Source organism: Tachypleus tridentatus, chromosome 13, assembly GCF_004210375.1.
Source record: "Tachypleus tridentatus isolate NWPU-2018 chromosome 13, ASM421037v1, whole genome shotgun sequence".
NCBI classification, from domain to species: domain Eukaryota; kingdom Metazoa; phylum Arthropoda; class Merostomata; order Xiphosura; family Limulidae; genus Tachypleus; species Tachypleus tridentatus.
This window is the reverse complement of record NC_134837.1, coordinates 222,825,856-222,886,803: the sequence shown is the minus strand read 5'-3', so window position 1 is coordinate 222,886,803 and position 60,948 is coordinate 222,825,856. Positions and strand designations below refer to the sequence as shown.

Sequence of the window (60,948 nt, the reverse complement as noted above, 5' to 3'; positions counted from 1 at the left end):
GTTTTTCAGGAGATCAGCATGCAACTGCTTTGCTTTCTCACAAATGTCGGTCTCAGAAATGCTATCACCAGCTAACTGTTTTTCGTTTACTCAGATCAACAACAGTTTTTCTACCTCTTCCATTGTTTGTGATCTTTGTTTCGTAAGCACTGTCACTCCTTTTGCAACATCAGCTCTTTTGATGACCTCTTTATTTTTCAGTATGGTGCAGACTGTAGACTTCGTCACACCAAACTGTGTAACAAGGTCAGACACGCGAACACCACTCTCATACTTCGCTATGGGATCTTTTTTCACCTCTATTGTGGCTCTAACAACTTTTCTTTTTGGTTTGCTGCTTTCGTTTTCCTTCTTTGACCCTATGGTGGCTTATTTAATCAGAATATTCAGAAAAACAACAACAAAAAACAAAAAGAAAAACGAGAACGTTCACAGCAGATTTTAGCGGGGATGTGGACTGAGCGACAGGTGCGGGTAAAATGTTTTGGGCAAGCTTGGCGTGAGCCGAAAATGGTCGAAGGGTCGTTCAGGTAATCAGTTGGGTTATTTCGGGGGTTCGGGCCACGACAGCTTGGTACGGGAACCGAGTATGTTCAACAACCGAGACATTTTTTTCTCAAACAATATCTTCGAAAACCGAATTGTTCGAGAAGGGAGTCGTTCGAGAACCGAGGTGCCACTGTATATACATATATATATATATATACACACACATACTACTAACATTCCAAACCTAAACGCACAACAACCAGCAAATAAAGGTAAAATCAAGTAAGATCATTGCAAACATACCCTCGAAGAAAAACTTCAAGAACAGCAAACACAGGCACAAAGAGAAACAAACACTAAAGCATCTATCAAAAACCATTAGATTTCAGGCCAATAAATCCACATTAGAATGGCCGTAAACAACAGATATCCAAATTGACACAGATATTAATCCAAACCGCAAACCATAGCACGTTTCATGGAAACTCCTAAGAAAATCTCGCTGAATTAAATGTATAATTGAGCCTAAACCCCTTAAAGAAGACTCAAAGGTTAGTCTAAACAATTTTAGCCTGCCTTGTACCACATATTGCATCTGCAACAACCTCAAGTGGCAATTACATCCACGACGACACCTATGCTTGATCCTATAATCTATTTAAGATAGATAGTTCGGGCATTTAAAACCCAAACTAGTGATGTAAATGAAGTAGAAACAATAACCCAAAATCCGTCACATCAAGAAGATAAACACCACGTACTTTTCTGTTTGTTTGTTTTGAATTTCACGCAAAGCTACACGAGGGCTATCTGTGCTAGCCGTCCCTAATTTAGCAATGTAATACTAGAGGAAAGACACCTAGTCATCACCACCCACCGCCAACTCTTGGGCTACTCTTTTGCCAACGAATAGTGGGATTGACCATCACATTATAACGCCCCCACGGCTGAAAGGGCGAGCATGTTTAGTGCGACCGGGATTCGAACCCGCGACCCTCGGATTACGAGTCGAACGCCTTAACACACTTCGCCATGCCGGGCCCGTACTTTTCTGTAACGGTAATTTGGTCTTTCCGGATTTCTTTCTTCCCTCCTTTCTGTTGCGACGGTGATCTGGATAAAACAAAAGTAAGTGATAAAGTTAATTATTCTAAAGTTGTTGTTTTTTTCCCTCTATGTAGTATTTCAGAGCGTATTTCAAAATCCCCGCCTATTCCCTAAATCTGTAGAAGATTCTCGAGCATAAGAATCAACAGAGTATATATTTGTGTAAATACCAGTATTTTTGGGAACTGAAATTTCGAGAACTCGCCTAACGATTATAAAAGGTAGCCATCGCAACACGCGGCGACACATCCTATATTGTTGGTTTGCCACAGTTGATATACTATAAACCTCGGAAGTTATAATAGTGATAAACTCCTATTGATCGGGAAAATACACACATTTATCTTTTATTTGTATGGTTTGAATGAAACGAGAAGTATACTCATAGATCTTGTACCATTTACTCAAATTCTCGCACTTCTTAGTACTTGCGCTGAAGTGTTGTGTGTTTAGTTACATTTATCCTCTCCTTCTCTGTTAGACATGTTTTGGAAAATGAAAGTAGTTTCATAAAATATTTATTTCTTAGCCAGTATTTGACATTGGCTTATTATTGAAAGATAAATTAATGACTTTTTATTACCCATTTGATACGAGTTCATCACTGCGGAATACTTAGTTCGATTCGTTTTGAATTTCGGGCAAAGCTACACGAGGGCTATATCTGTGCTAGTCGTTCCTAATTTAGCAGCGTAAGACTAGAGGGAAGACAACTAGTCATCACCACCTCTTGAGCTACACTTTTACCAACGAATAGTGGGTTTGACCGTCATATTATAAAGCACCCAAGACTGAAAGAAGAACATGTTTGGTGTGAAGGGGATTCGAACCCGCAACCCTCGGATAACGAGTCGAGTGCGTAAACCACCTGACAATGCCGGGCCGATATTTAAACGTCACAGCTCAACATAAGATAAACGATAGTCATGCTATTATAAATAGTAATATAATTAGGTTTTTCGAAACGATTAGATTACAATGAATTGCTCTTTTAATTCTTTTTGTCTCAGAGATGGTTTGAATAGAAATTTCCAAAATATTTCAATTAATATTATATTTTAAATGAATTAAGTTTTTAAGTTTAAAACTTAATACACTATATGTCGAGTGTATAGACATCACTGTCAAAGTTTAGGTGAACTGTAACTGTTAACTATTGGTACACACTATAATTGTCAACTATTCAGTATACAACAAGTATCAAGTGACATTATAACTGTCAGATGGTTAGAAATGAAAAAAAAAAAAAAAAAAACACTTATAACCCAAGCACTTTCGAAAGGTGGATCCTTTCTTCTTAAAGGAGAAATTGGGAATGATGGAGTAAACGGATGAGTGATATATAAATAAAGAGAGTTTAGTGACATTATGAAAGTCATCCGGTTTTCCATGAAATCTCTATTACTCTATGTACTGTTGTCAGTGTCACATTTTCGGTACATTACAGCTGATGGCGAGAATGCATGTTAAAACGTGTTAGGGATATTTTATTTTAGAAGTGGTCAAAAGTATGTGAACACCCCTTCCAATTAGTGGGTTCGGCTATTTCAGCCACACAGATACATAATATCAATCATACAGCCACACAAACTCAGACAAGCATTCTCAAGTACAACGGTCGTGCCAATTGTCAGTGATCTGCGACGCTGATTTTTTTCTGCCGTGTTTTTTGCAGTGCCTCGTCACGGGGTTGCGCTTATCTTGTATCGTGTGCCATTAAGTTCATGTGTAGTTTAGATTTCGTGGTTTATAGTCGTGTTGTTTTTTTGTGTGTGCGTGTGAAACCCGACAATAGGTCGGTATGGCCACGGCCCTATTCTGTTCGGTCGCGGTCTATCCGCTATGTGGTGCCCGCGGCCTCGCTACCATCGGCGGTGAGAGACACCGTGAACATCAACTTGGGGAAAACCACGTAGAGTGCCTCCAACACTTTGGAAAAGGGCGTTACGTGGCGCGCTGGCGTCGTCCACAAATTCCGGACTTTGCTAGACAAAGGAGACTTTCACTTTGGAGACCGACCAGCGTGTGACCGTGGAGCCTGCCGGATAGAACATCAAATGGATTACCCTCCGGTCGGCCCCTTTCGAGCTGACCTTTGACGCAGTGAATGACGTGTTATCGGCAAATGGATCATTGCGAAAGTTCAGGTACAAAACGTACAAGACTAGCCTGGGAGTGTGTACAAGGAAACGTTGAGTGTGTATTGACATGAAGAAGCAGCTGAAAGACCACTTACTGAGTGCCTGCCAGACCCCACGGTGCGGGAAATGTCAAGCATATGGACATACAGACAGTGACTGTATTGTTAAGTGTGATGTATGTGATGGTGGCCACACGTCCTCGCACTGCCCGAGGCGTGTGGCATCGTATGCTGAGGTGGCTGCGGGGCAGTCGCACACTAAGATTGGAGGGAAAGGTGTGGGGGCTTCCACAGTTCCGCCCCCACATTCAACAGCTGCTAGGGTGGGGTCTCTGAGAAGGCGCCTGCTCCTGTAGCTCCGTGATTCGTGTTGGTTTGTTGGTTTAGTGTTATATAGCACCAAAGCAGCTCGGCTGTCTGCGCCAAACGTCCGGTAAAAATAAAGTAAATGTAGTAAAATTCATAAAAAGAAATGAAGGTAAAACAAAACAGCAATTAAAAACATAAAAAGGCATAAAACCAATGTTGACATCCAGTTTACAATGTTAAGAGAGAAACTACAGTAATAGCAGTTGTAAAAGACTTTCTGTTGCATAATGGCAGTTATCATAACCCGCCAGGAAGACTAACAGGTAAGTACAAGAACTACCGTCAGTCACCTGAAGTTGGTCTTTCCAGTCCTGGTGTCGAGTTATTTAATGTTATGGCCATTTTTCAATTTCAAATCGAACTAGAGAGATTGTGACTCTTAAAAGGGAACCACAATTAAAAAGGAGTAATGAATAATTATAAAACACTTAAATGACATTAAAAAGATTAATGGCCATTAAAAAACTAAAAACTTTATCAAGGTGGGCAGTGTCACCGTCACCAATAACATTGTCCAATGTTACGGACAGAACGTTTAAAATAGTGCCGTCATTGAGAGTCGTAACGACAGCAAGAAAGTAAAATGTGGCTTATTGTGATCTGAGTGTTACGCAAACTACATACTGGTGCATCAGTTACAGATAAAAGAAAACGATGAGTTAAAAAACTGTGACCAATGCGTAGTCTAGTTAGAACAACTTTCTCCCGAACCTAGATGGCCAAAGTCTAACTTACGGTTTTATTTGGAAAAGTTTGTTGTCGCGTTGCTCACTCCAAGTCGACTGCCAGCTGGCACGGAGCCGAGCCTTGAATACAGGACCATAGTCCATGTATGGAATAGGCACACTGGCGATAGTGCCAGAGCAGATAGATTTAGCCGCCGTGTCTGCAAGCTCGTTCCCGCGAATACCAACATGACTTGGTATCCAGAAAATCTGGATAGAAGTAGATGTTAATGACAAATGTGCCAGTTGGTTTTGAATATCAGTGAGAAAAGGGTGTGAACCAACGTGAAGCGATTCCAGGGCCAGTAGAGAACTAAGCGAGTCAGTATAAATAGTGCAGTTGGAGTATTGCTTAGCTTCAATATGATCCAGTGCAAGAGAAATGGTGTACAGTTCAGCAGTGAACACACAAGCTGTAGAGGGGATTCTGCGTGCAACCACCGAACCACAACAAACCATGGCAGAGCCCACAGAGTTACCTGATTTGGAACCATCCATATAAACTGGAATTGAAAGATTGTTTGAAAGATGTTCAGTAAATAAAAGACGGTACTTTCAATTGGGAGTATCTGCCTCTCTCAGATGACTTAGAGAGAGGTCACATTTGGGGACTGTAATAAGCCATGGTGGGATGGGCTGGCCAGTGGATTCTGCAAGTTATCCAAGGACAGACCCAATTCATCCACTTGCACCTGGCCACGATGGCCAAAAGGAGCAATGGCAGATCGTCTGTTCTGAAAAAGTGTGGCCCACCAAGGAAGGAAAACACATCCCCAGGCGGGATGCTTTGGTAAGGAATGAAGTTTCAAAGAATATAGTAAAGACAGTTGCAAACGGCAAAGGTGCAGAGAAGGTTCATGAGATTCTATGTATAAGCTCTGAACTGGGGAGGTGCAGAAAGCCCCAGTACAGGGTTGAAGTCCTTGATGATGAATGGGGTCCAGCATCTTTAAGGCCGAGAGTCTGACAGAGCCATAGACCAGTAATCCATAGTCGAGTTTCGATTGAATATATCTTTCGATATATCTTTAACATAGAACATCAATCTGTTCCCCAACTGGTGGTAGAGAGTACACAGAGGATGTTCAGTGCTCTTGTGCATTTGACCCATAGCTGCTATAAGTGTGGTATAAAGGTCAGCTTACAGTCAAAGATAAGCCTCAAGAACTTTGTCTCAGGAGGTCAGAGGTAGCATAACTTCACCAATACGGAGTTTAGGATCAGAGTGAATACCCAGTTGGTTTAAGCTGCATGCATATGGTTTTAGAGAGAGAGAAGTTAAAAGCCATTTGCTGTGGTCCACTTCAATACACGATCGAGGGCAGTTTGTAGTTGCCATTCAATATATTTCATGTTCGACAACTGACATGAGATTTAAAAGTAGTTGACAGAGCCCATTTGCAAAAGTGAGAGGGAGGTGTTCAGTGATGGCATTAACCTTTATACTGAAAAGTGTGACACTCAAAGCATAGCCCTGAGGAACCCCAAGTTCTGTAGAAAAGAACGGGAAAGTGACGAACCCAGACAAACTTAGGATCTCCTGTCCATTAAAAATTTTTTTAAATAAAATGGGTAAATGGCCACGTAACCCATATATATGGAGGTCTCGCAAAATGCCATACCTCCATGTTGTGTCATAAGCCTTCTCAATGTCAAAGAATATTGATACAAGATATTGTCATTTGAGAAAGGCTTCTCTGATTGACATTTCAAGTCTAATTAGGTGGTCCACGGTGGAATGCTGTCTTTGGAACCCACACTGGGTGGGCGAGAAGAGGTTGTTTGATTCAAGGAACCAAACAAGACGAGCATTAACCATCCTCTCTAAGGTCTTACAGAGGCAATTAGTCAAAGCAATTGGCTTAGAGAAAGGTGAGATAATAGCCTGGCGCCAGGCATTACGGAAAACATTCTCATGCCAGATCCAGTTAAAAACAGTGAGAAGAATATCAAGAGAAGCTGGAGATAGATGGCACAGCATATCATAGTGTACATCATCTGGTCCAACAGATGAAGGGCCAGTTTCAGTTCCACCAGTGGAAAGGGACGATTATAGTCAAAGAGATAGTCAGTTTGAAAGGAAAGAGGTGAACGCTTTGCCCGAGTCTTGATGGCCATGAAGCTGAAGGAACAAGCAAAAGTGCTAGACACCTGGCAAAAACTTTCACCTAGAGTATCGGCGATGCTCCAGACATCAGCTACTTCTTGGCCATCAGAGAGTAATATCAAGAGGGGCAGAATTGTAGTGCCCACTGACCTTTTGAACCCTGTCCCATATGACCTTGGGACTGGTGGTAGAAGATATGCCGGTTGTGAACTTAATCCAAGATTCCTTCTGGCTTTGACGTCTTACCTACCTAGCATGTGCACTGGCCCACTGAAAAGCGATGCAGTTTGAAAGTTGGGATATCTACGGAAAGTATCCCAAGCCATTTTTTTGAGCCATCCATGTCATGTGGCAGGCAGGATTCCACCACGGACGAGGATATAGTAGAAAATGTGTCGAGGTTTTAGGAATACATTGAGCAGCTGCTTGTATAATACAGTCAGTTGCTGCTGCCACATAGTCGTCTAATGATGGCTTACAGACAATAACAGGATCAAGTTCTGTGAGAGCAGTGAAAGAGGGCCAGTTTGCCTGATCCAGCTTCCACCAGGGTACGTGGATAGAGTGGTATTGACCACAGCCAGTCTTTCTCAAAAGTATACGAAAATGATCACTGCCTCGGGGATTATTGTCAACCCTCCATGAAAAATGGGAGAATAATGAAGGGGAGCAAACCATGAGATCAATAACAGTAAAGGACTGACTAGGTGCATGAAAATAAGTATAAGAAAAGAGAAAGGTTGTGATCAGAGAGCATATGCTTTACAGAGCGACCCCTCCTATCAATAACAGTACTTCCCCAGAGGGGTGATGTCTATTAAAGTCCCCCAGAATTAGAAATGGAGATGGCAACTGTTCAACGAGAGCATCAAGGTCTGATTGATCACATGTCTCTCCAGGTGACAGGTAGAGAGAACAAACAGTGATGGTATGACTCAAGGAAACACAGATGGTTATGGCCTCCAAGGGTGTGTTGAGTGACAAAGACAGGGTGGGCACATGCTGATCAACCAATAGTGCCACCCCTCCATGTACTCGTCCATCACACAGCCTGTCATTTCTGTACAGAGAAAACTGCCGAATGGTGACTGTATCAGCAGGTTTTAGAAATGTTTCTTGTAAGGAAAGACATACAGGATGGTTTTGATATCATCCAGATTAGAACGTAAACCTCGACAGTTCCATTGTAACAAGGTGGCCATTTTTAACGACGTGTAGGCGAATTGCCTGGAGAGCCCTTCTGTTTACGACCACGTGTTTTTTCCTTAGTATTCTTATTTGGGGAAGGTCTATCGACATCCATGGATCCTGCCCTGGGTCGATTAGGCAGGTCTTTGTTGTTGGAAGGGGATTTCAGTGACTGAAAACGCAAACAAATGATTGTTTTTTAACTTGGGGTGGGAGAAAAAGATTATCTGAAGAAATGCCTGTACCTAGAACCAAAGGATGTGGATCATGGGGTTTGTTGGAATGTGTGGGAGGAACAAAGATGGGTGTAGAAGTTGATTCATCAGCTTTTTTAACAATGTAGGTCAAAAGGCTTTTAATTTGTTTTGAGAACGATTCTCTTGAAGGCACAGAGAGATCTGTCTGCACTCCGACTGTAGTGGTGGAACGAAGTGCAGCAGCATATGTCCGAGATGAAGTGGTGGACAGCAATTTCCGAGCCTCAGGAAAAGTAATGTTATGAGTCGTTTTCAAACACTGCACCTCTTTTTCCTCCAACCATTTAGGGCAAGAACGAAAGTAGGAATAACCATTGCAGTTGGCACAATGTGGGTCCATTTCACACTCGTAAGCATCATGGTCGTTGCCACCACAACGAGCACATGTCAAGGAACCACGACATGACGTCTTTGAGTGGCCAAACCTCTGACATTGGAAACATTAGAGAGGGATTGCAATGTACGGCCATACCTTGCAATTTAGATAACCTGCCTTGATGGTGGCATGTGCACGTGGTGATGTAAATATCAAAACGAGGATATTTGTTGGCAGTGTAACTCCATCTTTGCAAGTGGAGATGCATGTCACTGCAAAAAATTCCTTGAGTGGAGAAACCAGCGAGAATCTCTGACTCGGGGACGTTCTTCAAATCCTTCTCGACATTAAACCTCGTGATGAATTCAAGGTAGCATGAGGAGTAATCTCAATAGGTACATCCCCAATAGCCTTTGAATTCAAGAGGAGTTCACTGTGTTGAGATGTGGATGTTTCAACCAATGTCTCTAGAACAAAGCTTCTTTACTGACTTTGGAGAGCCAGCAAGTCCCTCCAGTCCCTTCTAAATAAAAAATGGGAGCATTTGCCCTAAAGATTTTTCTAAAAGAGAATCTAGGATGAGAAAATGAGGTACAACTGGTGGTACAGACATTGAAGATTGATGATCGGAGTCTTCAAGATGTGATCGTTTACCTATTGACTGTTTTTCACTATTTTATTTAAATTTTTGTAGGAGGATCCATAGGAAAAAATAAAATTTCAGTGCCCACTTACCCTCCCCAACATGAAGCCCTACGAGGGGACGCACTACAATGTCATGCAAGGACACTGGGGCAACGTCAGGGTTTTCTAAGCACTGTACCCAAGCACCAGGATTAGACACAATGTCCACAACACCCATTGAAAACTTCCAACACTGGTACTTGGTTGACTCTACCCTAAGTGGACCAGCCGATTGACCCAAGGGGAGCTACCCAAAAGCTGCCCATCTACAGGAATTCAAGGCCAAAGTGGTGTGTTAGGGTTGGACCCCTCAACCAACAGGATCCTCTCCTCCCCTTCACGGGTCGCCATGCATGGCAAACACGTGGGTAGATGTTTATCTCCCAGAGGAGGTAACCAGAAAGAACAGAACCTTCCCTGGGAGGTCCCCTCACCATGTACAAGAATGTACCAAGGGGCCGTGATTCAGAAGGGAGGGTCTTGGTCCCCTGAGGAGAGTTGGGCCTCTCCAACCCTTGTTGGGGAGACTTCAGCCCCTGCGTAAGTGGGGAATGCTCTGGGAACCACTAAGGTGAGCGAGGCTTCTGAGGAGGCTCAGGGCCATCCTGCTAGACCAGATGCATTTGGGTCTCTGAGGGGGCTCTGGCCAGCCCAGTTGCCCTAGGGGTGGTATATGTTTCTGTGGAGGCTCAGGCCTCTTTGTCTGTTGATGTAGAGGTTGAGGGCTGCATTAGCATCCACATTTATGCTGCCTAAGTAAGTGTTGAGATGGAATCCTCTGAGGATTCCTTCTGTTCAAGGTGGACTGGCTGGGGGAGATGGTGCCTCTGAGGTGGCCCACGCTTCCCAGGCTGGTGGATAGGTGGTTCGGAGCTCTGAGAGGCCCCCTACCAAAGCATCGAGTGTAATGGGTAATTTGACCCCCTCTCCTGCCGACGCTGTTGATCCCACCCCGATGATGGACGAGTTACCATCACCTGGCTTACTTGACTACCTCGTTGACTTCCCCAGAAGCATTCAACAAAATCTGGTGCTTCTTAGGGACCTGTTCCATTATATCACAGACAAGGATAACCCTGCGATCTTTGTGTCCCTCGAACAGAACAAAGCCTTTGATTAAGTTCACCACAAATTTATGTGGTTAGTTCTCGAGAGATGTGGCCTTCTCCTGTTTTTGTACAGTTTGTGCAAGCCTTGTATGTGACCACTTCGAGCAGGCTCTTGATTAACGGTTATTTGACCTATTCCTTTCCCATTTTGCAGGGAGTTCATCAGGGCTGTTCGTTATCCCCTTCACTTTATGGATTGGTGATCAAGTGTCTGCTCTCTTCTCTGTATTGCTCGGTGTCGGTACGTGGCCTCCAGTTGTCAGGGGTGTGAATGTCAAGTATATTTCTCATACAGACTATGTGAACCTGTTCTTTGAGAACACAACATCTTTAGATTCAGAGCTGGCCATTGTCCACCATTACTCTCAGACCAGTGATGCCCAGCTCAACTATGTCAAGTTTTGGGCTCAGTGGTTGGGCAAATTGGCCTTGTCTGCCGACTCACCATTTGGACTGGATTGGACCTCCTCCCCAGCACATGCTTTGAGGTTCATTTTCTTGCATGCCATGAGGTTGCCTGGGGAAAGGTGATGCAGTGTGTTGGTTCAGCAGTGCATGATTACCACTACTGCCCTGCTCATTTGTTTGGCAGGGCAGAGGTGGTGAGGAGGAAGATACCTTGGGGCTATTCATCCTTTGGATGACTGCACTGCATGGGCTCTTGAATGCCATGTCTTTGTCTTCCTGTGGGGTGGCAAGCCTGAGACTCTGTCTCAGCTTTCCTTGATCCTGCCACCTCGCAGTGAAGGAATGGGCATCCCATATGTCTGAACACAGTGTCTTTCTCTCCTTCTGTCTACCACCTTTCACTGTTTGTCCTTGAAGGGTCATCCCTGTTGCCACCTCACTAGATTCTTGGTTGGCACAGTGTGCAGGCTCTTTGGTGTTCTATTGAGTCTGCAACCACAAATGTGTTTTGACCCTCCTTCCTGGTATGTGGACGCTGCTACACTGATCCAATGATGTCATGTCGCACCTGCCAATGCTCCGACAGACTCCCACTCTCTCTACCGCCTGCTGATCCCTGAATGTACCCACAGGATTGAGCAACACCACCTTGCTCTGCCATGGGACATTATTTGGGGCCTCGTTGTGCTGTGTCATGTCGATAGCTACCTCAAGGCTTTCAACTTGCGCATCGTATATAACATCCTTCCAGTGAGGAAGTGTACATTCCTGTGGAATTTTTGTACAACTGAGATGTGTCCTTTGTGTTACAGGTGGAGTCTGTCATGCACAGGTTGGTCCTCTGTCCAACATCTGTCCAGTGGAGATCTGGGAAAGTGTGGCCCACCTTTTCTGTGTCCCGCTGCTCTCGGCTAGGACCATTTTATACCATGTGCCAGTCATTTGGCCTTTTTTTTCCAGCATACATTAACTGTCATTAAGTACATCATATGGCTTGTTTGAAACTAATTTGTTTTTGAGTAGGCACCAGTGTCATACTTTTAGATACTGGGTGAAGCCAGGTATAAACTGTTACTCTGTCTTGAGTCGGACTTTCGGCAACTGAGCTATAGGGACTTTTTCCATCAGCTGCTGTAATTAGTACTGGTATGGAAACTTGATTTTTGGCATTATAAACCCTCAGACTTGACACTGAGTAGCTATTAAGAGACCAAACAAAATGTATTAAACAAAAATGTAAATAGGTATTAACTGTCTTACACAGGCAGCAGAACATTACTGAAACTGGTTCAACACAAAAAGCAAAGATGGCATCATTTCAGAATTAAAAATGTTTGTATAAAAGTTATTTGGTGGTGATGTTTGATGTCGATTTTGACTGGTTGGTTGTGTTGGAATCTCACTGGATGATTAGGTGTTTCTTACTCTTCATTGGTTGATGAAGTGGTTCTAGTGCTGATCTGAATGACAGTGATAAATTGTCCAAATCATCGATTAAACAAACATATATCGCCTATGACATTTCCACACATCAATATGTATAATATGGAAGAAATAATATGTTGAATAGCCACTACAAAGATTTATTTCTGACTTTTAATCATTTTGTTTTAACCATAAACATGGATGTCAAGTTACAATTTTACATGAATGAAAGTAGATAAAATAAAAGCAAGAATGCTGTAAAATACATCTTTGTTAAACAGCACAGTTATATTCATATGTAACTTACAGAACAGTAATAAATGAGTTATAATTTGTGCTTGTATTAAAATTCGTTTCTTTAAAAGATCATTACAAAAACAACAGAGAAATACATGATATACCTAAATAAATACAAACAAGCTTTAATTTTCACATGCCTAAACTTTTCCTCTTAATTTATATGATTATTAGCGTTTCTTTAGAGGATTGTCAATTATGGTGCTGAACAGCTGATTTCTAAACACAAAATCTTTAATCTGGTGAATGACATATACAAAGATGAACAATACAGCTGCATATTGAATCCAAGCCCATTTCAAAAGCTGCCAAAATCCAGTCTTATAGCTGGAAAGTTGTTAAGAATGTTATAGTAATGTTTCACAGGGTGATTATTTCACTTTTTGATATCTTTAATGATTATTAAACATAATAAACATCAGACTGAGATTTAGAAACCATTCTCACCAAGTCTACTTCACTAAATGTTATCATAAAACACTGTTAAATACAGGAAAAATGGATTTTATTAGTTAAAAATAAAAATATAGCATAAGAATATTTGTCCAAATTTAAATAAAAAAAACTGAAATAAATCATTCACTCAAATAAAAGAAAACAAACACTTTGATCTGTTGTTTATTATCACTAAAAGTCAAATCAACACATAACTTCAAGGCTTGTCTTAGACCTCCAAACGTTTAATTACTAAAACCCTCTCTTAACTGGTCTCACCCTTGTACTATTATTATAACACAAATTATTAATATTAAAAATTTAGTAAAATAACAAATTTAACTATTAATTAGATTTGAATGAGATTTCTTGTTTTGTAAAAACTGAAAATTATTTACGTTCAATAGCTTTATAACCAACTGGAAAAATAATGTCCAAATGGTAAATACATATTGATATAAAGAAATTAAATACCAGACCAACCAATAAATACACGTTGACCAAATCTCAGTTACTATTTTGTAAAATTTTCAAATACATTTTGAGGAAAAATGTCAATTTTACAAGAAAGAAGTTTGTCAACTTTGATGCTTAGACCTAAGTTAGTTTACTAAGCCTTAGGTTTCAGCCATGTAATGGCTTTTGCCAAAAGCAAAGTTCCTACATAAGAAACAAATTAAAACAGAAGATAATATTAGGTGCTTTTTATGAGTATTCATGTTTTAGAAGAGAAAAAATGCAATAAATGGAGAGTTGAATTTGTTTTTATTGATGGTGTCGTATTTTGAGGAAATTATTTTTTCTGTAACTCAAAAATCTCTTCTGGCACCTAAAATATCCATAATTATGCCCATGTGACATAATTAATTCAATATTAAAAAGATAAACTGGATTACACTCTCAAATGCAATATGCAAACAATAATTTTTCTTTGATTCCTCTATGTATAATAAGAAAAGATATAAAAAAACTTCTCAGTCTCAGATAATAGATTGATTACTCTTAAATGTAGAACTTTTTCTGAATTAATTTAATCAAATGCTTAATAAAAATAAAAAGAACCCTTCTTGGGTGTGTCATTGAAATACCAAGCATTTAAAAATGCTCAACAACTTAATAATAAGGTGGAAGTAAACATAAAGACACCATTATAATTTTCTGATATATTTAACCTTAAGTTTGCAGCTTAACCAGGAAAAAATCTTTGTTACTTAGTTATAAATTCTCAGATCAAATACAGCAGTACAATTTTTTTCAAGTTTAGTTGGTGTCTTATTTAGACCAAGTTTTAAAAATTCCACATCCAGCACAAAAACTGAAACTGATTTTGATGCAACTTTCAAAATGGTTGTTAATGACCTATTTTGATAAAGACTGACTGCTAACTTCCTTGTAAGCTTACCCAAATATTACCAGAAGTATTTCAATAACAGCAGTAACTGAGAGTGCATAAAATACCATCTAGAAACTATTCCAGAAAGGTAAAATAAGGATGCACTTTATGGTAAGCTTCACTGACATTTAAAACAACACAAAATTTTGCATCTAAATAATAAATCAAAAAAGCTTCTTTCCACTTTTCTTACTTAGTTTTCTTTATATTCTTTTTTTTTTTTTTGAAACTCTCTTTCCCATTTTTCCTTCATAACTTTCTTACAATGGATAACCAACCAAAGTTACATCAAATGTATTTACTGCACTTTAAACATCTTTCAATTTTATATATTTAAGTAATAAGACATACAGGATTGTTTTCTGATGCTTCCATAGTCTTCTACATTTCTTTTATATGCTTTTATAAAGAAAGAAAGCTACACAGAAATAAGCAACTGACTTTTAACTAAAAATATAAATTATAAAAAGATAAACTTATGGTAAAATTTAAGGCAAAGAATGTTGAATAATTTTCTAGAGCTATCATTTTTGTAACAAATCTGAAAATTTTCTGAAGTTTAAATAATTAAATTAATCACAAATCTGGATATGTGTAAATCACAAATTTATTATTGAAATTATTCCTTGAAAAAGAAAATCAATCAATCCATAACAATAATTAGTAACAAAATTGAATCCTTAATACAAAATTCTACTACAGCAGTAAGGATACATAATTGTTTCTTCTGGGTAAAGAATGTTCAAAGATATAATGAATGGTTTTTTTGCACCTCTTCCTGTTTTCCAATCTACATAGTCATTCCCTAAGTAAGTAGTAACTAGAAAAAGAAATATAAGATATCATCAGAAGCTACAAAGATAATTACAATACTAAAACTAATTAATACATACACTTATTTTCAGAAAAAATGTTTCAGAGAGATCTTTTTACAGCTTCTAGTAGTTCATCTGGCTTTAATTCTAAAACAGCAGTTCTAAATATATGTTTTGTAGCCTTTATTTAGGTGGTTCATGGAAAGGTTTCTTAATTAAAGAAAGAAAATGGCAGCATACTGTACAGATCCCATAATGTTCTCCTTACATAAAAAAACTTTTGAAGACCACTGCTCTCAAACACACTTGTGGTTGTTAAGGGACATTATTAGCATATGCATGACTGAAAGTTATGTTGTACTATTTATTATTTTGCATTACAAAATAAGTTGAACTTATTCTGTAATGACAATAATTATGTACTGCTGGCAATACTACTGAACTGGTCGTATTACACTAGAAACTAAAGAATACCAACTATTCATTTTGGACTGGAGTTTAAGAATTCTATAGAGTATGTTGGATTTGTAATGTTGAACTGGAAATAAAACAGCACTTTTATTCATGATGGTCTAAAAATTAAAAATTACTGCTATTATCAGTAAAGCTTAAATATGCTAAATAAATTTTTAGGAAATAAATAACACATGAAGTCTGTAGTATATAACACTTTCAGGCTTATAAGTTAATAATTTAAATATCACATGTACTAACAAACCAAATTATGAAATATTGCATGACAATGCTTGTACAGGGTGTTCGGAAAATCACTGTGCAATTTTGTCTGTTAATAAATATATAAGTGCACAGTGACTTTCCGAACACCCTGTATTTAAAATAAGCAAAATATCAACTGAATATTTTACAATCACCTAAGACTTTTTTCCTTACTAAACTATAGCAATTATTACACCTACTAGTGTAAGTTGGAGTACTCACATTTCATTCATAAGCAAAATTTCAAATATTATGATATTGAATAACTTTTAAATTTTCAATTGTCAGTCTAGAGCATAATAAACTAGTGCTAATTTTTCTTCTCTTCTACATTATATTTTGAACACAAAAAGGTGAATACCATAAACAAAAAGTTGTCCATCATATTCAAGAATAAGAGAAAACAGTACTCACCATTTCGTCTAGCATAGGAATTTAGTATTTTTTCTATAGTATACTTCTCAGTATTAAGCTCTTTTGGATCAATAATAGGAATCTGAAATTAGTAAACAAATTACAAGTCCATTAAATAATAGAATCATTACTTGCATTACCAAGAATAAAAATTAGTATTAGAATTATAACTTTCTCTTTTAGAATATTATGTAATAACTAACATATTGTTTCAATGCACTGTAGAAACAGAAGTCCCAAGTAATACAGATACAAATTCTAATGCCATATATCAACATATTTAAATTTTAGATTTGATAGTGGTTACTTACATATATGCATATCAATCCACTTGAACCGACAGCATATTTATGTCTGAACAGATTAAATAAATGAAAAGTGAACGAATATGAAGTTGTTGTGTGAAATATTTGCATAAGGTTATGAATACCTGGGAAAATAACAAAGAAATATAGAGATGTGTCTAAGTATTTGTTAATTAAGAAACTGCTTGATTTTATTAGCAAATCTTCTCTGACTTTTCTCCTGTTAATGTTAGATATTTTTTTTAATTTGTTAATAATTTGTGTAACTACTGTAGTAGGGAATTGGTGAAAGATTTAGTTAAGTGTGCAACTTCTTTATCAATATTTTCTGTGGTGCATACAAAGTATTCTAAATTTAGGAGGCCTTTTAGACTGGCTATATTTTCATGGATTATGGTATTAGAAAACTAGTTCACGTAATTTCACTACTAAATAAAATTATTTTGACATATGCACAACCTACAGAAAGACAGTTTACAATGAAAATATCTACAATAATGTTTTTTAACATTAACATCACACAAACCCAGAAGATATAAAAGATGGCTCTCAGAGTCATACAGGTTACACTAAGTCCTTCTTCATGTAAGTTTGGGTTGACATTAGGTATGGGAGGTAAGGAAACCCTGTGATAGAGAAAAATGGCAAAACATTTTGTCATATTCTCTGACAAATTGACAAAGAAGAAGAAGAGACAGAATTTAAGGGGGGGAGAGGCACTACACATGTGGAAAGTCCAGCCTGACCTGCAAGGAACCAGTCAAATGCCACATATAAAGACAGATTGTAGAAATTGCAGGATGAAACACAGACAAGTGAGGCTGACAGAGGAAGCACATGCAAAGAGAAGAAGTAATGACTGAAGCAGCTGAATTAACCTCATAACTGAAAGCATCATTTTTAAGTTTCTTTATACATATGAAACCAAGTTACATTCAAAATTTATTTAAACCACTTTATTATGAATGTATTTCAATGAAATTATTATTATCAAGTACATTATAACTGAAAGTTTTATATTATCTAAGTTTGATTATTTTACTTCAAAAAGAAATATCTTAAACAGCAATTTGAAACTGTACATTTTTGCTGTCACGTGATCTACTTGTGGTTAAAAGTTCTCAACTTTTAAGAACTGATAGAGAAGAAACTGTGCACTTGGAATGCACACACTTATGTCATACAACCACAACATACAATACAAATGTTTTAGATTACTTTCTCATGCCCTTAAGAATAATTTTTCCCCCTAAGAAACCAATGTAAGATTTCCTTAGTTTAACATTAGTCAAAGCAGTGTTACTATGAGAGAGTTTGAAATTAAATGGTATGCTTATAACTAATAGAAGGAGCAGATTTTACTCTTGAATGCTGTTACTGCAGTGGTTGTTTTCAACTGTGGTGAAACAAAGCTAAGTACAATGTTCTCTCAAAGTATAAATAGCACTTTGCAATTGTTTCTAACCTTATATGTATTAGTTTGACAGATAGCTTGTATTTAAGTTTTACTGTTATATTTTAATGAAATATGGTTTATGACTTGAAATACATAATTGAAGGATTTAATGATTTTTTATATATTTAACTTGTCACATGGATCATGAGTGTATAAATGTTACATATTATAACTTATCTTGGACAAGCTTCTGATTTATTATGTTACATATCACATTTTCAAATAGCCAGAAATTTTAATTTATTAGTTAATTGAATGTCAATATATTTTAAATTTATAATATTTTCCACCAGTTTTTCTTTCTTAACACAAATATATTTTAATATATAAATAACAATACAATTTATAATAATTATAACAAATAATGATTTACATACAAGTTTCACAAACTTATAAATATTACAAGACTTCTATCTGGTCTGGAACTGAATCTCTTATCAATGGTTCATGATGAGCAAATTAATTCTATGTCAATACAGAGGTGTACTACTCTTGAAGGAAATGCTAGCTAGCTCTAATCTTGGCTGATCTTACATGGTTTACAAGCTGACTCTTCACCAAACAAAATATCTAAAGCCCTCATAAAAACACTAATGTCCAAAGTTAATTCTTTGAAGTTGAATGGTTTATAATGTTCAGAAGCTATAAATGTAATTCGATTAATAAGCATTTATCATAATTATAGTTCCCAAAGTTTATAATACAAAACTGTCTCTTCATGTTCCATTGATTAGCTTTTATAAACTTTAAGGTGAGGTTCTCAAAAGTTTAGTTAGACACAATACTGGCAATCACCAGTATTACATACACATATAGTGCATTGTTAATTCTTTAACTTGAGAATCTTCTACAAATTTAGAGAACAAGTGGAACTTTGGCAATACATATTTAACAATACAAGTTAATGCATTTCTAAATATATAATAAACAGAAACAAAAAGAGATACTGAATTAAACATATAATATTAAGTGCCTTTGCCTTTTATGGACCAAACTTCCTTTTATCACTTTTTTTAACACAATATTAACATCTTACTTACATTAAATCTTTCATCACGTCCTTTGTGACTAAGTGGTTCTCGTTGATGAAGTCGAAGTTCCCCAACCATAAACAACTGAGAGCCAGGAAGAGGGCTATTATAAAAGAAATATCCTAATCCCTCCATTTGTAGATTCGAATAAGTCTTCAAATAGAAAACAATGTTCTTTTAATAGCATGTTAGAGATATAGGAAACTATGACAAACACAAATGAAATATATTTTTAAACTGAACTTCTAACTATACGTTGAGGTGTGTTACAAAGAGTAAAGACAAAATTTAATGAACTAATAACATGTATAAATAGTCATGAAAACACAAGTCACTACATAAATAATCCAAAGACACTATACAAAATCCATTAATTTCTTTAGAAGAAAAATATATATTCAAGAAATAAACATTAAATACTCAGACTATCTGCTAATACAAATTTACTAAACTTTTCTTCAATGGCAATTATATTTTTCAATGATTATTATGTAGCAATATTATAATTGAACTGTAATTCACTTGCTCACCATTCTAATTTTAACAGTTAATTGAAATGAAAAAAAACAGCATACTAACATATAACTCATAATCAAAAAACAGCAACATCTTTACAGAATAGACTTCCTCATCATCACGTAATGGCATTTCAACCTTCAGTTCAAGTGAATCAAATCTTCCATCTTTATTTACATCCTCTTCTTTCGTCTGTAATAACGATAACAAACACATGCAACCCAGTCTCAAACTTAGTTATTAAATAGAATTAAGGCAGTAGCTCACAATCAACATATTCTGTAACATCTACAGTAAGTAACAGAAAAGAATTTTTCATGAAGTTACAACAAATACTATCTCAATTACACATATTTATACACACATGTATATTTTCAAATGCAAATGATATCATAAATAGTTATCACACTGACCATAGTTGTGGCAAAAAATTACAATTTTTGTATGGTATATCAGAAACAAAACAACTAGTAAAATATATGAAAATTAATAAATTGAACACACACATATATATATATATACATCATATACATATGTGAAAAAAATCACAATATTTTCTAGCCCAAGAACAATATAAAGTAGACTGCTACAACTTGTGGTACCTTTAGAATTAAGAGCAATGATTATCCAGACTTCAGAAATTATGGATGGCTGTTTGAAATGAGATTGAGTGGCAAGTGTGAAGAATAACATCAATTAAAAATTGCAATTGAATTATAAGGAATCAGTTACTTCATTTTAACTTTCCTTCTTTTGGGACAGGGCAAGGGTCAAAAGCCATTTGACCACATTTGTTGACTTGCATTCAAAATTTTATTAAACTATTATTTTATGAATGTACATCAGTAATTTTGGAATCAAACTGTAAATTGTTATTCAAACTTTAATATTATACATGAGTTAATTTCTTAATTTAAAAGTAAATATTAAAAGAACATATCTAAATATAGATTTCAGTGACTCCCATGGTATGTTGAATGCTGCATAGGTTAAATTAAAGGTTTGTGATTTCAAAATACTAAGTCTATAGTTTTGTACATATTGAGAACTCAAATTACTAATATTAACAAGTTAGAATATCAAATAAGAACCTCTTGTCTTTTTATTTTGCTGAGATGTGGCTTATGTACTGAATCAAACACAGTGACCCCATTCAACTCTTTCCATTTTTGGAAACAGTTCCTTATATGTACATTTTCAACATATGACATGCGAATAACCAGTCAACAGTTTAGTATGTGCCATAGTGGTTTTCTCAGCTATTTTAATCTGTGAAAAAGCTACCATATTCTTTTGCACCAAGATTTCAAGGAGGTAGGTTGTGTTTTTAGTCTGCTCGAAATTTTTTTGTAAACCTAATTACAGCTTAGTTATTAAGCTTAATAAATTATAGTGAAATTCTGTGGTATCAGTATAGTTATTTATGATTATTTGGTTATTAAACTGTATGTATAAGACCTTAAAAAAATTTTGTTTGATACCATCCACATACAAAATTTTAAAAGGCTTAGTAACCTATGTCCAGCAGCAACCAAGTTCAAAGGCTGTAGCTAAAAGAGATAATTGTTAGCCTTACTTCATTTGTTGTTCTATATTTTAAGAAAAATAAGTTTCAAAACTTATTTTGAAATAATAACAATCTATATACATATATAATGTATAATAATTGAAATCTGACTGTATATTACACAATACCAGTCCACTAAAACACAGCCAAGATGGGATCACTTTGTAAAAACCAAAAGTCACTTTTATATTATTGGATACAGTAACATGAGTGAACATGCATCACATCAATGCAAATTATGTAATGCTAGCTAGACACAACTGAAAGGTCAATATAATAAATATATAATGTTGTGAGACTTAAGCTACTTAGACTATACATTTGAATTTTCATGTTATATTATGTACTCATTCTGGTGCAAAAATAACAATTTACATTTATATTTCCTAATTTTTTTTAATGATGGTTATGAGACTGGTATACTGACAGACCCCACATAGTTAGAGTATAGAAAATAACAAAGTATAAACCATTACTGAAAACAAGCATCTAACATATTTATGTTTTAAGAGATTACACAAATATTTGAGATTTTTCAGATGATGAATAGTTTTTTAATCATAACATGAAATCACTTCTCACTTGGACTAGTAACAAAACAAACTTAACATTTTCACAAACAAATCTTTAATAAAAATATTACACTAAAATATCTGATTTTTTTCTGTACAAAAAAGTTGTAATCTCTACTAAAAGTCAACAAAATTTTGTGAAGATACATCTAATGTATGAAGGATTAATGGGGTAAATATTTAATAAATGTGTATATGAACTCATGTATTTTATACTGAATCCATTATGAAAGGGTTAATAAATAATATTTAAATGGAATACACCAAACAAAGCAATTTACAACATGAACTATAAAATGATACCTAACTTAATTCGCTTAACAAATTTTTAATTCATTCAAATACTTGTTGATATGAAGCCTTAAACAATGAGAGGTTTCTAAGTTATTTAATAACTCATAAATAAAATGCCCCTGCATGCAATGCTATACAAAAATTGTACACTGTTAATGTCACCAAGAAGTGACTGCACTGTGACTCATTCATCAAAAGTCTCAATTACTGTAATTAAAATACTTTTAATACATCTATGCATTATATATAAACCCTGGATTTTTACAGAATGCTTACAAACATGTTATTTTCAAAAGTTACATTAAATTAGCTTTACATGATTCTTAAAAATCACAAAGAGTAGTTTTTCACTATTGAGGTCTGCACTCTCCTCAAATTGCATTACTTAACTTTCAGTTTACTTTTTAATGTTTTTTTTATTTACTTAAGATCTGTAGAAAAAATTCTGACATATCTGCTAATTTTTGTCTTCAGTTGGTCTTCTCCATGAGTGTTTTTAAAAAAAGATGAATATTTTGTTAAACCATTATTTAACATGAGATCTCCAACTTAACCAGAGAGCATTTGCTAAACTGCTCTCATCCACTTAAATCCAGGAATTTATTGTATTACCTGGAAGTTTTTCAAAATAGAGTTTATTTCATGAAGAATCAAATAGCACAAGACAATCCTGAAAGTAGTAAATACACATACAAATACAATGATTATACAGTTAGTAAGAGAAATATTTCCCTGAAAACATACATTATTCTAATATGAATAACAATAACATTCTCACCCAGTATTTTCAGGGATGTTTCAATGCAGGTCCCTCATCATAAAATGATGAGTGTGAGAACAGATTATGGAGGGGAGTGTCAATAATTAGTTATGTTAGTGAACTTTCTGCTGTGTTGTGCTTGTTCTACTGTAGACCATCATCCAAAGCTGCTCAACATTGGTACTGTATGTTACTCTTTACCCATACAGCTCTCAACCTATTGCAACTTTAGCAAAATGCTTGGCAGATTGCACTATATATGCTTTCCTGAATTTCCAAATTTTTGTAATAAAACTATTCACTTAGAAAACTACTGTAGTTCTTCCTGGTTAAGTCAGATATTACTTGTTAAAGTCAGCAAATGATCAACTGCCAATCTCTACCTCCAATCTGTGAATCACATAATGTGTATGACACATGAATAAGCTTAAAATTAGTCTTAATGTATACTGTGTTAGAATAATTACAAAATTAATGTTAATATATATTTAAATTAATTTCACTTTTAAATGTTTCAGCTACATCACATACAATGCTTGTATTTCTTGTACACAACTATGTTTTATAGTTTTTCTACACACTATAAAATTATACAATTTATTAATCTTTATTTCAAAGTCACTTCCATATATACATATGAGCTAACATTCCTCAATGACTTCTGTGATACTTCATTACGTGATGCAAATGCCAAAAGTTTTGAAGGTGAAAAAAATTTATAAATCTAAATTTGAATTATTCTTGCTTTTTTGTTCTTTGTGGATGATTAAAAATGTCCATTATCACAATTATGTGCACTAAAAGTAATAACAATATTTCTTATCTAGAAAATACACAACACAAATTAAGTAAAATAGTGTTGAGGGTTGTTAAAAAGAGAAAGAATAATACAACTTGTGGACAAAAAAGATTATTCAATTTTTCAAGACTGTCCTTGCTCACCCATCATAATGAAATGGAAAAAAATTAAACTCCCCTTTACGTTTAAAGAAATCATCAATACTCTCAAGATCCTGTAAAGTACTGGCATTGACTACTGCTAAAAGCAAGTCTTTCCATATGCCAACTTTCACAGAAAAATAAAACCATCTTATTGGAGTTTCCTATGTTTTCTATGTCATGGCTTTTTATCCACTCATTCTATTCTCTTCAAAATACAGTATGAAGAAATCAAAATCTAATCTACTGCTACTCTCCACCCCAGACAATGTTTTAAATATCAATAACATCACCATTTACTTTTATTTAAAAAAAACAACATATCTTAACATATGCCTGTAATATAGCTTTTCCCTCCTCAGAATTCAGCCTCTCTGTGAACTTTTTCCAATGTGTCAATATCCTGTCTTAGAGGAGGCAAAACTGTACACTATCTATCAATTTATGCTTTGTACAGAATAATAATTACCTCTTTAAATTTTTGATACAACTATAAAATTTTATTAGCTTTACTACTAGAAACATATCACAGTTTTCACAGCTTGAAGAACTTACTGACTACTATGCTAAAATTCTTTTCTTCAATGATAATAACAATATGGTTCACATCTATATTAACTGCAAAATCCAAATTATTATAGTCTAAATTCAAATATATAGTCCAAATTACCAATCAAACTAAGCCATTATGTAATAACCTAACATCCTTAATACCACTAGAAAAATTTTAAAAAGTTTAGTGCACTCAGCAAACTTTACTGATTCTTTAATTATGCCCCTATTAGTAATACTAATTTAAATAAAAACAAAGATCAAGAATAATCAATGATTAGAGCTCAAAAATTAACTTAATCAAAATAATTGATACCTATCATCATCAATTAGTGTTTCTGATTATTTCAGCTAGCTTGTCAGTAAACTAAATTTTACCATTATAATTTTTCATTATTACTTTTGATTAACTCAAGTTTCTTCAGCTTCAACTGACTAGTGTCCTTACCCATGGAAATGATAAACAAAAAAAATGAGTAATCAAAATATTGCATTACATTTGTTTGTTTAAACACAAAGGTACACAATTAGTTTTTTGTACTCTGCCTACAAAGGGCATCAAAACATGACATTTAGCACAGTTAATTCTTTGATAGATTATTTAGGCACAATATTCATGATGAAACTTAGGTGAAAAGACATCAAATGCCTGTTATGAAAACACAAGTGTAGAGAATAACATTTTGAAAGACTTCCACCTTTCATCTTCAGGTCATTATATGTATGGTAATATCAGTTTTTATAGTATTCTGGTGGATTGTGGAGAGCATGTTAAGATTTGCAATACGATTGCCATCAAAATTGATTACCAAAATATTATAGAATGTTTTGAACATTACACCTCCTCCTCCATCAAAAACACCCTGAAGAAGACTACAACAGAAAAAAACAAGATAAGAAAAATACTACCACCACTACTACTAACATTTACCTCCCTCTACATGCAAAATGTCAGTGAAAAACTAAAATGCAAAGTAAAGAAATTCAATACAGACATCCAGTGGAAACCCTGCAAGACATTAATATCCATTCTGTTGAAAATAAACAGAAACCTACAAATGAGAAACTCAAAAACATTTATAAAATTTCATGTTCCTGCAACAAAACATACAATGGACAAATGGAAACAAGACTCATAACAAGAATAAAAGAACATAAAGACAGTACAAGACTCACAAAAACATAAAATTTAGCCATTTCAGAACACCATATGAAATTGACACAAAATAAACTAGGAAAAATTAGAATTATCAACACAGACAAATTTTGGAAGTGAAAAAAAATAAAGAATCATTTTACATTAACATAATAAAACATTTACTGAATAGAGATTACAGATTACAGTTACCCTGTGTCTACTATTGGTTGAATCTACAGGAAAACTCTCCACCAATCAGAATACTCCACCACTACCAGAATTCACAATCCACCAGAAAACTATAAAAACTGATAACACCATACATACAGTGACCTGAAAAAGAAAAGCAGACTTTACACTCATGTTTTTATAATAAGCAGTTGCCATCTATTCAGATAAGTTTCAACACAGTAAATTTATTTTTATCCACATTATGTGATCACTTAGCCATCTCATAGGAGACTAATTCATCAGAAAACCAAACAATTAATTACCAAGCTTTACCCCCCAGTGTACAAAAGTCGAGTAACTCTTGTCTAAATGGACTATGTTAATAACAGTCTTTAGCTCTCTCTCCCATCCAACCATCACACTTTTTCCTCTATTATGATGAGAAATAACATACTTGAAAAATGGTAACAAATTAATAAGATGAAATTTTCCTCTGATGAACACATTTATAACATTTAACTAGTAGGTTTCAAAAAGGTTCTTCCATCAATCTCTCTTAAACTTTGTATCTCAGGGTGACTGGTACAGGTATCAACACTTTTACTAATAAGGCAGAGAACAAGATTTCAACCTTCTTAGGTCATCTTCAGGTTAACAGAGAGAGAATTTGCAACTAACCATTGCCGTGCACGTCTTAACAACAAGAATGTAAACGGATATGAAATTGCAGGGGGCATTGAAGTTAGATGACAGGTTTATTAATTAGTGTAAGTATAAAGGTGTTCCTTTATATTGCTTTAATTTGGTTTTAGTTGCTGTATAAGTAGGGCTTCTTTGATTTTGCATTTGTTTATATTTGTTTCCCTACTTGATATCTGGGTGTTTTCTATGGTTATGTCTTGTTTATTTGATTTTCAATGTTAAAAAACTGTGTAAAGGTGTTTTTTATGTTCTTTGAATCTAGTTTCCATTTTTCTACTTGTTTCTCCAATATAGAAATCATGGCAGTTGTTGCATTGTATTTTATAAATTATGTTGGTATTGTGTTTGTCAGTGTAGTTTTTCATAGTATGGACTTTAGTTTTGCACCTGATTTTTGAATAAATGTGGTGTTTACTGAAATGTTGTGTTTTGTTATAAGTTTGTTTCCAAATATTGGTTATTTTTTCACAGATGTCATAAACATATGGTATGCAGCAGTGTACGGTTTTATAGTTTGTTGTATCTTGGGAATTATTATCATTTGTTTATTGTTGATTGTGTTGTTGATGTAGTTGAGTGTATAATCTTTTCCATAGTTTTTGTAGGAAAATTTGTTGATGATGTGTTGTTTTATTTTATTGATTTCATCTTTAATTTTATCAGGTAAGCATAGTTTTGTGGCTGTGTTTATTTTGTTTCTTAATATGTTGAGTTTTTGTTTTGTTTCATGCACTGAGTCCCAGGGAATGTATAGTCCAGGAATTTTACCCACTACAGAAGTTAAATTAACTGGCTTATAATTTCCATGGAAACATTCATTACTCCCTGTGAAACTAGGTGTAACATAAGTAATTTCCCAATCCTCAGAGCCCACTCATTACTGCTCTACCAGCATTGAAGGGACATGCTCATACATCTGATCTTTCACCTCCTATAAAACCCCTAGAAAAACATTTTTTGTCAGACTTTTATTAGTGTCCTTTATGAATTTTAATAAGATCAAAATAACATGTTTTAGTTGATCTGTTTCTTTAATTGCAGTACACAGTTCGTGTAATGCCTGTCAGTTGAATGCCATTCTAGTCAGATCAAATCAGTTTGTATATAGCATCTCAACCTAAACAGTATAAATGTCTGGCCAATATATTTTGAAACTGAAACAGATGTGGCAAGACACGACATTAAATAAAGGGAAAGAACATAACATTATCATGAGCTCATTCATGCCTTTCTTTTCATTACCTCAACATCTTATCAACATTTTTTTGACACAAGAAATGAAGAATGTTTTCTTGAGACATCTCAATGCTGGTAATCCCCTAAATCATCTATCCCCTTCTCTTTCATATTATCTGATATTTGTTTTCTACAAAACTTTAAGCTTTACAACGATGAGATATTTCTGTTGACAAACCTTTATAACTGGTATTCGAAGGTTATTTTGAACAACGTTGTTAAGCTGAGGAAATGTACTCCACACAAGAGTTCCTCCATGGATTTTATTTTCTAGTATAATTATAAGTTGATGTTTAAAATGTACATCTGGCTGTTCTTGATATACTTCAGTTTTCTTCCAGAAACCTGATATTAAGCAGAGAAAATATTACTTCATGTGTGTTAACATTAAAAAAAATACATTTAAATGTTTACTTCTGTCTTACAAGTTGATGATACATTTAATGATTACTTCTAGTTACAGGACTTTAGGTTTACTTTTATTATAACCTAAGTTATACTCTAGAATTTGTTTTTCAAAGTGAATGAGTTTAGTATGTTTCACAATTTCATGGAAAGACATACAAAGAGCTGATATGCACAACTATCTCTAATTTTGAACTGAGAAACTAAAGGGAGGATAGCCAACCAACAAAACCCTACCACTCAGAATCTCATTAAGAGATTGACTGTTACTCTTATGATGCATCTACAGCTTAAAGTATGGTGGGGAATATTTTGTGGTACTGTACAGACTTAAACCCAGTTCAAAAGCTTCATAATACAGAGCTCTACAACAAGACCAACTAATGCTTCACATCTGAACTTGAAACTACTTATAAACTAACACACTCAGAAATATTCAAATGAACATTAACAGGTAGAGACTGACCAACCATTGACACTACAGATTTTCTTTGCATACTTTATACATCTACACTGCAAGTCTCATTTTGTTTTTGCTATATGTATCAGAAAAATTTTATGAATCTGTTGCACTCAATCTCAGTTGTCACTTGTTAACTTAAACTTCTGTTACTGAATTGTTTTAAAATATTGGCCAGTCTAAATGACACTATTAAATTTATATTTACAGCTTCACATATACTATATTGACTTAACTGGTGCAAGAAACATCTCACACTCTGAATCCTGTTCCTAAAGTTCTAAATTCCCAACACTCCCACACACGAATAGATTGTCCTAAGTATAAGAAAGTGTCCTACATGCAGAGTTATGGCATCATGGGTCAAAGCACTTAACTCCTTGTCCCTAATTTCATATTCTGTAATGGATAACTTTACAAATTTCCATTTTTATTATAACTTAAGCGACAGATTGAATATCAGCAACATTTTTGGGTTCTATAAATATAGTTTATTGGGGGTGTTTTTCAGCTACAATTTATTGCCACTGGCAACAGACAGCTTTCTTTGTTTTTGTTAGTCTCATAATACACATCTAGATTGTAGTTTATATATATATATATATATATACACACATACATTTGGTAATTGTAACAAATCTCAAGTTCAGCTGTCACTGAGAATCAACATCACCATGAATCTTCAGTTCCAAGTCAAGGAGATTGAAATTAAAAATTCTAGCTTTGCTTTAGTAAGTACAATTTTACAGTTGTGTATAATTTTTATTGATTCATATCAACAGCATAAAATTATCTCACCCTCTGTTAAGTCTTATATTTAACATGGTTAAACTTACCTTGGCTTCTGTATGCGATTAAAAACGGAGGTACAAATGTCAAAATCAAGAAAACTATATAAATGGGTGTAACCTTCGAACAAATACTTGTTTTGTATGTTTGTACGATGCAATGGGAAAACACTTTATATACTGCCATTTTTAAAAAAATGTGTAAAATGTTTTAAATTTCATCACATGTCAATAAATCATACTTTACAGTTTACTACAACAACGTGTTTACAGCTAAAACTAAACAAAAACCTAGGTTACGAGTACTAACAGTTATAAGATAACGCATGCCGCAAAAAAAAAAAAAAAAACGACTTCCGGCAAACATGTAACTCCATGGTATTATCGAATAAAAGTAAATATGTCCAAACATAACATAAAAATAAGAACATAATAACATTTAAAAAACAATCATTGATGATAAATATACAGTAATAACATTTTTATGTGGAATAATTTGAGTACAAAAATATGTAAAAACTTCTACAACACAAAAATTTATCTGGTGAATCTTTCCTATTCAATTCTATTAGGGCCCGGCATGGCCAAGCGTGTAAAGCGCGCGACTCGTGATCCGAGGGGCGCGGGTTCGCGCCCGTGTCGCGCTAAACATGCTCCCCCTCCCAGCCGTGGGGGTGTTATAATGTGACGGTCAATCCCACTTTTCGTTGGTAAAAGAGTAGCCCAAGAGTTGGCGGTGGGTGGTGATGACTAGCTGCCTTCCCTCTAGTCTTACACTGCTAAATTAGGGACGGCTAGCACAGATAGCCCTCGAGTAGCTTTGTGCGAAATTCCAAAACAAACAAACAAACAATTCTATTAGAACTATTGGCATAGATACGTTCCTTGTTTCTATATTTGACGGAAAGGTGAAAATTACGAAGGAGGAAAATTTGCATCAGCAAGGATGAACTCAGGATGAGTCTAGAATACACAAAGTCCAACGTTCATTTCATTGGCTTATCAGAAAAGATGTTAACAGTACACGTAACGGGTAATGTGTCGGCGTTATTGATTCAAAGTTCAAGATCATGTCCGGACTGGCCATCTGGCAAATGTCATAGATGCCGGTGTACTCAAGGTCCGGTCATCGTTAAAACATTAAAAAAACAACAGCAAATGTAATCAATGTTAAAATAAAAAACGCTCTGTCTACTCCTAGTTTTTATTTATTTTTATTCGCTGTGAATACATGCGTTATTTAAGTCATCACTATGTTGCTAAATCACGTAAAACTTCGTCTTTCAGCCACTATTCGTTGGTAAAAGAATAGCAAATTTTCAAGAGTTGGCAGTTGGTGGTGAAGACTAGTTGCTTTCCCTCTAATCTCATACTGCTAAATTAGGGACGGCAAGCTTAGCTAGCCCTCGTGTAGCTGTGCGCGAAATTCATGAACAAACAGACTTCCATAACTGGCAGTGAAATTCCACTAATTGATTAGTAAAAAGTATATCCATGATAGTGCTGTTACTAGCTGTCTTCTCTTCAAACTATCAGTTCAATGTCCACAAGTAGCACAGTGGCAAATTTGCGGACGTATAACGCAGGAGTTGTCTTACTGTAATTCTGTCTAGCCGTTTTTGTTTTATTTTTTGTTGTTTTTTTAACTCTGAGGAGTCAGAGAATAAGAGAGTTTTATTAGCTCTGTGATAAATTTTATCTAGCTTCTTGTTGGTTATTCCTACCTGAATGTCATCATTGTGCTTGAAGATATTACAAAATAAATAAATACATGTGAAATGTTAGTTGTGTCCTCAAGATTTATTTTCGTCAAGAGTTTTTTATTTCTCCTGATAACTTTCTTTTTTTGTATTCTAGCAAAAGTACCCCGCTGGTACAGTGGTAAGTTTCTGGATTTACAATGCTAAAATCAGGGGCTCGCTTCCCCTCCCTAGACTCAGCAGATAACTTCATGGGACTTTGTTATTATAAAACACACACACACTTTAGCAAACCACAAACTTTATTATCGATGCTTTAAAAATATTTTCAAGTGCAAAATTTCATGTCTAGATTAGAAATTTAATCAAAGAACATAAGAATAAGTTAGTCTAATAAATTTATTCCACCAATTCAAATAAAAATAACTACATATTATACAATGTCTAAATAGTTAATTTTATAACATCAGATTAAACAATTTAAAACTTTTGTTTTTTGTAGTGTCTATATGCATTTAAAATGGAAACTGAAAACTTTTGCTGCATCCCAGTGGTATAGCAGCACGATTGCAACCTCACAAACCGGCTTTCGATATCAACGGTAGTAGAGCAGAAATATCTCATTCTATAGGTTTGTGCTTAACTTTGAAAATTAAACAAATGCTTTTCTTTTCGGTGCGATTTTAATATATTCAGATTAAACTAAATTAAGTTTTAAAGCAATGTATCGATAATACGTGCACTGGACAAGGTATTTATTGCGAAATAGTGCTGAATATCTGAATAAATGAATATGGGAAATAAAAACTGAACACATCTTTAAATACTAATAAAGAAAGTGTGTTGTTACATATTATTTATCATGGACGAGTCTCCGATTTTTGAAATTACGTGCGTTACATATTACGATTTCAAACAGTCAGAACTTTTAATTTTAGCTTAGAAGTTACCTGAATCTCAACATGTACCACATCCATGATGTTTGGCAACAATACTGACATACACTATTTTCTTTCTCAACACAAATGTAATTTAAGATACAAACAGCAATACAATTTATAATAACAGTTATTACAAATAATGATTTACATACAGTGGCACAGCGGAATGTCTACAGATTCACACCGATAGAAATTGGGTTTGGTTTATTTTGAATTTCGCGCAAAGCTACACGAGGGCTATCTGCGCTAGCCGTCCCTAATTTAGCAGTATGAGACTAACCACCCACCGCCAACACTTAGGACTACTCTTTTACTGACGAATAGTGAGATTGATGGAGTCATTATAACGCCCCCACGGCTGAAAGGGCAAGCATGTTTGGTGTGACGGAGATTCGAACCTCAGATTACGAGTCGAGTGCCTTAATCATCTGACCATGCTGGGCGAGGAATTGAGTCTTGATGACCGTGGTACTTTGAGGATAGCTGTTTTAACCTTGTAATAACTAGTGTAATCTTCTAGAAAAAGAGTAGCATAAGCTTCACCAGCTGAAACACTGAGCAATAATAATGACCATTTTTCATTGAGCCATTTCATGGTTTGGGGAATATTCTCAAAATGTTGAAAATATTTATCAACTTCATTTTCATTAAATGGCGGTACTTTAATATATCAATTGAGTTAAAAGTTATCATTTTGCATGATCGATCGGAGTTGTGTTTTATTTATTTCAGCTTAACTTCTTTCTTGGCTTCAATACAGGCTTGCTCATTCTGGACTTCATTGTGAGCTTGCTTTTTCTGGGCTTGTTCAATCTCGATTTGTCTGAGAATTAACTGGATTCATAACTTATCTTTATCACTCAACTCTGGTTGGCTAATGGAGACACTAGAGTATTCCCATAATGCTTCCTCAGACAGCAAATAATCGTGGATTAATATTTCAACAATGCGCTTTTTAGCTAAATTTTTCTCATTTATTTTTAACATCTAATTCTAAAACTTCGGCAATTCACTTTTGTTATATTTTTCTACCTGTTTGAGGGACGGTGATTCAAGAAAACGTTAATGATCAGACATGATCAAATTTTGTTGGCACTGATAATAATAAATTAAATTATTATTTGAATTTATATCGAATTTTGTTTCTGATTCAGATCTCAGACGAGAGCCCAATTTATTATGTTACGTATTATATTTTATCTCGGACGAGTCTCCAATTTGTTATATTATGTACATTTTATATTATGATCTAAAATAGCCGGAAATTTGGCCCGGCATGGCCAGGTGTGTTAAGGCGTTCGACTCGTAATCCGAGGGTCGCAAGTTCGAATCCGCGTCCCACCAAACATGCTCACCCTTTCAGCCGTGGTAACGTTATAATGTGACGGTCAATCCCATTATTCATTGGTAAAAGAGTAGCCCAAGAGTTGGCGGTGGGTGGTGATGACTAGCTGCCTTCCCTCTAGTCTTGCACTGCTAAATTAGGGACGGATAGCGCAGATAGCTTTCGTGTGGCTTTGCGCGAAATTCAAAACAAACAAGCCGGAAATTTTAATCTTAATTTAGAAGTTAAGTGAATTTCGGTATGTATCAACTTTCTAATATTTGCCAACAAGATTGGTACACACTATTTTCATTTTTATCACAAGCATATTTTATTAAATAAACAACAACACAATTTATAATAATGTTTATTACAAATAATGATTCATATACAACAGTTTTACAAAGTTACACGCAATACTGAGTCTCATATCCGGTCTAGAACTGGATATTTTATCGACTATCCAGGTCCACGACGAGCATATTAATTCGGAGTTGATATTGTAACACTTCGCTTCAGCTAGCTAGCTTGATTAGTCTCACAACACTGACTTTACCGAAGAATATATTTATGTCCTCGTAGAAATATTAACTGAAGTTGAATGGTTTGTACTATTCGAAATCTACACATGTTTCTGGTCCAATTCTGTAGTTTTCCCATTAATAAGCGTTAATCACAGTTAGAATGTCAAAACACAAAGAAAAAAAAAGGTATAAAATTGGAAAAACAAGACAGAAAATTAAGAAAAAAAAGAGATGAAAGAATGGAAGGACGATAAAGATATTTGATAAAAATTAAAAGATCCTAATGGGGGGAGACCGAAAATTAGAAGAACGACATAGCAAGTTAAGACGGAAGTTAAAAAAATGGATTATAATGTAATGGTCACTCCCCCTATTCGTTGGTAAAAGAGTAGGCGGTGGGCGGTGATGACTAGCTGCCATCCCTCTAGTCTTACACTGCTAAATTAGGGATGACTAGCGCATATAGCCTTCGGACAGCTTTGCGCGAAGTTAAATAAATAAATAAATAAACAAAAAAGCCAACCCAAATTTTCAAGAATTGAGAGGGAAAAATTAATCCAATTGAAACCAAGACTGATTAAACCATTGTAGATGTAATGAAGGTTTACAATAAAATAGAAGAAGTATAGAAAGGCTGTAACGACAGAATCGAATAAGTTTGAAAAGAATATAAGTGACAGAATAAAACATTTGGAAAAGAAGTGGGTGAATACAGAGATTAAACCAGACATCTTTTTTCTTCATCTGCTCAAGAATTCCAATCTAAAACTACTTACAAATTAAAGTAACAAATAAACAACTATAAGTATCATCATATTGGGTAATGCTGAATTATGAAGTTCCCCTGATGACAGCGTAGAAAACTTAAAAGATTAATTAAAAAACTAGCTACACAGAATTGAAGAAATAAACTAGAAGATAATATTTGCTTCTAATGAAAAGACATTTTGCCAAGAACTGCAGAAGAAAGCCTGTCTGGAATACAAACTCCTCTCAAAGGATGTGAAAATGAGGGAAATATTATGCATATGAGAAAACCAGTGATTTCCGCCACTAATGTGAGGAATTAATACGGCAGTACGTTATAGTAGGGACCACTCCATTCTATTCTGAAGAGAAAAACTGACCATTCGAAATATTGTTAACGCTATATTATACGAATACATACCAATAATAAAAGCTCGCTAACATTTCCTGTAAAACAAGTAACTTTTCTAAAACAGTATTTTTTTTTTTTTACTACCCATCTATCATCCTGATACGTTAGCGAGGCTAGCCTCTAGACGACTCAGACTATCACTACAAGATTTCCCTAGCTTACTTGAGTGGTCTGTGGATATCCATTTTTGATATTCCAGTAAAGGTATACAGATTTTTTTTATAAACATATAAAGCGCGCACTTAAATATACTTTCAACCCAACAGATGACGATACATATTTTCGGATAGGCACGCGAGTTTCTGAAAATAAAAATATATAAAGTATAGCATAAAAGTAAACAAACAAGAAAATTAAAAATTATGCATTTTAAATAAAAGTAGGGATCCTACTTTTAGACTTATGTATAACCTAATGTTAATACTATACTTTATAAATTTATTATTGTGGTTTTTATTCTTGTAAAAGTTATAGCTATCAGACATATGGCTATACTGAAGGCTTATGGACGTTGTATCCATTCCATGGACAAGTAAAAAGTTGAATTACATTAGAAAGAATGATTCCTATACACTGTCAGGGATTAACTGTACTTCGCCTATTTTCTTAGAAATCAAATTTTTTTTATCATTGTATCTAAAGAATTGATATTGGCAAGTCCAATTCTATAAAGTAAAGAGAAGACAGTTTTTCCTCCAGGAGATAAATAATGGCCATTGTGTTACTGCCTCGAATGTGTAATGCACCTACTGAATTTTAAAGACTAATGTAATGTTTTCTCTTTGATACATTCTCTTGCAGTATCATACCCATATATTTAGATGATATAGAGTCATGTAATGGAAGACCTTCAACGATTCTTATGATGGATAAGGCAAGTTCTGGAACAGTTGAGGAAACAGAAGCTTAAGCTGAACATCAAGAAGTGTGACTTGTTCAATAAACAGGCGAGGTTCCTGTAACTAATATTCAGCAGTGGGAGTGTCTAAAGATCCATGCACAGTCGAATCTGTAAGAGGTCAAAACCCAGGAACTTGCATGAAGTATGAGGATTTATTGCTTTATTCTCCTCGTTTTGTAAAATTATTCTTTGAAACATCTCGTCTCTACATTTTATTACTTCTTACTAAAAATACTTAGTCATGACGGACCGGTAACGTAAAAGGAAAATGTTTAAAATCATCAACTTGAATATTCATCCAGTAAGGAAATTTATTTGAAAAAGTGAAAGTTGTTGGAAGTAGCTTATGTGTGATGTCGAAGTGAAACTTGGTACACGTTTTTTTTTTCCTGTTGTTGTTGTTTGTCTCTATCTGACATATTCAATCATACAGATTCAAATATTTCACAAACATACAATTTTGCATATTTCCTTGCTTTCTTGATTGCAGCTATAAAACATTAAGTTGGTCTGTAACTGTGTGATCCGAAGCAAAAACTAACCCCTAAATGCATTGCTTTATAGTTATACTGTAATGTAATGTGTTTATATTGCAATTATGATACATGAAAACAGTGTCTGTATTTATGGATTATCATCTCCTCTTGGGATGAACTTTCACAGTCCGTTATATAAAATATTTTATTTCACATCGAAAAAACATGACTATACTTCAGAAGTAAATGATTTGTTATAAGTAAATTACTGTAGTCAGTACAATTCATGCATTTATGAGAGTTATACCTGTTGAGTTTCTAATTCATTTTTTTACCCAACTTAAATTTAGTTCAAGATGGGAAAATGTTTGAGTTTAGGTCTCTTTTTCATTTAAACATTTATACTACAAATTCTATAAGTATTAAGTAACATAGATTAGAAGCAAATTTGAACAATACTGAGAATTAACATTATCTACATATTCGAATATAGTCAAATTCTTCAGGGTACATCTAACATCATCACTTGGTCATTTCATTAACAAAGATAGAGAAAACAGTATTTTCAGGTATTTCTAAACCTCTACACAACTGACTTCCTAAGCATACACTTAATCAAAAGTATAAACAATTCTCTAAAGCTAATTAATATCCATGGAAAAGTTAAGAAATACAAAAAATAAACATTTAATAATGTATGTGAATAGCTTAAGAATACATTTATTTTAAAGAGTTGTAGGTCCATAAACTTACCATGAAACTTTAAGAATATAAGGTACATATGAAAAGGCTGCTGAAAGTATAATACATGAGGAAAATGCAAAAAAAAAAAAAAAAAAAACTTTGGTAAACAAGAAATATTCATTTTTCTACATTAATAAAATACTGCTCAAAAATGTATTTGTATTTTTATGACTATTTACTTTTCCTGATGAAGAGGTGTAGTTGGATCACTCAACTTACAATCTGCAAGTTTAAATTTTGTAACAAACGTACTAACTCTTTCAGCCATGGAGGCATTATATAAACAGTTAATTCCATTTTTCTTAGAAAAGAGTAGCCCACGAGTTGGCAGTAGGTGATGTTGAGTAGCTGCCCACCCACTAATTTATTACACTATGTAACAACATTTTTACTTTTTAATGTTCCTGGGCAGAAAGTGTTATTTCCCAATTGCTTATGCCTAAAGTAAATGAAAAAGACCTATTTTTCTCTTCAAACGTTGCTTTTGTGACCTGGGTAATAAAATTTTCAAACTTAACTATCTCCCAAAACATTTCAGGTAGATTCAGTGCTGATAGAGAATTTTCTCAAACTTACAAGAATTTTTTAAGAACTTTCTAGAATTTTCAAGAACTTTCCATAGTAATATATATATATATATATAGAGATACCACTCCAGTTTAGTTGTAGCTGCCTAAGTGAATATACAAACCTATCTGATTTTATCAGAGATGGCACCAAGAAGCTGCAAATATTCTCCAGACATATTTTGCAATGTAGTGGCCAATTTATCAAGACAAGAGCAAAAAAGTACTCTGTGACAGCATCTGCTAAAATGTGTGAAGCCTACAAGGCATATTTCAGCATGCATGTTGGGGATGAAGACAAACCCTTGGCACCTCAATTTTACCTGCAAGCACTGCAGAAAAACTCTAAAAGGTCAGATGGACAATTTTTGCTTGCTTGAATAGTAAGATTTTATATTATACAAATTTTAGACCTTTTAAAATTTAAATATCTTTTTGTGCACCTCAAAGAGGAATACAACAGCCTCAAGACCTTGCTAGAAGCCTTGAAGTATGAGTATGGCTGGGAGGTTATTGGAGACTTCAAAATGGTGACATTCCTGATGGGTCTCCAAGGGGACTTTACAAGTTTCCCTGTTATCTTTGCCTTTGGAACAGTAGGGACATCGCAGTGCATTACAACAGGAAGCACTGGCCACAACGGACTGAGTTCTCTGTGGGGAGGCAAAATGTCAAGTGTGAGCCACTAGTGGACCTCCAGGTGTTGTTCCCACCATTGCACATAAAATTGGGTCTTATGAAACAATTTGTCACAGTTCTTGATAAGGAGTCTGCAGTCTTCAAGTATCTATGGGACTTCTTCCCTAGGCTGTCTGAGGCAAAGGTCAAAGCTGGTGTATTTGTTGGACCACAAATAAAGAAGATCCTGGAGTGCACAAAATTCCCCAAGCTCAGTAGGAAGGAAAAAAGCTTGAGGCAGCTTTGTCGCAGTGGTTCGGGGCTTCTTGGGCAATCACAAGGCCAAAAATTATGGGGAACTGGTTAAGGCTCTGGTGAAGAACTATGGCAAGATGGGCTGCAGGATGTCCCTGAAAGTTCATATCCTTGATGCTCATCTTGATAAATTCAAGGAGAACATAGGAGCATACTCAGAGGAGCAAGGCAAGCACTTCCACCAAGAAATAATGGACTTTGAATGCTGCTACCAAGGAGAGTATTACTATGGGAGACTGTATTTGGGGGCCTATACATGAAAGTGATTTACGTTACAGTTGCAAGTCTCGAAAAACTACTCACTTCTAAACATTTCTATTCATTTTTGCATAACTTTAGTATAAATACATGTAAATCTTGATTCATATGTTGTTTCTTCAGACCTTATGTAAATGTGCAAATTTGCTCATTTTGCATAGAAAATAGATTAATTTCTAAATTTTATTATCCAGGTCACAAAAGCAAAGTTTGAAGGGAATAATGACCATTTTCTATACTTTTACAACATAAGCAATTAAGAAATAACACATATAGTGACTATCCAGGAACAAAATTTGTATTACAGTGTTATTCTTAAATTAAAAATGGCTAGCACAAATTTCAACAAGCAAACTTTTCCTAAATATTATGCTATGTTCTATTGCCTGAGGCTCATAGAGGACAGTGTGTTTTAAATTCTCACCTGTTACAAGATGACACACTCTACTTGCCACTGCTAGTGTACAACTTGTTGCATCTTTTTCTGGTCACAAGTTTATCCATACCATTAACTACAAGTAATACTCCCCTCTTAGAAATTCTAAGTCATCTATCTGAACACACCTTTATAATCTAAGTGCATGCATAGTTTGTATGGAAAAGGTTACTACTTATCCTATAAAAAAACAATTTTATATGACATCACCTACAAAATATCAAACAAAAAGTCAAAATGTAGTTCTGATATATTCCATTCCAAGGCAACTTTATATCTGTTGTGAAATGTCACCTGAATTGTATATTCAAAATTGTTTCAATACAACATACCAAGAACCCTCTTGTAAGCCACAACACTAGTATGTCACAGGCATTAATCAAAACTACAGACATCCTATAAACAGCTGTTGCATTAAACTTGTGAAACAACTTATCAATTGGATTGCTGTCTTCCATTCAATTACAATTACAAAATTAAGTTTGAATCATAAAAGTCTCATTTTTTTCACGACAAATAATGTCAAGTACTATGTTTCAATCATGTGCTTTCAAATCTTCAGCCTGACATGCTATCAACTAGGATATACCCGTCCCCTTTGCTTCAAATTATGATATAACATTGATAAAGACTAGATATTTTAAAAAAGCAGTTTTATAGCATGCCCTTTGTTTTTGATTTTGCATTAACATCAAAGCAGACAAGGTACTTTTGAGATTATTAATACAAGTATTTTGGGTCCAGCACACTAAACCTTTCAAAATTTGTTCAACTAATTTCAATTATTTTGATGGATGGCAAATTTCACAATTGTGACCAATTCTCATCCCCATTCAATTTTTAAAAAACAGTGAGAAGAACCTGACATCATTTCTATCTACATAATGCTGAAACTGTTTGATGTACTTGAAATCTAGCATGATTTAAGAAAATTGTGTACATTTAAAGACTAACAGATTTAATATTATATATTTTTTTCAATATTTATGTTTATTTCAATTTAATATATATTTAGGAATGTGTATAACTTATACTGTTAAATATATATTGTGAAAGTCTCACCTGTTCCTTTTGTAGAAGATTCTTGAGTGTAAGAATCAACAATATATGCTTTACATTGTTGACAACTGAACTTTCAAGAAACTTGCCTAATGACTGTAAAAGGTAGCTATCACAACATGTGGTGAGACAGCTAATTTTGTTGGTTTGCTGCAGTTATACTATAAGCCTAGCAAGCTATAATTGTGATTAATGCTTACTAATAGAGAAAGTACAGATACTTGACCAGGAACTTTTATATTCTTCAACTATTATGAGGACAACGTGTACCTCTACCTGTGAAAAACTTGCATGAGCAACAAGATAGCTTACCCGTTAAGTGAGCTGTACCAATATCAATATAAATTAACTTGTTTGTCGTGAATCGTTGATAAAATATTCAATTCCAGACCAGATAGAAGCCTCAGTATTGTTTATAAGTTTGTAAAACTTTTGTATACAAGTCATTATTTGTAATAACTGTTATTACAAATTGTGTTGTTGTTTGTACTTTGAAATATGTTTGTGTTATACAAAATAAGTGTGTGTGTGTGTGTGTGTGTGTATATCAATCTTGTTGGTAAATATCATATATTTAATACATATTGACATTATTTAACTTCTAAATTCAAATTTCCAGTTATTTGAAATTGTAATAAATTATAATACATAACAAGGCTAATTCTTTATTTGAGATTTACGAATTTAAACTTTATGCTTCAGCCCTAGTTTGGAATATAAAGATTGCCATAAAACTAAATTTCATAAAATTTCACTTAAAGACTTGATGTTTACAATCTCATCAACTCAATGAAAAGGTATTATAGAAGTCATACAAATACGTATTAAACAGAAATTTGCTCTTTCAATATATTTTATTATTTCTAACTGTACTGCAAATTGCATTTTGCACAATACTTTGCCTACCAAGATAATTTCATCTACTTGTTAGCTGACTAGGCATTATTTATGTGAATAGTTGTAACATTTTGTACCACCAGCAGACTGTACAATGTTTACCATCAATCTACATACAGCTTCATCCAATCAGAAAGAACCATACAAAGGGCTACATTATTATTATATGTTGGTTAATTTGTGCACTTTCACAACTTGCTACCTAGGTTGACGAAGTGTTTACTTTTCACAAGTAGTTCTGAGGCATGTCTTTGAATAACTCTTATAATGCATTGCTTAATATTAGGGCATTGATTAATTTAATGTGAATTGTATTTAATGACAATAGTTGGATTGCTTGGCATAGATTTTATGATGGCAAAGTTGAAACCATTTCCACTCTTCATGTGTATGAATCCTAGGTGGGACAAATAGCAGTCGATTACATGGATTATCTAAAAAATGTGGTATCACAAATCAAAAATATACCCCAAAACAAAGTTTGTTTCATAAATCATTCATAATTCTTTGGTTAACCTGTGATATTCATCACTAAAGTTTATAAAACTGAGGCTATGCCACAGCCTAAATATGCCAAGGTAAACAAAATCAACACTGCAGGAACTTGTGCTTCCACTGGCAAATAATTGGATTATAAGATGTAAGGAAATGTTAAATGTAAATATTTTCCTCATTTCTTGTGAATAACTTGTTGATGAGCATGTGCTAACAGCAGTACTTAATGATATCTATCAAAATCTCCACCTGGGTAAGCAACAAGTTAGAAAATTAATAGTTGAATTATTATGTTTTCATAGAAAAAAATCTTAAATATAAGAAAACAACTATTCTGTGAAAAGTCACACTCTTAACTTTAATGAAATTCAACATTACCAATAGTGAACACCTTTTGTTTTCAATATGAAATTATACACTACAATTTCTCAGCAAAACAGAAATGATTTTTGAAATTCAGGAAAACAAAGATAAAAAAAAGTGTTAAAAACAATTATGAGGAAATGTACCACTTGTGTTCAAACCACACTATACTGACATATCAGTAAAATTGTGCACTCCTACGAAATATTGTCAACTTTTTGATAAACATTTTAATTAACTTTACCAGTGTAGCCTGTTATATCACAATATGAAGAATCTAAACTTCAACTTGACAGAATAAAATCACAAAGAAGCGCTCAAACTTATTCATTTTTCAAAATGTGAGCCATTAAGACTAGTGTTACCCAGTGGATATTAAGAAAGATTTATTGTCAAAAGTATCTAAATTATGATTAAATCATCATTACAATTGACTATTACACAGTTATTATCATTAAATAGTAGAGATTGTGTGTTGGTATTTCTTGTTTTTCATAACAATGACTTTCATACATAGCTCCTTACGTACAAAATGCACAAGACAGCAACACTTGAATATCAGTATACATAACCTCAAACTTGTATGCTATATACATGCTGTAGTAAAAATAAGCAAAACCTAAGATAAGAAATTTTGCAAAATCTTTTATCTATCATTGATAGTGCAGATTGTCTACTATTTTTCAAATCACAATCTAAATCATTATAACAGTTCTTTTTCCCCGGTAAAGGGTAATCATATTTTCAAGTTAGAGTTGAATGTGAGAAACAGATTTGTTCTTAAAATGAGACAACTGACCACTGTTAAATGTACATGTATTTACTTAAAATTAACAATACAAAATCTAATAATCAATGATATTACATGAAGGTTTGTAAAGTCTAAGTTCCATGAACATGAATAATGTACAAAAAAAAGTCAACACAAATGAGAGCAAAGGTTTAGAAAGCATATCTTGTTCTGATGTCTTCCAACTTCTTGGAGACCTAAAATATAGAATTCCATTTTAATCCATACATGGAAAAAGAATACAAAAAACACTTAAAAACAACAAACTTTTAAATACTAAGTAATAAAAAATAAACTTCTCTGATAAAGATTAAAAAGTTAAGAAAAAACATTTAAAACTAGATAAAACAAAACTTGGAGAGAAAAAAACACTTTGCATTCGAAAAAGTTGAGTTACATTCTTTATATTATCTACTTCAATCTAGTTTAATGTTAGAATACTGAAATAATGCAAACTATAAAATTATCTGTAGACATCAACGTAAAACAATAATTATACTGATGCACAGCTTTGCCAAAAGATAGCTCACCTCACTTGGATTTCGATCCAGATCTTCAGCAATGCTCTTTTGTTTACTAGGTTCCAAAGAGTTAAACTGTTCACACAGGTCTCCATCAATCACATTCTAAAAAATTCCAGGAAAGTACAAGTTTAATGTTCATAAGAAAATTGAAAAATCATAGGACACAACCATGTTATATACAATCAAAAAGTTAGCAGACTTGAAAACTGACATATTAATGAACAAAATTACATCTTACATGTCAAGTATTTGGCTGTCCTAAACTAACAATAAAATAAAACTGAGAAGTGAAAGGAAATAGATCTTACAAGATTACAGAGGTACCATTAAACACTGTATACATATCCAAACTGAAAAGTCAAACTTTTCTATTAACAAGTTAAGAAACAACTACTTATCAGCCTGTATTAAAGAAGGAAATTGAAAAATCACACAAAATAGTTTTTGACAATGCATATAATGTTTGTCTTAAGCTTTAAAGACTTCCTTACCTTGACAGGGAAATAGTATGATCTGAAGGACAGATGATCACGGCCACACAGTGGAGGATTTTCTGAACGCATGTGCATTTCTAAATGCTGGAAAAAATCATGATCCTGTGGACAAAATATTGCATTAGAAATATTGAAAATCACAAAGACTGATGATGTTAATTCTACTATTAAGGTGTTCTACTTTATAAGCAATGAGGAACAAATACATTTTACCTTTCTCATGGCTTTTATGAATAGGTTAACATAATGAGCAATGACATTTAAATCATTCCTGTCCCACAAACCAGAAGGCTAGGCTTATAAAAATAGCCATTTGAAACTGGACAGTATTTTATAAATTCGACTTTTGATAACAAATGCAGGGAAATCTCTTTATAATAGTACATTCATTACATTAACTATGGTTATGTCAAATAAACTGTATGTAAATAGATAATTTTTGCCACCACAGTACAATAAAATAAACTACAGACTGATATAAAAGATTACAGATACCTCATGTGAAGTGAATGGAACAAGAACCCCCACTGTTCCAGAGAGGGTTGTGTACACCAATGATTCTGAGCCTCCAGGGATGAGTGTGGCCTTCTGGAGTGATAAAACCACTTCACCAATGTGAAAGCTGGCTATTGTTTCTGCCTGTAATAATGAAACATACTTCAGAATTTAAAACATAATCACTATATTAAATATCCTGTGTAATTATATATATGTGTGTATGCGTGTGCGCGCATATATACATACATACATACGCACACATATGGCACTATTTTTTTTATAAGGGAGCTTTTTGGAAATAATACACTGGTCTTTCAAATATACTTTCTTTGAAGCAGCTTTCTGAGAAAAAAAAAGGCATTAACTTTTCTAACAGCAGTGTTGTACGTTTATACTTTCTGACCTTTTAGTGTTACATTCAAAATTTAATTAAACAGCTTTATTATCAATGTATGTTAATAAAATGTAGTTTAAAATTCATATGTTTATTTAAGTTTTAACTTAATTTTAAAAGAATATTTTATGAATTATCCATCTTAATAAGTAACACAGCTGAGCTCTTATTTCTCCAACTGGAAATGCTGTAACTTTAAAATTATGCTGCTGTTGTTTCCAACCAATGAGAAACACGAGCTATATAAAATTAGAAGAAATAACCTATAATATGCATATCCTAATCCTAACTTCTTTATTTGCAAAGATATCAATAAATCTGTCAAATGCTAAAGTACCTAAGATGCCCCCATCTGATTTTTGAGATCATTAGCTAAGCAACCTTACATAGTTGATAGATATGTTTACAACCAATACAAAATACAGATTCTTCTTTATGAAGCTAACAATATTGTGGTTCTGGCAGCTGTTGGATGTTTCTCATTTCATCAGTATTGTTGAATACCTCCAAACAGTTAACAGGATTTTTTTAACATAATTATATTTTATATTTATAATTATATATTTTTAACAAAAGTAAGTAAATTATAAAATTAAAAACTTTTCAGATTAGCTAAATTCAGTAAAATATAAGGTCTAAAATTTTACAAGTTTTAGGAATGCTATTTATTACATTTGTCACAAGGATTACTTCTCCAGTGTATACAAGTTACTGTAGAAGTAAACAGATGTGTAAAGTCAAGGTGATCAATCTGCTCTTAAACACAAATATACCTTTTGGTAGGAAAACTTCATGTTACAATAACGATAACTTTACAACTATATATTTGCTGCAGAGAAACTTTTAGGAAATACAACACAGTCTTGTAATCAAACCTTTTGTGAAGAACCTCCTAACCAGCCTCGGTCCCACAAAGCCTTCACTCCTGTTGGATCTTCATCTACTTCATCACTGATAGCAGGCGGAAGTCTAATCTAAAAATACACAAAATAGTTTTCATAACAGTTTCCCTTGTTGAGAGTTTGTTTTAGAGCAAAGCCACACTGGACTATCTACCATGTCCAACCAAATGAATCAAACTCTGGATTTTAGTACCGTATGTCCATACACATATTGTTTTATGTTATTTTGCTACTGACTATCAATTAAAGTTATCACTATTTTATACTACTGATACTACCATATTAATTTTTTATTTAATTAAAGAATGCACCATAGAACACAGAATAGTAATGTGCAAAAAGTAGACAGTACCATATAACTATAATAATTTTCCTGGCTTTCTAATTATCTGATAAGAGGTGTTAAAATTTCATCAATGTGTTTCCCATGGGAATAAAGTATGAATAGGTAATGAAATAGAAAATGATATTATTCATCATTTAATAGAATAAAACTGTGGCTTTATAGTGGTTATAAGTAATACAGTTTTAAATGCCAGAGAGAACTATTTTCAATACAAGAGAGAGAGAATGTGACAGATGGGTGTGGCAAAAGAAGTGTGATTTTTTATGGCTCTTTAACCAAATAAGATTGAAGTTACTAAAATTTGCTTTGTCTGAGTGATATCAACATCATAATAAGCAATTTTCATCCAATTTTATATTTCTTGGAGGGGTGGCAAGTAAATTAGAACAAGATGGGAATTACCTTACATAACAAATGTCACAATTTTCATTCTAGTGGAGATTGGGAATTTTTTTAAAAATTGCTTTATAAAATTAAGAACTTAAAACTTCTGCTAAAGAAAAACATTTATCATTTAGCACATTTAATAACCGACATTGAAAAACTTAAACAATACATTATAATCCACTGATGTATAAATAATACCCTACTTTTTACTTAATTGAATTAGGAGTTTATGTTCAAAAGAGCCCTCATAACCACTTAACAAACACACTGTTTTTTTGAAGCAAAAACTGTTACTCAACTTTTAAGTTAGCCTTACAAGTTATTTACATTAGAAAACATGACAGTTTATTGTTAGACTTGCATATTTGATATAAACATACAAGTGTTCAGCTTTGTGAATCTCTCAGGAAAAAGTTAGTGCTAAGCCTAGTATTGTGTATTTTAAAGAACAAGTTAAACATTTTACTGTATTTTATTACAATTTACTACCTATACAGAAAGTAAAATTAACTTTTAGAACAAGTACACTACTTTGACTACTAGTACAATTATTACTAAATATCTAATAATGATCGCATCCATGATTAAAACATTGTACCTGTTTTAAAAACTAATCTTATGAACTGTATAGGTTGTAAATTGTAATCAAATATAATTTATGAGAAAGTAAACTAAAACCAAAACTATTTATAGCTATTTTCTTTAATACAAGTTTAAATGATACATCATTAACAAGGTATGTTTAAGAGAGTGTTAGTCAATTTCAATATCAAGCATTTTACTGCATGATTCAAAAACAAATGAAACAATAAAAGATGTAAAGTATCTTTGTACTGCTACATTACCCATCATACCTGAAAATAATAAATCAAAAACTAATCAGCAAATTTTGTTTTACACACCATAACCATATTTCCAAACTTATCAGCACCAGCAATGGTATCATAGTCAAGTAGAGTGGCAGTTGTCACCCAGCGTGGGTTGGTATCATCAGCAAACACAATCAACTGATTTTCTTGACGTTTGTATCGCAAAAACTGAAAGCTATCCTGGGTATCTCCTACAATCACACGATTTCCCATGGCATGAATAGTGACAATGAAGTTGGGAATATACTGTACAAAAAAAAGGTAAAGAATTTTTAAAATAAAATTTATAGAATTTCAGCTGTTTTGGAAATATATAAAATCTAGATTATTCACATGTTTCATATTAAAATTAGTTTTTGAAACAGGAACAGTACTTCTATTACTTCCTACAAACAAAATAAAATCTCAATCTTTCCTATAATGCTTGTCATGTGGCAAAACATGACTCATATATATTTTAATTCTGGGAACTTGAATTTTTAATACCACATAAGAGAATCAATTTCAGCACTAGAAAACTGAGGGTGATAAAAAAAGAATAAATTAGCAAAAGCCTTAAAAGCAGCTCAGATGAATTCAAATTTAATAGTATTACTGTGATGGGACAGAAAATAAGAGGATTCAGTCAGTAAATAGTGTAGATCCATCTATTATTGGTGCTGGTAATGGCATTATCTACACTGATGATGCAGAGTATCAGAGAACAGATTAAAAAATCAAATATTTTCACATTATTGGTACTGGTAGATAGCTAAAAACATTACCAACACATCCTAAATCAGTGTATCTCAAGTACACAGATTTGTGACTGACCAAGTTAACTCTATCACAACAGCAGAATATAGTAATGATCAGTGTAAAAGCACTTTCAAAGTAATTACATGATTTAGTTTTCAAATGCAGTTGAGTATGGTTAACTTGAAACTGCATGTTTACACCTAGACAAGAATAAAAACGATTGTATCACACTTTGCCAGAACATCCATGGGCTTAAGAACATCAGAGAAAAGAATAAATTGAATACAAAAATATCCAACTACACTCAGTTTTACTTGGTTGGTTTGATGTTTTATGGTGCAAAGCAACAAGGCTATATGTATCAAACATTTGGTAAAAGGTTAAAATTAAAGTAAAATTAATGAAATTCATAAAAGGAAATTAAGGTTGAGCAAAACAAAGTTTAATTTTTGAATTAAAAACATAAATAGCATTAAAACTAATTTTTACATTTATCAACAGCAGTAAGACAAAAACTACAGTCATACAAGTTGTAAAGGGCTTTCTGCAGCATGATTGTAATTATCACAACCCACCAGGAAGACAAAAGGTAAGTTCAAAAACTACCATTAATCACCTGAAGTTGGCCTTTCCAGTCCTGGTTTTGAGTTATTTGATGTTACTGCCATTTTCTAATTTCAAATCAAACTAGACGTACTTTGATTCTTAAAAGGAAATCACATTAAAAAAGGTCTAATGCATAAATTAAAAACTCAAATGACATTAAAAAGATTAATGGCCTATAAAAATCTAAAAACATTTCTAAGGTAGACAGGTAGACATTACAGAATGTGTTTAAAATGGTGCCATCATTGAGTCATAACTACGGCAAGACAGTAAAATGTGGCTTATTGTAACCTGACTGTTACACAGACTATACAGTGGTGCACCAGTCCCACATAGAAAAAAATGATGAGTTAAAAAACTGTGACCAATGCGTAGTCTAATTAAAACAACTTCCTCTTTTTGACTATTATGGAAGCAAGATGATCAAAGTTAAATACAGGGTTTCATTTGGAAAAGCTTTTTTTCGTATTGCTCACTCCAAGTCAATTACCAACTGTCACGGAGCTGAGCATTGAATACAGGATCATAGTCCTTGTATGGAATAGGCACAGCAGTAACAGTGCTAGAGCAGACAGATTTAGCTACAGTGTCAACGAGCTCATTCCTGCAAATACCAACATGGCCTGGTATCCAGGAAAACAGGATAGAAATAGATGTTAAAGAGAAATAGGCCAGTTGGTTTTGAATATTGGCGAGAACAGGATGTGAACTAACAAGAAGCTACTCCAGGGCCAGTTAAAGCCATTTGCTGTGGTCCAATTCAGTAAAAGATTGAGGACAGTATGTAGCTGCTGCTCAATATACCTAATGCTCAATGACTGACATAAAATGTGAAAGTTGTCAGCATAGAACCTGTTTGCAATAGTGAGAAGGAGTTGTTCAGTGATGGCATTAATCTTTATATTGAAAAGTGTGACATTCGGAATACAGCCCTGAAGGTCTCCAAGTTCCTGTAGAAAAGAATGGGATAGTGTCAAACCCACATGAACTTGGAGTCTCCTGGCCATTAAATAATTTTAAATAAAAATGGGCAAATGGCCACGTAAACCATATATATGAAAGTCTCATAAAATGCCATACCTCCATGTTTATCATAAGCCTTCTCAATGTTAAAGAATATTGATACAAGATGACGTCTTGTATCAATACCTGTTCAATGAGAGCATCAAGGTTTGACTGATCCTGTCTCTCCAGGTGACAGGTAGAGAGAACAAACAATGATGGTATGACCCAAGGAAACACGGATAGCTACAACCTCCAAGGGTGTGTCAAGAAGCAAAGACAGGGTGGGTAGATGATGATTAACCAACAGTGCCACCGCTGTACAAAGAAAACTGCTGAAATGTGACTGTGTTATTGGCAGGTTTCAGAAATGTTTCCTGTAAGAAAAGATGTGCAGGATGGAGGAAGCAATCAGTGCTTTGATTTCATCCAGATTAGAACATAAACCTTGACAGTTCAATTGTATCAAGGTAGACATTTTTATTTATGTGTAGGTGAAATGGGTGGTGAGCCCCTCTGTTTACAACCTTGTCTTTTTTCTTTATTGTCTTTATTGGAAAGAGGTCTGTTAACCTCCATGGACCCTGCCCTGGGTCGATTTGGCAGGTCTTTACTGTTGGAGGAGAATTCCAGCGACAGAGGACATGAATGAATGACCGTTTTCCATCTTAGAGTGGGAAAAGATGTACCTGATGAAATGCCCGTACCCAGACCTAAAGGAAGTGGACCTTGAGGTTTGCTGGAACGTATGTTAGGGACTGAGATGGGTGTTGAAGTTTATTCATCAACTTTTTTAACCATGGAGGTCAAAAGACTTTTCATTTGGTTTGAGAACAATTCTTTTGTGGGTATAGAGAGATCTGTCTGCACTCCCACTGTAGTAGTGGAACAAAGTGCAGCAGCACACGTCTGAAATGAAGTGGTGGACAGCAACTTTCAAGTCTCAGGGTAAGTAATGTTGTTAACCATTTTCAAATGCTGCACCTTTTTTTCTTCCAAACATTTATGGCAAGAATGAAAGTAGGATGGGCAAGTGCCATTGCAATTGACGCGAGGGTCCATTTCACACTCATGGCATCATGGTCCTTGCCACAGCAATGAGCACATGCCAAGAAACCACGACATGATATTTTTGAGTGACAGAACTGCTTAGACTGGAAACATCTGAGAGGGTTTGGAATGTATGGCTGTACCTTGCAATTAAGATAACCTGCCTTGATGGTGATGTAAATGTCAGAATGAGGACACTGGTCGGCATCATAATTCCATCTTTGCGAGTGGAGATACGCCTCACTGCAGAAACTCCTTGGGTGTAGAAACCAGCAAAATCTCTGACTCCAGAATGTTCTTCAAATCCCTCTCAACAATAACTCCTTATGATAAATTCAAAGTAGCATGAGGCATAACATCAATAGGTATATCCCCAATCAACTTTGAATGCAAGAGTTCACTGCATTGAGATGTGGATGTTTCCACCAATACATCACCAGAGCAAAGCTTCTTAACTGACTCTGGAGAGCCAGCAAGCCCCTTTAAAATGAAAAAGGGAGACATCTGCCCTAAAGGTTTCTCTGAAAGAGAATGTTAGTATAAGAAAATAAAGTACAGATGTTACAGATATTGAAGATTACGTTATTTTTAATGATGAAAAGAGTGACAAAGAGTTTGAGCCAGATGACAATGAAAGCTTACTTGTAACGGACGAGAGTGATAATAAAGACATTTGTGTCCTGGAATCTGCCCCCGCTTTAGGTAAGCACATGATGTAGTTAGGGTCATATAACTTATTGCATAAACTGACTAACCAAGTCTAGTTCTTGTTAATGGATATATAATATATTGTGCAGACTACAAGAGCAATGGTGAAAACCCGGTATCTCCAAGACTATTCAGAGAGCAGATTATTCAAAACTTACTGGAGGGATATGTCAGCAAAGCCAAACGAAAAGGAAGACCAAGTAATGATAAAGGTCAGCACATAGTATTGGACAATATGAGAACAAAAAACACAAACCTAATTGTACTGTTTGTAGCAATAGATACACAGCTGGATGGAAAAGAAAGCAGACTAATTATTTCTGCAAACAGTGCAATCTCCCCACGTGCTTTTTAGCATGCCATGAGATATATCATAACCTCAAAGACTATCAACAAGCTGCTGCACAAATTATATACAATTTATAATAAATTATTGTGTCTTGCATGGCACTTCTTTGTTGTGTATCAGGGTGTCTTCCTTTATTCCTGTTATTCTTATGTATTGAATATATAACATATATAGTATTGGGTACAATCACTAAACATTTCAGGGACTTCTGTTGAGTTATTGCCAAGATATCATGCTTTTAGTTCTGATACTATAATTAGTTGAAGTATCAAAAATGTATATTCAGTGCCATGCCAAACATTAAAATTTTTTATTCAGTGCCGAAAGGGTTAAATTAATTGATACTAGCATATAAACTACATACACATTGACCTCTTCTATGATTTGCCCAAGATAAGATGGACTCCATATTTATAAAAATTCAGACAAACCATTCCTTGCTATACATTTATTTATTTTCCTAAATTTCTTCACATATTATCATGTATTAAAATCATTGTTTCATAGATGCCATTGGAAACACTGTTTATGTACTGGGGTTCTACTGAAATAATAAACATCTCGTATAATTCCGGATATGTAACACCTATTTATTGAATATATGCTATGCAGAAATATAACAACAAATCATATAGGAACTTCTGTTTCATTAATATATATTGCTGAAAAAGACTTGTAAAAATTTTTTTTCTCGCATGTTTCCTCTGCAAGACAACTGGCTGTAAAGAAGGCTGAATAAGTAAATTAATAAAACTTCAAAGAATAAAAGGCTTGAAAATAAATAAAATCAACCAATTAAACTTTATCACAATTTAAGATACAGGATTCTGATAACATTTTATAGATACAACAACAAATAAAAATGACTGTCACAGCAAAGAACTCCATCATTCTGATATAAAAGTCAAACAAATAGAGACCAGGTAAATCACTTTCAGGGCAAGGCCATTTGACCTTGAATTTTCTCTCATTTTCAAGGACATCAAGGCTAAAAAAAAAATTCAATGGAGGGCACTAAGAGCCACAGAGCACATTAATGTTAATGAAACAAATTAGTTTCCAAATGAGTTTTCTAAATATAGCATTCATTTTTTTCCAATAGGGCTTAAGAATCTGGCCTATTATTCCAAATTATGTTTATCAGGTAGGTAAGTATTAACTTTAACCAAAGAAACTTATGAAGTAACAGTACACTAGCTTTAAGATTTAAAATGAATTATCATGATTATCTAAATCCCCTGTGACCTTAATAAGATTTAGGTTTTGCTACTTCCTGACCCCAAATGATGCTTGATCTGAAAATCATATACAGCTTTTATTTACCTCTCTCCACTTGTTAACTTGCCTAATTTCAAGAAGAATCAAACAAACTAGCTAGGATGATAGCATTTTAAAGGTTTCCAGGATTTGACTTTGGTGATTTCACAAAAAATCAAGAACAAATTTCAGGCATTTCTATCCACACACTAATTTGTACAATTTTGATAAAGATCAGCCTTATACATAAAGGAAACAAGTTTTATAATATTTCTAGCTTTGCTCCTTCCTGACCCCAAATGACCTTTGACCTATAAACTGTATACAACTTTTACACACATCTATCTATTTATTAGTTTGCTTTGAGAACAATCAGACAAAATCCTTGGAAGAAGTTTAAAGGCCTAATTTCTCTAATAAAATGTCTGGCTACTTGATCGTGATTGAAAGAAATAAGTTACAGCACTCGTCTCCAAACAGTAGTCCTTTGAAAAATATGACAGACAGATAGAAAAGACAAATTGTCATGACACAAGGTCAATGTTCTATTTCTAAACAATACTACTACTTCTAGCAACCAATTCATTCAATAGTTATTGAAGTTTAATGATGAAAAACAGAATAATGACAGCTGCAACAAATATATGACACATGTACAGAAACAAACATTTAAGTTTTCAATGTTTTGAAAAATACACATTCCATCTGCAGCAAACTACTGGACAGGGTACATTATTAAGTTTAATGTTACTTGTAGTATTTTTCTTCAAAATTTCTATTGTAGGCTAGTGTTGATAAACAATAAACTAAGCTTACACTACAGTACAGCACATGGTCACAACCTATAAATCATGCTGCATTGTGCAACTCACTGCTTATAAGTCAATAATGTTAACCTCAGCTAGCCAATGTAGTAGACCTAAGCCTTTGGTGGGTTTACACAAAACGTATTGAGAGAAGTTATTTCCTTTATTTTCTAAATGAAAGACTTTTCAATAGCTAAAGCACTTGATATTCTTTTAGGCAATACTAGAGTAAATTAATCTATTAGACCTTTTTTTCTTTTTTACCAGCTATATTTTTGTGTACCAGCAAAACCGAGCATGGAGCTGATTCCACTTTACTGCTCATCAGGATCTCTACCAGTCTACCCTCAAATTGAAATGATTTTAGTCAGGATTAGACTAAATTAACTTAAAAGATCAAAGGTTTGACCTCCCAAGTACAAAATTGTAATTACACCTCAAATTGGTTAAGAGATCACAGAGCTATAAGATAAAAGTTTGTACTTAGAAAAAAAACTTAAGAGCCATTCTACGAATTTCTATATTCTGCACTAAAATACAAAATGTAACCTAACATGATTGGCACTTGGTGACCCCAGAAAAAAAGTTTCCCAGCATTCTCAATCTTAACTTATTCCTTTTTTGACAAGTTTAATGCAAGTAGTATTTTCAGTTGCACACTTCACTCTGATCAGAGTATATACTTGCTGCTGTCACTGTGGATCTTTGTGTAAGCTCTGCAGGTTTGTTGTTTGAGCAATGATTATGAACTGTTTGCTACTACTAAGAGCCTGCAGTATAATATGACTCAAATAACTGCACAAACGTTATACTGACAATCAAATCAAAAGCTTCGCTTTCTACAGTACATGCATTTTATGTGATACATTATTTATAACAAGATAGTTTATATACTTTTCAAGCCCAATATTCGTGATTCCCAATGGTGTTCCCTTTACTGAGGCATGCAGTACAAACTGAAACTGTGAGGGTACAACAGTCAAAGGGATAATGAAGGGTGAACATAATAGCCATGGATTTGTGATTTTTTTAGGGTGCCATGGCCATTTTAAAAAATACTGTGGCAATATTTGCTGTGAATATCCTTCCCTTTAAATATTTCTGAAAGGGAACAAAATATAGAGAATCAAACTGGTAGCTTTATCAGAACTTATGTCTCATATTGTCAGTTTTGTTGTTCTAAAAGCCTGCAATTAACAAGGCAAAGGATCCACAAAATGCATGAAGATGTCTTGTGTTACTGTAATCATTTAACAAGAAGTATGGAATTTGATTAGTTGACAGATGTCAAAAGAAGATTACAATTGCATTATTAGAAAATACAATGGTTAAATTCATTTCAAAAAACATGACCACATTAAAATTTGGTGATTATGCAAGTTAAAGTCACTTATCTTGTTCTTTGAGCCACTTATGAACAAGAGGTGGTGAAAATAAAGCATTGTTGGTTGGACATATTGAATGATAATATTCATGTACAATGTGGATATTATTTGCCCTAGTAAAGGATACAACCCACTACCAAGAACATTTACTATATCATTATAGTATTACTGAATCAGAATCACCTGTATCATTTAGTTGTTTTAGTATCTTTAACCTGGCTTCAAAAATATGAAACTTGAATCATCAGACTACATCATATACTCCCAATCAAAAACCATCCACATTTTATATCTTAAGCACCAATAGCAGTTTGCATTTCAATCTCAGGTTAACAATTTTAATGCTATTTGTCTACCTTTGTATGTCATTTTTTTAAATCTCTCTCACATGGTTGGTTTGAAATTTGAGCTCTAGTCACTGTTAAAGGAATGGCTGAAATGGAACACAGCCCATCATCTGTTGCACTTTATAAATCTGTTACATATGTTGACAATTACACTTTTCCTATTGGCAGTCTATTATTTTTATTAATTTGCTTATGATAGTCTGACAAATGTTATTGAACAGCCAGGTTGCAAATAAATGAATGGCTGTATGTGACAAATACCTCTGACTCTGACTAAATTAAAACTTTTTTGTAGTGTCTACCAATCCCTATATAGTTTCCACACTGTGCTATACAAATCTGACTGAACCACAGAAACAAATTTATGATATCCCATGCTTCTTCACTTCCATGTGGCCATATAGATGCCTTTACTGTCTTGCATCTGTCAAATTCATACTGCTCTGCTGGTGATTGCTCTCCTGATGTCTCCAATCAGCCTGTGATGATTCTGCAACTGTCTTTGAGAATGGAGTCAAATTTTAGCATAATTTGAGTATTCTTAAACCAAGCAGGCATACTTAGCACAGGAGTAGCAGACGGTTAGTCAGTCAGACTCCCATTCTGTGCTGGTAATAATGTTATTACAGAAGCTAATGTTGATTTCAGTCTTTCTGATGTGTTATTTGTTTGTCAGGATGCAAAAGGGATCACATTCAGTCACAATGGATTTGGGCAGAAGTTGTGTACAATTTCACTCAAGGTACAGCTGTCTGTTTGTCTTCTTGTTTTGCAGGTACAACCTGTCTTTAACCAATCAGTAAAACAAATGATGCTACATAACAAGTCTTTCAATAGCCTGTCAAAAAAGGAATGAATGTATGCAATAAGTTTTTGTGTGTTTTTTTTTAATACAAATTCCAACAAGATGGAAACCCAACATCATGTCTCTTTGGAATTTTAAACATTTATGAGTAAATGTAAAGAAAAAAAAAGAAAAAAATATATACCAATATGTCAAAAACACACTATATCTACCACATCCTGTCCATATAAGGACCTTTCATCTTATATCAGGGTTTATCAGATGGGCTGAGATATAAAAGATGCAATAGCATTGTGGCAGGATTATGGCTGTGAAGGGGTCCAAACAGTTAGCCAATACCTCAAGTGTACAGATTTACATTCACAAATAAACAAGTGTATTTCAAATGTACAGCCAGTTTTCAAAATAAAATAAAATTGTGAATGTTGAAGGATAACAAGTTCATTGAATGGGCTTATTATTATCAATATAAACCAAAAGAAAAAATATTCTTTCTAATAAATCATACACCTGGAAAACTTAGAGAATAATAAGAAAACAGATGCCACAAATATTTATATTAATCCTTTCACAAAGGGTCACGGTCCAAAAGTCAAGTCATCATGTTTGTTGACTTGCATGCAAAATGTTATTGAACTACTGTTTTATAAATTTATGTCATTAAGTTTGGAATAAAATTGTAGATCAGAATTCAAACTTTAATATTATATATGAGTTAATATCTTAATTTAAAAGTATTAAAAACACATCTAAATATTGATTTTAGTGTGTCATGTGGTATGTCAAATGCAGCACTGTTTAAAATTAGATGTTTGTGATGTCAAAATACTAAGTCTATAGTTTTGTACAAATTAAGAACTCAAATTACTAATATTGACAATCAAGAATATAAAATAAGAACCTCATATCTTTTTACTTTGCTGAGATACAGCTTAAACATGGTGGCACTATTCAACCCTTTCCTTTTTTTAAATGGCCCCTTATATACCCTTACAGTATATGACATGTGAATAACCAATCAACAGCTCAGAACTGTCTCCAGAGGAGTTTTCCCTGCCATTTTAACTTTTGAAAAGGCTTCCACATTCTATTGATCCAAGTTTTCAAGGAAGTAGGTCGTGACTTTTGTCTGCTTAATGTTTCACATTTTTATAAATATAAAAATACTTTAGTTACTATACTTAAAAAAATAGTGGAACTACATGGTATCAGCATATTTTGTATGTGAATTTTTGGTTATTCAACTGTATATACAAAATCCTCCCCAAAAAATTTGTATGATATCCTCCATGTGTGAAATTTTAAAAGCTTAGCAACTTGTGTCTAGCAACAACCAAGTACAAAGGTCATAGCAAACAGATGTACCCATTTGCTTTACTTCTTGACCTATTATTCTAAAATTTTAAAAAATATGTTTAAAATTTATTTCTGAATAGTAATAATCTATATACATATATATAATGTATAATAATTGAGATGCGACTGTATATTACAAAATACTAGTCTACTAAAAGACAGCCAAGATAGGGAAGACAAAAGGTCAGTTTTATATCACTGGTTACATGAAGTGAATGCATGTGCACAAAATTAGTGCAAGCTATGTTATCTTAGGTAGGCATGACTGGAAGGTTAACGTAATTAAAAATAATAAATATATATGTCCATATACAGTGTTATGAGACTTAAGCCACTTAGACTAAACTTTGGATTTTGTTATAACATGTAATCATACTAGCATGAAAATAACAATTTATATCTATTTCCTAATTTGTTTTTATGATGGCTACAAGGTTGGTCAAGTGACAGACTCCATATATTTTGAGCATATAAAATAACATAAAGTTTTACTGGAAAAAAAAACTTTGAAATGTATTTAGGAAGCTTTATAGATTATTCAAATAATATTTGATTTTGTGAACGAAGAATAATTTTAAATCATAACATGAAATCACTTTGCACTCAAGACTAGTAATGAAACAGAGTGTTTTCACAAATAAACCTTTACTGAAAGTACACATGGTGTATCAAAAGTTATAATACAAAAACTTAATGTATGCAAGTGTGTAGACACACCTGTATATATTAAACTGAGCCCATTGCAAAAGGATTAACATAGAATGTACATAGGTAATGTATTTCAAAGATGTTCTCAAACAAAAGTTCAGTAATATATTTAACAGTACAGAACTATTAAAAGGTATACAAACTTTATTATTGACAGCATGTTAAAATTTAAATCAACTTGGAAACTAAAAGGAAAAACTTTCAACATTACTTTTTTAATTATTAAATTACAATGTTTAACTGGCTTCATTTACTCAGTTTTTTGTAAAATTAAATACCTTGTTTTCACACTTTCTCAACATCTTCTTCTTTCCTAAGTCATAAATACGAAGCACACGACCAACACCAACAAGGACACGACCTTGAAAGGGGCATATGGCTCCTGGAACTTCATCTACAGGTGTTGCATGAACAAGCTCCAACTGTCGCCCTTCCTCTACAAATTTGTACACGTGGATACTACCGCCATTGGACTGTCGAGGATTTAACTGGAAATCTTTAGCAATTCCCACCAGCAAAAATAACTCATCACCATGGTTAGCAAACTTGGTCAAACAAATGCTGTGCAAAACATTTCACATAAATCATGTTTAACACTCATAACACGACCCTGTACAATTTCAATAATTCAATGAACTAGGTTTTAGTTTTAATGACTGGAGTATTATAGGTTTTAATATTAAATAATCAATGACTGTAATTTCACAAAATTGTTCCATCAGCAAATTTTCATTGTTAAACAACCACTAACTCAATACAGGAACATAAACCCAATTTCATACACAAGGGTTCATCTTATTTACAGAAGAAAATAAATTTGAATTTCCCTGAGAAACAAGAATATACAGAGTAGTATTTTGAAGGAAAAATATTAAGCAGGTATTCATAATTAAGTACAATAATACTTAATAGTTGGGATTGTGATTAAACATAAACATCATCATGTTACAATATTTTATTTAGTTACATTTAAAAGTTAATTACTTAATTAATTCATTTAATTAAGCTACTTTATGATTAGTCTGTCAATGAAATCAGCTTTAAAATTTACACTGTAGTTCAAAGTTTTATATTATCTAAGTTTAAACTCCTGTACTTCAAAAGTAACCTAAAAGAAAAACTCTTAAAATTTTGTTTTATCTCCTTGTGACTTATAAGTTCACAAGATATTACATTTGGGTCTTTGCATTTTGAACAATTCTTGACTCACACTAACTTTCCACATATAGAAACAGTCTAGTCAAATACACTTAGTTGAGTTACATGTTTGTAACCAATGGAAAGAGTGCTTTTTGAAGTAGTTCGTTTAACTGTTATTTTAAAACTGGCATGAAGAATTATACAGATAACTAGTCCAACTGCTCTAAGCACTGTTGCTGCTTTGTCCATACCACTTTAGCATTATTTCGTGCCTAGAGAGATAGATGTTAGTTAGATTGAAAGTTGCATTTTATCTAGGTGTTAGTTTAGCACATTACTTAATTATTTATTATTTGTGTTTTAAGATGAATATATGAAAGGTTTAATAATTTTTTCATACAAGTCAATGCCTGCTTCATCCACAAGAGGTAGTGCATTATATTAATACTATCACTTTCTGTCGAAGGTTGAAGTTTTTCTGCTAATTATACTACTAGTATTGTTGGTCAAGGATGCTCATTGAAGTGTGTTCTAATGAATAACAGTAATAAAGGATACAAAAGTATAATAAAGTAATAACAAAAATTATATGTAACAATATCAGAGATGCCAACTATTTCAAATGACTGAGTGTAATGATTGTAGACAGAGCCCTTTCACAGTTTGTCCTTTTAGATTTGCCAGAAACAAGACAATCTGGTGAACGAGGCTTCTTTTTTCCCATCTTGTGAACGATTGCATTGGTGTTTCTATGCCACTTAGAAAACAAGAAATACCCATCTACGCGAGCGCTGATTGGCTGACAAGCACTGATGACGTAACTATAGATTCCCCCACGTACCCAGTGTGGAGAAGCACTGCACTCAAACTATTGGTAGATGTCAGAGATACAAATATTTTCTATTACTTTAAGCACAAACATGATTGTCGCAAGTAGCCATTTGGGCTATGTCTTTTATTTATTATCAAAATTTATTTGTATCTCACTAGAAATTTTCTTTTCACCCCTTTCAAGCCCTGGGGGAACAATTTATCACTTTACTGTATAGGCCTATATAATATATAATAACTTGGAAGTTGCAACAAGTCGTAATATTTGTCTGTATGAGCACATAATCGTAATGTATACACCCAAATTGTAATGATTACGCTCAAATCATAATGGTTGGCATCTCTGCAATATGATAACACAAACACAAAATAAGTTTTAAGATTATTTCAACATATATTACAAGATATATACATTCCTACATCCTAATTTTAATCATTTCATTGTAATGTACAACAGACCATATAGCATGCATTGATAGTAATAGCTGCAGTTAGAAATATCATAAAGTGAAACTATATATAAATAAATATTTAACTTAAACAAAAAAGAACTTTTGATATTCACTTTTGGAAGTGCTATGGGTTATGCAAAT

The 60,948-nt window shown here is 33.8% G+C and overlaps 2 protein-coding genes across 2 annotated transcripts in view; both read right to left on the bottom strand.

Moving 5' to 3' along the window:
* Nucleotides 1–12,466: 12,466 nt before the first annotated feature.
* Nucleotides 12,467–29,637, bottom strand: LOC143237047 (transmembrane protein 231-like). The gene is made up of 7 exons (XM_076475880.1): nucleotides 29,336–29,637; nucleotides 27,813–27,979; nucleotides 19,767–19,895; nucleotides 19,197–19,340; nucleotides 16,396–16,477; nucleotides 15,164–15,269; nucleotides 12,467–12,948 (listed from the first exon to the last, which is right to left on the bottom strand). The coding sequence occupies exons 1-7, from the start codon at nucleotides 29,472–29,474 to the stop codon at nucleotides 12,792–12,794; spliced, it is 924 nt and encodes a 307-aa protein (XP_076331995.1). The 5' UTR covers nucleotides 29,475–29,637; the 3' UTR covers nucleotides 12,467–12,791.
* A 12,395-nt stretch (nucleotides 29,638–42,032) lies between these two features.
* LOC143237046 (splicing factor 3B subunit 3-like) overlaps nucleotides 42,033–60,948 on the bottom strand; it is a 28,706-nt gene continuing 9,790 nt past the window's right edge. The window contains exons 4-10 of the mRNA XM_076475879.1: nucleotides 58,663–58,945; nucleotides 47,301–47,513; nucleotides 45,639–45,737; nucleotides 44,367–44,510; nucleotides 43,869–43,973; nucleotides 43,384–43,479; nucleotides 42,033–43,050 (exon numbers count right to left, since the gene is read on the bottom strand). Coding sequence (XP_076331994.1) covers nucleotides 43,006–43,050; nucleotides 43,384–43,479; nucleotides 43,869–43,973; nucleotides 44,367–44,510; nucleotides 45,639–45,737; nucleotides 47,301–47,513; nucleotides 58,663–58,945 — 985 coding nt within the window. The 3' untranslated portion in view covers nucleotides 42,033–43,005. The remainder of the gene's footprint in view (nucleotides 43,051–43,383; nucleotides 43,480–43,868; nucleotides 43,974–44,366; nucleotides 44,511–45,638; nucleotides 45,738–47,300; nucleotides 47,514–58,662; nucleotides 58,946–60,948) is intronic.

Bases quoted from the DNA above. Each gene is read 5' to 3' on its own strand.
- LOC143237047 (XM_076475880.1), bottom strand. From the start codon at position 29,474: ATGGCAGTATATAAAGTGTTTTCCCATTGCATCGTACAAACATACAAA. The intron at 19,341-19,766 runs GTTAGTATGCTG...TTCTATTTGAAG, and splicing joins TTTTTGATTATGAGTTATAT to ACTTATTCGAATCTACAAAT. The intron at 16,478-19,196 runs GTAAGTAAGATG...TACTAATTTCAG, and splicing joins GACGTGATGAAAGATTTAAT to ATTCCTATTATTGATCCAAA.